General features: G+C 38.6%; 3 protein-coding genes and 2 non-coding genes across 5 annotated transcripts in view; 2 read left to right on the top strand and 3 right to left on the bottom strand.

Moving 5' to 3' along the window:
- Positions 1–1162, top strand: part of LOC137956609 (uncharacterized) — a 6145-nt gene extending 4983 nt beyond the window's left edge. The window contains exons 4-5 of the mRNA XM_068804164.1: positions 1–17; positions 672–1162. The exon at positions 1–17 is cut by the window's left edge and continues 120 nt beyond it. Coding sequence (XP_068660265.1) covers positions 1–17; positions 672–858 — 204 coding nt within the window. The 3' untranslated portion in view covers positions 859–1162. The remainder of the gene's footprint in view (positions 18–671) is intronic.
- A 9617-nt stretch (positions 1163–10779) lies between these two features.
- On the top strand, positions 10780–10886 carry LOC137957421 (small nucleolar RNA R71). Its single transcript, XR_011113388.1, has one exon. It is a non-coding gene; the product is annotated as a small nucleolar RNA R71 (small nucleolar RNA).
- A 24176-nt stretch (positions 10887–35062) lies between these two features.
- Positions 35063–45037, bottom strand: LOC137956965 (uncharacterized protein YML079W). Its single transcript, XM_068804644.1, has 3 exons — positions 44777–45037; positions 35796–35917; positions 35063–35687 (listed from the first exon to the last, which is right to left on the bottom strand). Exons 1-3 carry the CDS (start codon positions 44901–44903, stop codon positions 35364–35366), a joined length of 573 nt encoding a protein of 190 aa, XP_068660745.1. The 5' UTR covers positions 44904–45037; the 3' UTR covers positions 35063–35363.
- A 3868-nt stretch (positions 45038–48905) lies between these two features.
- Positions 48906–49456, bottom strand: LOC137954861 (pathogenesis-related protein STH-2-like). Its single transcript, XM_068801765.1, has 2 exons — positions 49346–49456; positions 48906–49199 (listed from the first exon to the last, which is right to left on the bottom strand). Exons 1-2 carry the CDS (start codon positions 49454–49456, stop codon positions 48906–48908), a joined length of 405 nt encoding a protein of 134 aa, XP_068657866.1.
- Positions 49457–53900: 4444 nt separating this feature from the next.
- LOC137957418 (small nucleolar RNA R71) lies at positions 53901–54007 on the bottom strand. Its single transcript, XR_011113385.1, has one exon. It is a non-coding gene; the product is annotated as a small nucleolar RNA R71 (small nucleolar RNA).
- Positions 54008–72089: the final 18082 nt, after the last annotated feature.

Here is a 72089-nt window from a genome sequence, read left to right as displayed (position 1 = left end):
TCTCAGAATGCAATGAGGTGAGTTCTCTAAACTGATACGTGATTCATTTTGTATTAAAAATATTTACTCTACATCCTACTTTGCTTAGATTTTTTGTTCATTGGGCGATATGGTATCAACTAAGTAGTGGATCCTTTACCACTGGAGGCTCTTTTTTCATACCCTATTTCATAAGTTACCTGCCTTTGTCTTATGATAAACACTGAATGCATGGTGGAGAGCTTAAAGCTTTTCTAATCAACTTATGGTTGCTGCTAAAAACTGAAAATTTATGCTGAAAAATTATGTTCAGAAAACATCTTAGAGAATTACAGAATCAGCATTTTCCATCTTTGGCAAAAATTGTAAAGCACTAGTACTGGGGTAAAGAGTACTTTCAACCCATTATAGAGCTGCATCAAACGTGGGACTCTTCTTACTTTTGTTACTTTCAAGTTAGACTAATTTGTACCAGAATATCTCCTGTCTTGAGGACCGTAAGAGTATGTTTTTGTAATATTGCTTTATGAGCTAATTTAATGATTGATTAAAAATTTTGACGGATGGGAATCAGGTGCCCATTACCATTCTTGGCCTCATCCTCTTAGAACTCAGTAAAAAACTCCATGAGTTCTACAATTTATGATCTGAATGTTTAGTTAGTGCATGTGCTGAATATTGTGTGGTCTCAGATATGCCTACTCAGATGATGCAAGTGAGGAGTTCGACAAGGAAGATACCTTGACACTAATAAAGCCATCTACAGTCATTTCATCCAAGGATGTTCGTAGCCCATCTTCCCAGCCAGATGCAAGATTGATGCATGTTAGTGGTGCAGGTGATCTCAATGGGGATACAGAAGAAGACAAGAGAGAATAGTGCAAGTAGCCTGTGCATGTACTTGCCCAAAACTGAAGATGAATCAGCTTCCCCTGATAATCTAGGATGCGGTATAGCCATAGAATCTGAATCTTTGAGGAATAGGTGAAGGGTGGATTTTCTTGTCCATTGTTCTGTTACTTTTCTCTTCTTCCTTTTTTCTATGATTTTTCTGTTGTATGTTTGTTTATCAGTAGCTGCACGTATAGAGAAATTGGAGAACAGAGAATAATGTGTTGTTATTAGTACGAATATTTTTACTTGATAAATGGAGTCAGGGAAAGGCATAGGTGGGAAATGATCACACGAGGGGAATTTGATTTAGGCCCTGTTAGTGCATTCCATTCCCTCCCCGGTTTTTTTTTTTTCTCATTAGATGAGAGGTCTTCTACCACCTCTACTATGCCTTTTTTATCTTTAGATGATAGAGAAGCCTCCATCTCGCCGGGAGGAAGGTGGAGCCCGACATTGCCGGTGGAGAGGGGTTGCCGACCAACACAGTTTTATATGCATCTATTTCTAATTTGTATGTATTTTACAATAAAATTTAACTTAATTTGGGTTTGCATCCCGCTGGTGGAAGGATTGTGGTTGCTACTAATTTAAGAACAAACTACAAGTGTTAGATAACTAAGTTGTCCAATTAGTGAACTGAATCAGTAGCAGTAGCAACTTTGCCTGTAGGAGACGGCTTCAAGATGGAGATGGAAGTCACTATGGTAAGAATTGAATAAGTACAAGCCACGTTCCCTTTTTTTTTTTTTTTATTGGATGGAGGCCTCTAGTTATTTTGGGGTGGACATGAGATCGGATTTTACAGCCCCATTTGACTAGAAAACCCTGAGTTTGGACTTTCTACTTCACCTGTAGGGTATTAGTGAAGGGATTACGTTGACTAATTAGTGAGGGCAAAGATGTAAAATAGGGGGCCAAAAGGACAAGACTGGAATAACTTTTTCAAGAAGTGCATTTCCCTTCTCCTACCTCAAATTAGCTTCCTCTTCCTTCCCCATGGGAAAGTTGTTTCCTAGTAGTTTTCTTGCATAGAAGTTTCTACTTGAGTTAGGTTCAAAACAAGGAGTCTCTCTTTTGTTCCCACTGCGTAAATAATTGCAAATATAAATAGAGAAGCTGAGTAAGGAGGACATGTTCTAAGCCGTAGCTTATTTTTACTTTGCTTCTTGTTTTGCTAATTGCAGAATAAGTTAGGTCTAGAATCTTCCACAAACCACTCTCTCACACTCTTTTGCCCAACACAACCCCTCCTCAATTCAGCCCTTGTTCTCAGTGGAAAAATTGGATTCTGATCCAACATTTAATGGCAGTCATCTGAAGCATAGATAAGGAAAAGGAGGAAGGCACGACTGTTTCTGTGGACCAAGATAAATAACGCTGGAGGTAGTTGGGTTAAAAAACTCAAGTCCAGGAGATATCTGCAACAATGGCAGCAATGATAGCTGGGCTGCACAAGCAGGTGTTTAGGCCCCTTCCCCTCCCAAAGTTGGTGAATTCCATGCATACTCATGCTCTCCCCTCTTCCCTTCCCTTGAATCCCCCTAATTTCTAGCTACCATCCCTACCCATGCCTAGGGGTGGCATCGAGCCGAGCTAAGCTTGAACCTGTAAATGTTTTAGTTTAGCTTGATCTGAAAACTTCGAACTCGTGCTTGAGCTCGAGCCTGAGCCTAAAATTGGAATCGAGTTTGAGTTGGGTTCGAGTTTAATCTACATTTAAAACTATAAAAATTTTATAAAAAATAAATAAAGAGAATATTGTGATGAACTTAGTACCATTCCAAGACTTTGCAATGGAGCACACTAATGTATAATAACCAGCTTAGTAGACCTAGAAGAAAGAGCAAATACCTCCATCAATAATGCTTATTCCATTGACAAACAACAACATTAGATGTTGAGCGACCCAAAAGGCCTGAACTATCGATCATCTTTGAGGTTTGAGGTAAATAAGAGCAACTATCAACCAACTAAAAAGAGAATTAACGAGAGAAATTAGTAAAAAAGTCTATGCAAATGTATCAGCTCATGAGTTAACAAGCTGATGTAGAATTTTAGTAACATCGACTTTTATACTTCGCAAGCGTACGAATCGTTCATGTAATCTAGTAGTAAGCGAGGGTCATATCCACAGGGAGGATTGAATTTCGTGTATTCTTCAGTCAACTAGCCTAACCAAATATGATGAATTAATATGAACTAAACACTAATTATATCCTAAATTATCAAGCAATAATTTAATTAACTATTTGCACAACAGGAAACATCAACTCTGGATTTTACCGTGATTCGTGCCTCTCTCGAGCGCCACGTAACCACGAATCCGAATTCTCAATCCTTGCGTCTAGCCCCTCTCGGGCGCCTAGAGTTAAAGACAGAAATCGGATTAAAATACCAAAATCTAACCTCAATTATAATCTTACCCTAATTAATTAATTTAATCAAATATCAAGAAAACAAATCTTAAATAAACCTTAATTATCAAATCAGATTCAATTAACATTCAAAACCTAAGTTCAAACCATATAAAAAAATCAAATTCAATAATGACGAATTACTCCTCTTCTTCCTCCTCTCGCTCGGGCAGCAACTCGTTCTCACGGGTGCTGCGATTTCCGGAAATTGGTGGCGTCGGGTAGCAATAGTGAGTGGCCGGAGGTAGAGACGACGCCGGCGATGACGGTTAGAAGCCGACGGACGGAGGTAACGTCCGGCGAAGAGCGAAACAGAGCTGACGTTCTCTAACCGGCTCTCTCGAGTCTCGGTTGGAGTCGGAATGGCTCCGGGACTGGTCGGAATATGTAAACGACGCCGGAGGATGGTCAGAAAGAAGAAGTGGCGCCGGAGAAGCCCTCTCGGATCCCCTCCCGGCCTGGAGAGCAAAGAATGGCAGCGTCGAACTCGCCGCGACGGAGACTCTCTCGAGCTCTCCTCGGGTCTGTTCTCGGTTGCCTGATGGTGGTGGACGACGGTGGACGACGGTGGCGAAAGGTCTTGGCCGGCGAAAGGTCTTGGCCGGCGAACAGCGGTGGGGAACTCCTCTCGGGTCCTCCCCTGTTTCCGGTCAAAGTCCTCCCTTTTGGTCTCTACTCCTCTTCTCTTTACGCTCCCTCCTCTTCTTTAAATATGATTTTTCTTATTTTAAAACGATTTGCCCTAGAAATTACCTCCATTTTACTAAGGGCATTTTGGTAAATATCTTCTTCTCCACCCAAATTCTCCTGAAATTTCATAATTGAATCTATAAAAAGCATTTCAGGAAGAAATAAGACTAAAAAATAATGAAATATAATTCAGGAGAAAGAAATATGCAATATCGACAATGATTAATGCCAAATTCAATAAATGCTCATTTCATTTGAAAACTGATAAGTAACCACCTATAACACAATTATAAAGGTTATTCTATTATAATTAACCTAGTTCTCATGTCAGAATATGGCATCTATCACACCCCCAAACCTAAATCTTTGCTAGTCCCTAGCAAAACAACAATCGAACCAAAATTAAGCCTAGGAAAACAAAATGCCACTTTCGTAGGGAGCACGATTGCATTTAGCGTATGCAACAAGCCGTTAAACCCCTACTCTGCAGTAGTGGACGAGTTATGTCTCGTGAGGGTTTGCATGGAATTTACCCACAAAATTCATCTAAATCAATAATATAAAAAGAAAAAAACTGAAGAAAATTTACTCCTCATTAGCATATGACTAACACTTAGTATCGTAAAATATCTGAAATTCATATGAGATCTTGCGAAATATTAAAACCTGTGTAAAAGATAGCCTATTATCAATCCAAATACACTCATTGTTACTCCACCTGAACCAATGTGACCCATAAGCTATTACTTCAACAGAACAAAGAGGCAGCAAATAACAATAAAATCCTGGTCACATCACAATTAAGAGAAAATAGTAAAGTAAGCCCGTTGTCTTACAATCTCACCAAAGAAATATACCAATTTCAATCTTGACTTGTAACTTCTTTCAAATTACAATTCATCATCAAAGTTAAGGAAACTCATTGCTTCCAGATTTAAAACCATTTTTCGCTATTACCAGCGCACTTTTGCTATTACCAGCGTAATTTTTGTTTTTTTTGTTTTCTTCACTGAATACTTTTGGTATTACCACCATTTTGTATTCGTCTTCACTGCACATGCACTTATTTTTAAGTAACCCACTGTTCCGGTGCATGTCCCTGGGTTTGCCCAGGCTGTTTCTGAAGTTATCTGTCTTTTGCAAGCAAGAGCATTTCCATTTGTATTTATACATTACAACAAGGAATTTTACTGAGGTATGAGTTCAAACAGGCATACAAGACTATTCAGACTAACATAGATCAACACTAGATTTACATGTTCTCTTTTGCAACTAAGTTCCAAGTCTAATGCAATAGGAAGCTATCCCACTGAATTCTCATGAATCACAACAAATGATATCGGATTTCTAATAGGCATATTCTACACAAATTTACGAAAATTTTTGAAAAACATTTGAGCAACTTATTTTAACTCTACTAATGTTAACCACATACTAAGAGGAGTAATTTGAAAACCACGAACAAAAATCGAACGAAAATTATTGCTAAGACATAAAAGAGTCGTTCCCCCCCCCCCCCAAACCTAAACCTGACATTGTCCTCAATGGGGAAAAGTTAAAACACTATAACGACTATAAAAAAAAAAAATAATAAAGACCCCCAGGAATGATACATAGTCTCCCTCGAAGAAGGTTTACTCGTATCAGCCGTACCCGTAGGTAATCATCCGTAGATGAAACCGCTATCCCACATCACACTTTGAAGAAATCTCCGTGTGACTGGCCACTGAAGGCAGCAAGAATCACGCGCTGAACACAAGTCCTTAAGTTACTCACCATAAGGTTTTCATTCAATACTTCAAGATCGAACTGGTCAATCCCCTAACGGTTGTTTGAGTACAGACCTCTCAAACTAGGGACCAAAAGTCTGGTCATCGACTATCGGAACCATTTCTGCTCTCAGCCGGTAAGAGAGTATGAATAAACCAAAAAAATAAAATAAAAATAAAAATAAAAATAAAACTGTAATGTACAAAAGGATAGAAACGTGGGGATTGCCCACAATGTGCTAAGTTTATAGTCGTAAGCAAGACTCTGATGCATTCAAGATGAAATGACAGGTTCCTCCAAGAAAATCACCATCACCTCCTCTGGTGTGGGGACATTCTCAAGATACGGTTTGAGCCTCTGACCGTTAACTTTGAAGATCGACCCGTCTCCGTGATTGCGGATCTCAATAGCGCCATGAGGAAACACCTGTGTAACTTCAAATGGACCGGACCACCTGGATCTTAGCTTCCCTGGAAACAAATGCAATCGTGAGTTATAAAGTAAAACATTCTGCCCAACAGTAAAAGACTTGCGAAAAATAGATTTATCATGTAAAAGCTTTGTTCGCTCCTTATACAGTTTGGCATTCTCATAAGCATCATGACGTATCTCTTCCAACTCATTCAATTGCAACTTTCTCTCCTCACCCGCTTGAGTTAAATCAAAATTTAAAGCCTTAATGGCCCAATAAGCTCTATGCTCAAGCTCAACAGGTAGATGACATGCTTTGCCGAATACTAGGCGAAATGGAGACATACCAATAGGAGTCTTATAAGCAGTTCGATAGGCCCATAAGGCATCGTCCAATCGAGTGGACCAATCTTTCCTATCAAAGCGAACCGTCTTCTCCAAAATCCGTTTGATCTCTCTATTAGAGATTTCCACTTGACCACAAGTTTGCGGGTGGTACGGAGTGGACACCCGATGAGTGATGGAATATTTCTTCAATAAGGTCTCAAATGTTCTGTTACAAAAATGAGATCCCCCATCACTGATGATCGCTCTCGGGGTACCAAACCGATTAAAGATATTTTCTTTTAAAAACTTTACCACCACTTTGTGATCATTTGTCTTACATAATATAGCTTCAATCCATTTAGAGACATATTCAACAACAACAAGAATGTATTGATAGCCGAACGAGACAGGAAAAGGACCCATGAAGTCAATACCCCACACATCAAACAATTCAACAATAAGAATGGGGTTAAGAGGCATCATGTTCTTCCTAGACAAACAACCAATTCGTTGGCATTTATCACACACCTGACAAAACTCATGGGCATCTCTAAATAATGAAGGCCAATAGAACCCACATTGCAAGACTTTAGCCGCGGTCTTTCTAGCACCAAAATGTCCACCACATGCGTGGGAATGACAAAATTCAAGAATGTTGGCAAAGTTTTGCTCATGTACACAACGCCTAATGACTTGGTCAGAACACACCTTGAACAAATAAGGGTCATCCCAAAAAAAATGTTTGACTTGGGAAAAGAATTTCAATCTATCTTGTTTACTCCAATAATCAGGAATCTTATGAGTTACAAGATAGTTGACTATGTCAGCAAACCAAGGCAACTGGGATACTTGGAGAAGTTGTTCATCAGGGAAGGAATCATTTAAAGGAAGGAATCCTTCCTGAGGTACTACACATATCCTAGATAGATGATCAGCAACAACATTCTCACAACCCTTCTTATCTCGAATCTCAAGGTCAAATTCTTGCAATTGCAAGATCCATCTAATCAAGCGAGGTTTAGTGTCCTTGATGGATAATAAATACTTCAAAGCAGAATGATCAGTGAACACTATAACCTTTGACCCTAACAGATATGATCTGAATTTGTTTAAGGCAAACACAACAGCTAGCAACTCCTTCTCAGTGGTAGTTTAATTCAATTGAGCATCATGAAGAGTTCGGCTAGCATATTGAATGACACAGGGCATTTTATCTGTCTTTTGCCCCAAAACAGCCCCCAATGCATAGTCAGAGGCATCACACATCAACTCAAAAGGCAAAGACCAAATAGGGGGTTGGACAATGGGTGCAGTGGACAAACATTTCTTCAGTGTCTCATAAGCATGAATACAGGCATCATCAAAGGCAAAAGCAACATCTTGAGCAAGTAAATTCGTCAAAGGACGAGAAATTTTGCTAAAGTCTTTAATGAAACGCCTATAGAACCCAGCATGGCCAAGGAAAGAACGCACTCCCTTCACAGAAGTAGGTGGTGGCAGATTGGTAATTAGGTCAACCTTGGCTTTGTCCACTTCGACACCCCTCTCAGACACTACATGTCCTAACACAATTCCTTCTTTCACCATGAAGTGGCATTTCTCCCAATTCAAGACTAAATTGGACTTAATGCAACGGGACAATACGAGTGAAAGATTGTACAGACATGTATCAAAACTAGAGCCAAACACAGAAAAGTCATCCATAAAGACCTCTAAAAATTCACCAATCATGTCAGAAAAAATACTCATCATGCACCGTTGGAAAGTGGCGGGTGCATTGCATAAACCAAAAGGCATGCGTCTGTAAGCATAGGTGCCAAACGGACACGTGAATGTGGTCTTTTCCTGGTCTTCTGGAGCAATGGGAATTTGATTGTAGCCGGAGTATCCATCTAAGAAGCAATAAAAATTGTGGCCGGCCAATCGCTCTAGTACCTGATCAATGAAAGGTAGTGGGAAGTGATCCTTCCTAGTGACGGAATTAAGTTTTCTATAGTCAATGCAGACACGCCACTTGGTGGTAGTTCTTGTGGGAATCAATTCACCACTCTCATTTTTCATTATTGTTATCCCCCCTTTCTTAGGGACAACTTGAATTGGACTCACCCAGGTGCTATCGGAAATAGGGTAAATGATTCCTGTCACAAGCAACCTAATGACTTCTTCTCTCACAACCTCCAGCATATGGGGATTTAACCTACGTTGCATCTCACGTGAGGCTTTAGTCCCCTCCTCCAAATGAATACGATGCATGCATATGGAGGGGCTAATCCCTTTTAAGGCATCAAGAGTCCACCCCAATGCTTCTCTGTGTGCTTGTAAAACTTCAGTCAATTGTTCCTCCTGCTCAATACTCAAATCAGAGGAAATAATGACTGGTAATGAATTCATGGGTCCCAAGAACGCATACTTCAACGTGGGAGGAAGTGGCTTAAGATCTAGCTTGGAAGTTTCGAGAGGTTTGTCTAAGTCAAGAGGAAGATCCTGTGGATGATCAGTTGTGATAACCTCATAAGCTTCCTCCAACAGAGGTACAGAATTGAGTAAAGAATTAACCTCTCAGAAATATGTTTCCTCATCAAAATAGTCCATGTCTAAAGATGTTATGCAAGACTCAAAAGATTCAAGAGTGGATTCGTTATCAAGCATAACAGTTTCTATATTAAATGCAGGACTCAGATCATCAGACTCAAGTGGGTGGTGCCCGGCATTAAATACATTCAATGAGACCTTAAAATTTCCAAAAGACAACTCCAACTCACCACTTTTACAATGAATGATAGCATTAGATGTGGCTAAGAAGGGACGTCCTAGGATGACAGGAATTTGGTTGGTCACATTGAATACTGGTTCTGTATCAAGAACAATGAAATCAACCGGGAACAAAAATTTGTCCACTTTTATCAAAACATCTTCAACTATTCCTCGTGGTATCTTGACAGAACGGTCAACTAGTTGAAGTGTGATGGGGGTAGGCTTCAATTCCCCCAAACCTAATTGCTGGTACACAAAGAAAGGAAGCAAATTCACACTTGCTCCTAAGTCAAGAAGAGCTCTCTGGATGGTATGTTCACCAATGACACATGAAATTGTGGGACATCCAGGATCTTTAACTTTAGGAGGAGTGTTGTGCTTCAGAATTGAGCTTACATTCTCAGTAAGAAAGACCTTTTTGTTAACATGTTGTTTTCTCTTCTGTGTACAAAGGTCTTTCAAAAATCGGGCATAGGCAGGGACTTGCCTAATAGCATCAAGAAGTGGAATGTTAATGTGAACCTTACTAAACAGTTCCAACGTTTCATGCATGCTATCTCCTTTCCTAGGTGGGCCCGATAACCTCTGCGGATAAGGAGCTAGTGGGACTTGGTTAGGGATCTGCTTGGCTATTGGTGGAGAACTTGGAGGTTCGTCACTCAATGATGTGTCCCCATTGTCATCCTTTGACTCCTTAGACTTAGTGGTCCCTTCCCCATTGTTCAACTCACGACCACTCCTAAGGGTGGTTATGGCTTTTGCTTGCTCATGGTGGGGTTTGTAACTCAACTCACTCTCATGTGTGATTTTGGGGTTAGGAATGGTTTGACTCGGGAGTCTATTTTGTGCTTGTTCACTCATGTGGCTGGCCAACTGACTCACTTGCATTTCAAGTTTGGCAATGGAGGACTGTGTATTCTGCATGAATAATTGAAGTGTATCCTCAAGTGAAGGTGTTTGTGGAATCAATGGTTGTTGGGTGAAGTGTGGGCGCGGAGCTTGGGGTTGAGTAAACCCTGGAGGACCCCCAACCTGTGGGCCCTTGGACCATGAGAAATTTGGGTGCCTAGCCCAACCCGGATTATATGTTTCTGAAAAAGGATCGTTCCGGTTTGGTCTATGAAAATTTTGGACTGCATTCAAGTCCTCAATGAGCTCTGGGTAGGATGAACTAGATGGACACATTTGTGTGGGATGAGATGAACCAGAGCATATGGCACAGACAGTAGATGGGTTAGGAGCAGGTGAACTCTTGGACACCATAAGGGCATCAATTTTTCTAGTCAACCCCTCAATCTTGGCCATGAGCATAGGTGTTTCACTAACCTCGTAGAGACCCCCTCTTTTGGTTTCGTGGGATCTCCTATCAACATTAAATGACGAACCCCATTGCTGAGATTGATCACTCAACGTTTCAAAGAAGTCCCACGCCTCACTAGCACTCTTACCCATCAAACTCCCACCACTCGTTGCATCTGCCATGGATCTAACCTGGGGTGTAAGACCTTGATAAAAGTATTGCACTAAATGCCATTTCTCAAACCCATGATGCGGACACCTAAGGATCAAATCCTTCCATTTCTCCCAAGCCTCATAAAAGTGTTCACCCTCCTGCTGCATAAAGTTGGAGATTTCTCTCCTGAGGGCTGTAGTTCTCTGAATGGGAAAGTACTTGGACAAAAATTTTGTGACTAATGTGTCCCATGAAGTAATGCTGCCCACCTCTAAGGAATTAAGCCAAGACTTGGCCTTATCCTTAAGTGAAAATGGAAAAAGTCTTAACCGGATAGAGTCATCTGAGAAATTCTGGAATTTAAAAGTTGCACAAATATCTAAGAATTCCTTGATGTGGTAATAGGGGTCCTCCTTCTCCAACCCATAGAATGTAGGGAGGAGTTGGATCACACCCGGTTTCAACTCATAACTGGCGGCAGTAGTGGGTGGCAATATAATGCAAGAAGGTGATGTGAAGTGGGATGGGATAGAATAAATCCCTCAGGGCTCTACGGTCACCTGCTGCAGGTAACTGTAATGGTTCGCCATGATTAGCCATGGTAGCTCCTAACTTGACTTCGGGTGTTTTCCTACAAATATGTTCTACCTCTTCAACAAAGGGAGCTAATGGTCCGCCTAGGGAGCGGCGCCCGTGCATAAAAACACAAAAAGAAACAAAATGAACTATCAAATTAAGCTAACAACCTCACTACTAAGAATATGAACTAACTAGAAGAAATAAAAATAATTCCATAAAAAATACCAAACTAAAATTATGAAAGAAGAAAAAAAATAAAAATAAAAATAAAAAAAATAAAATAAAAAAAATAAAATAAAATCTAACCTAAGACTATGGATAACAAAGAAATACGCTTAATACGTGCCTCCCCGGCAACGGCGCCAAAAACTTGATGTAGAATTTTAGTTACATCGACTTTTATACCTCGCAAGTGTACGAATCGTTCATGTAATCTAGTAGTAAGCGAGGGTCATATCCACAGGGAGGATTGAATTTTGTGTATTCTTCAGTCAACTAGCCTAACCAAATATGATGAATTAATATGAACTAAACACTAATTATATCCTAAATTATCAAGCAATAATTTAATTAACTATTTGCACAACAGGAAACATCAACTCTGGATTTTACCGTGATTCGTGCCTCTCTCAAGTGCCATGTAACCACGAATCCGAATTCTCAATCCTTGCGTCTAGCCCCTCTCGGGCGCCTAGAGTTAAAGACAGAAATCGGATTAAAATACCAAAATCTAACCTCAATTATAATCTTACCCTAATTAATTAATTTAATCAAATATCAAGAAAACAAATCTTAAATAAACCTTAATTATCAAATCAGATTCAATTAACATTCAAAACCTAAGTTCAAACCATATAAAAAAATCAAATTCAATAATGACGAATTACTCCCCTTCTTCCTCCTCTCGCTCGGGCAGCAACTCGTTCTCACGGGTGCTGCGATTTCCGGAAATTGGTGGCGTCGGGTAGCAATAGTGAGTGGCCGGAGGTAGAGACGACGCCGGCGACGACGGTTAGAAGCCGACGGACGGAGGTAACGTCCGGCGAAGAGCGAAACAGAGCTGACGTTCTCTAACCGGCTCTCTCGAGTCTCGGTTGGAGTCGGAATGGCTCCGGGACTGGTCGGAATATGTAAACGACGCCGGAGGATGGTCAGAAAGAAGAAGTGGCGCCGGAGAAGCCCTCTCGGATCCCCTCCCGGCCTGGCGAGCAAAGAATGGCAGCGTCGAACTCGCCGCGACGGAGACTCTCTCGAGCTCTCCTCGGGTCTGTTCTCGGTTGCCTGATGGTGGTGGACGACAGTGGACGACGGTGGTGAAAGGTCTTGGCCGGCGAACAGCGGTGGGGAACTCCTCTCGGGTCCTCCCCTGTTTCCGGTCAAAGTCCTCCCTTTTGGTCTCTACTCCTCTTCTCTTTACGCTCCCTCCTCTTCTTTAAATATGATTTTTCTTATTTTAAAACGATTTGCCCTACAAATTACCTCCATTTTACTAAGGGCATTTTGGTAAATATCTTCTTCTCCACCCAAATTCTCCTGAATTTTGAAAATCTCGAGCTTAGCTTGTTATACTTAACAAGCCTTATTTCAAGTTTGAGCTCGAGCTGAGCTCAAGTAAAAATTAAACTGAGCCGAGTTTTTTTGAGCCGAACTTGAACGGTTTGCGAGCCGGTTTGGCTTGGTGTCACCCCTATGGCCATGTCCAATCCAAATCCTCATTTCCCGACACCCATCAATCATACACATCCCTTGTCTTCCCTTGACAATAATTTCACCCAATCTTATTGCCCATCCAAATCTTCCATCCAACGTTCTTTCCCCATCATAGAATACCCTTGACACACTTTGACACAAACAAATCCAAAATACCCTCCCCTATTGTTCCGTTGTCCTTCTCACTCCACCATGCAACTAACCCTCCCTCCGATATGGGAGACGCCCCCCGGTCCAAACTCCCTTTAACCTTGGCTATCCAGATTTAATTGTCCTTATTATAAACCAGGGGAGAATTTGATGAACTGGACCTACAAGGTAGAGTAGTTCTTTACCTTGTATCGCACTAGGAAGGACAAGAAAAAGTACTCCATAGCTTCCTTACCTTGTGAAGGAGAGGTTCTACCGTGGTTCCAAAGGAAGAACAAGTCATGCCTTTTATCTTACCAAGATAGCTTTGATGTCATGCTTACCAAGTTAAAGAAAGTCGATCGATTAAGGCCTACCAAGCTGAATTCAAGAGAGTATTCTATAAACTGAGAGATTATTGTGTGCATTGAGATGATTCCATTCTTCGATTTAAACAAAAGGGATATATTTAGATGAGTCTCTGACAAGTAATGACTTTGATAGTGTTTATTTTGAATTGGTTTTGTGGAGAAGTTATTAGAAAGAAGAAAGATTGTTGGGAGGCAAGTTGAGAAAGACTGGGTACAAGAGGCCATTGACCTCAAGAGTGTCTTGGAGTCCCTGAAATTGAGCTCCCTATATGATAAACCCTATTATAGCATTACTTAGAGGGCAATATAGTTGTTTTATTCAAAGTTCCATAAAATAGAGAACTCCATTCACTAGTTTAGAAGAAAAAGATAAAAATCACTCCCTCTTCATAAATAAAAATTCCTTGGCATGGAAGATGGAGGTGTAGAGCACCTTTCCACCTCTTTGAAGAAGAACCCTCAACCCAACTAACAGCTCACTCCATGCCTACTTGTGTGGTAATACGAAGTTTGACTTAAACAAGGTCGAGATTGTGGATAGACTTTTGACCCTCATTGTTAGTAGGCTTCTATGCATTTCTGGTTGATGGACTATTGGTAGATGTTGATAGTTACAATGTGGGACCCACCATGGTGCACGAGCTAGTGGGACCCACCATGAGGACATGGGACACCAAGAAGAGTCCTTACCCAAGCTAGTACGAGTTAAGGAGTTAAGAAGCACAACCTGAAATGAGTTAGAAGGGACCCACAAAGATAAGGCCACGAGCTGGCCTTCTCCCTTATATTCACGTGATTGAAGAAAGAGTTCTAGTTCAACTCATATTAGTATTCTAGTAGATTATGTTGATAGACTTATCTTAGAGAGTTAGAGTTGGAATGTAATTAGGAGATTGAAAGGTTAATTGTATAAGGAATCTATATCTTCCTCTACTATAAATAGAGGTGTTGTAATTCGGAATTAATCAAGTTACACATTTCCTTTTTGAGTTAATCTCTCTCTCTCTCTCTCTTTGCTTGGCGCACACCCCTTTTCTTCTTTTTTTTTTCTTCTCTCTACCCGAGAGCTCTTCTTCCCTTTTCTTCTTTTTCTTTCTTCTTTCTCTTGCTTGAAATATTGGAAAAGGGATCCTAAATTCAACATGGTATCAGAGCATTAAATTTAGGATCCCTCGTGAAAAGGAATGCTCTAAAGAAGTGATGATCAACACCACTCAAAGAAGGCTCTTTTGCGAAGAAAGATCACAAACCGTGAGATAAGTGTTTAATTTTTTTTCTTCATGTTACTAGTTTCTGAATTTAGAAGATGATTTACTAGTTTCTGAATTTAGAAGATGAGTATGTGAATGCTTTCATCTTATTATATTTTGGATATGCATGCCTCTCCATCTAGAAGAAGCTATCAAAATAGTTTTGTCGGTTTGGAAATTCTATTAACCGAGACCTGTCCATGATCAAATTGTTGAATTTTTTTGTCATGGGAACAAGAGTCCCTTGATATAGAAAATTGTTATTAAGTCTCTTATGAGTGGTATTAGAGGAAAAAAATAGAATAATAATTTAGCATCAATATTAAACTTCCCCATACATTGAGTTGTTTCAAGAACACTACTTGGTGTTATTGTTAGATTGTTTTTTTTTAAGAAGGGCCTATTATGGCTGAAGAGAATATGACTATTAAAAGTGATATACTAAGAATTACCACCATACCCTTATGTGGGGTATCAAATTTTATGAGTTGGTCCACATCGGTTTGGAGGTTCCATATAACAAAAGCCCTACTTGGTCACCTCACCACTCGAGGACCACCTATTGATGAAGATGATATTTTTTATAACAAATGGTTGAAATATGATACCTTGGTTATTAGTTGGTTAATCAACAGTATGGAAGAACATGTCTCCAACAATGTCCATGTGCTAAACTGTACTCTTGCCTGGATACTCTACATTGACCATATGACATTCTCCAAAGAATGTTGAATACTAAACAAGGAGAAAATATCCATGAGTACTTGGCCCGCTTTAGAGGCTTTCTTCAAGAGTGGAAGTTAGCTCAGCCTTCGACCAAAAATATTTCTATCCAAGACAAGCAGAAGGGAAGCCTTAATTACTGCTATTTGACTTACAAATATTAAACCCCATCTTGAGATTTCCAACAGTCAACTTCTGAGTGCTTCTGTTGTCCCCAAGTTTGATGATGTATGTGCAACATTACTTCGTATTCCAAACACTTCTTCCTCCACTACTGAAGTATCATCCGCTATGTATTCCAATCATAGAGAATCATCATTTGACTGCAGCCAAGGCCGAGGTAGAGGTTATAAAGGAGTCAGAGGAAGAGGTGGAAATATTGGTGCTGGCAGAGTAGATGGGAAAGAATGTACTCATTGTAAGAAATTTGGCCACATTATAGATCAATGCTATTACAAGGATTACAAGATATGCATTTACTGTGGACAATATGGTTATTATAAAGAAATATGCTATAAAGCCAATGGATAGTTAGAATTAACAAAGGCTAATCAAAACTTTGTAAGTGATACAAAAGAAGAACAACCCACAAAATCAGTAGCACAGAAAATTTTTACTGATGAAAAATATGAGCTATTTTAGAAAAATGAAGACAATGCTCGATTCTTCTCCTAGTTCCTCCGCAACTACTGCTGCCACTACTGCTTCAGGTATGCTATCAACCTCATCTTCATCCTGGATAATTGACGTAGGATCCTCCGAGCATCTTACAGGTAACAATAATTTATTACATTCTCTATCTTTGAGTCTTTCACACAAGTTTGTTACCATAACTGATGTTCTCAAACCAAAGTCCAAGGGAAAGAATCCACTTCTGTCACACCATCACTTCCGCTCACTGATATTCATTTCGTTCCTACTTTCCCTTTGAATCTATTATCTATTAGTCAGCTGACAAAATATTTTAATTGCTCTGTTACCCTCTCACCTACTTCATGTGTATTTCAGGATCTTATAACGAAGTAGGTGATAGGTGGAAGCCATGAACAAGGGGGACTTTACTACTTGGACGTGCCAAAAATGAATATGGTTTCTACAACTAAAAATGAGACACGATTATGGCACAATTAGTTGGGACATCCATCTGCACAATCTCTTCATTATATGTTTCCTTCTCTTAAAGTAAGGTCAAAATTTCATTGAAGGGTTTGTCAATTGAGTAAACATCAAAGGAGTACATACTCTCCTCGAACAGAAGTAAAAAATGTTACTCCATTTTCTTTAATTCTTATTGATGTTTGGGGGCCCTTGAGTGTCTCCAACATTTCTCAAGCAAAATATTTTATTACATTTATTGATGATTTCACTCGCACAACTTGGTTGTTTATATTGAAGGAGCGTTCTGAGATACTATTTATTTTTAAGTCATTTCATGCCATGGTACTCACACAATTTGGTAAAAAATAAAAATTCTTTGGTCTGATAATGCCAAAGAATATGTTTCCAAAGACCTTGACTCTTTTTGTCAAGAAAATGGCATTATCCATCAAACATCATGCGTCTACACTCCTCAACAAAATGGTGTAGCCGAACGGAAAAATTATCATATTCTTGAGGTAGCTCAAGGTTTATTATATGCCATGAAAGTTTCATACTTTTATTGGCCTCATGTAGTCCTTACGGCTTGCTTTCTTATAAATCGTCTACTATCTTCCGTTCTTGGTAATAAATCTCCTTACTCTAGATTATTACCAAATGATGATCCGTTTTCACTACCTTTGAAAGTCTTCGGGTGTCAATGTTTTATTCATAATTCATTTCCTAGACACATCAAACTTGATCCTAAATCTATCAAGTATATCTTCTTGGGATACTCTCGCACACAAAAGGGTTATGTTTGTTATAGTACCACTCTTCAACGTTTATTTGTTTCTAGGGATGTAACATTTTTTTTTGAAGACTCCTCATTTTATTCTGATGGTGCTCCCCCTAGTCTATCCTCAGTACCAGGTTCCCCTCGACCGGTTGTGCCCCGTGATATATAGATTATTCAATCCCCAGAGCAAGTGGCCGACACCACACCTGCCGAGTTAACAAATCCAACAGAGGTAAGTCCTTCATCACCAATTATTTTTGGCCCTCAATATGATACTCGTCCTATTGCTATAAGGAAAGAACCTAAATCATGCACTAGACCTTCTACTTCTCATCCCATTTCAAATTTTGTGTCTCATCATCGCGTCTCACCTTTATGTTGTCAGTTTCTTTCTTCTATTTCCTCCATATTTGTTCCACAGTCCTATCAAGAGGCAACAATGGATGAAGAAATGAAGGCACTTAATGACAATCAAACATGGTCACTGGTACCTCTTCCAACAAATAAAAAACATGTCAGTTGCAAGTGGGTTTATATTTTCAAACATAATCCGGATGGGTCGATTGCACGACTGAAGGCTCGACTGGTTGCCAAAGGTTATACTCAGTGTTATGGAATTGATTATGAAGAAACCTTCTCTCCAGTAGAAAAAATGAACTCGATACGTATATTATTATCTTTGGCCGCCAATTCATCATGGCCGATATATCAACTTGATGTAAAAAAATATTTTTGAATGGGGATATTAAAGAAGAAATTTATATGCAACAACCACCTGGGTATGTGGTTGAGGGGGAGTCAGTATGCTGCCTTAAAAAATCTTTGTACGGTCTAAAGCACTGTCCTCGGGCATGGTTTGAGAAATTTAGTCAAGCCCTCATATGGGCCGGCTTTTACAGATGCTCTAGAGATCACTCAGTATTTATTGAAAACATACCGAGAGGTAAGGTAATTCTGGCCGTATATGTTGATGATATCATTTTAACTAGTATTGATTCCGAGGACATCCAAAAAACAAAGGAAAAAATATGTGTTGAATTCAAGACGAAGGATCTTGGACTAAAATATTTTTTGGGTATTGAAGTATTACAATCCAAACATGGGATTGTGCTATCCCAAAGGAAGTATGCCCTTGACCTACTAGAGGAGACATGAATGATGGGATGCAAACCAGCAGACACTCCTATGGACTCAAATACAAAATTATGTGGAGGCACTGAAGAAAATGTACATATTGGAAAATATCAAAGACTAGTGGGAAGACTTATTTATCTGTGTGTAACAAGGCTGGATATATCATCTGCAATATGTGTGGTAAGTCAATATATGCACAAGCCACAACTTAGTCATTGGCAAATACTTGAAAGGATACTACGATATCTGAAAGGAGCTCCAGGAAGAGGGCTTCTATATAAAAACCATGGTCACTTCAACATTGAAGGATTCTCAAATGTAGACTAGGCCGGATCCCCGGATGACAGGATATCTACTAGGGGATTTTGTACGATGGTTAGAGGGAATTTGGTTACATGGAAAAACAAGAAGCAAAATATAGTAGCACGGTTTAGTGCAGAAGCAGAATACAGAGCCATGGCACACACTAGTAGTAAAATCCTATGGATAAGATCTCTTCTCAATGAATTGGGATTCTACAAAGAAGCTCCAATAGATCTATATTGTGATAATTAAGTAGAAATATACATTACATCGAATCCAGTCTTCCATGAAAGAACAAGGAGAGGAAGAAGAGAAGGAGAGTGGAAAGAAAAGAAGGAGAGGAAGAAGAGAAGAAGAGAGAAACAAGAGAGAATTTCAAGATCAAATTCCACTAGAAGGGAGAGGAGAGTTTGGACGAGATTGAGAAGTGGCGAGAGAACTTAATGCTCTACTTCTTAGCCAAGGGCCTCTATTTCTAGTTTTTACAATGCCGTTAGGGCTACAACATTATAAGAGAAGAGACATAAATAGACAACTAATTACATCTTCATGCCATCTTTATGAGAAGTCTTCTTATTTACCAATATGCCACCTCTTGGATGTGTGGGCTTGAACACATCTTCTAACAAAATTGGAGTTGACAACTGTCAAGCAACAAAATGAAGAAAGAAATGAGATAATAAAAGAGTCAAGAATGAAACTTTTTGTGTCACAATAGGTATGAAACTAAATGTCTTTGACTCTAGTTTATTAAGCAGCAAATGGTTTGTGATTCTGATTTATATTGTGGGAGACATTGATATAAGAAGAACTAAAGGTCAATTCTGCCAAAAATCTATTTTTTTTCCTATTGTGTCTCCTATTATCTCTTCATGGATGGGTGTGAATTGAATTTTCTTTTCTCCTAGAATCCTAGTTTTTTAGCCATAATTTTCTTCTAATTAGAATTTTTTTCCAGAATTAATCACTCCCTGATGTGTTCGTTCAAAATGTAAAAAATTCCTACTTTGATGTTTTTTTTAAGTTTTGTGTTTTTTTTACTTGGTTGTGTAGCTTACGAATCTTCAACTCCAAAAATTGTGGTCACCCGCAAAAATACTTATACTTGGTCAAATTTATTAAGTTCTAGCACTATAGTCCTCCCTAGGATTTTTTTAAAGATTATATTCTAGATTCGTTTGGAAGTTTGAGAGTTGTATAGTTGCTTCCTTCCGATTAAAGTTGTTTTTCTTTAGTATTTTTTCAATTTATCTTCTTTTGTTTTCATCACTTTAGAGTAATGCCTAGACCCATTACCTAAAAAGTATCGGAGTGTGCCCAACATCCAGTTTGAGTCAAGTATTTTGTTCTTCACCCAAGAGGTGATTTGTATTTGAGATTCCCTTAAAAAGTGAGTAATCTCTTTGTTAAGCCCTAAAGTCGGGCTCTTTTTTTGCCTTTAAAATTCAGTGGAGTGTGTTTCAGACTATGACCATTTTGGCTGGTATATAGAGCTTTGTCGTACAGCTAGGCGTGATTTTCTTCTCCCACATTGTGTTTTGTCCAAGCTGGGTCTCTATGTCCTTTTCTACCCAACTTGAGGAGGGGGGAGGGGAGTAGAAGAAGAAGTACAAGAAAGAGGTATCTTGTTCCACATGTCGTGGTAATTTATTTGCGACCAAAATAATCACGAAATGGGGAGAAAAAATAATGAAGATTTAACATCTATGAAAAAAATTTAGCCAAAGAAGATTGAAGACCAATAATCTTTTCATTACAAGCCGAAGTTATAAAGTCCAGCTTGAGGGGGAGTGTTGAATAGAAGATATGGAAGAGTCTTATATGACTCTCACGATAAGAAATCTCATAGAGCTAAAATTAATATGGTGGAGTCTTACAAGAGTCTCACAGAAGAGTCTCAATTAAAAGTGTTTTAGTTATGTTAGTCTTCTGTTTATGTCCAGTTGTTCAATTATTCTAGGACTTATCTTTTAGTGTTTTAACTTTGTGTGTAATTGGGATAAGGGTATTTTAATTGTAATTATGTTCTACTTATTTCCACTATTATAAATAGAGGCTCATTTTACTCAAATTATCATCAAGTCAATGAAGTATTTATCTTTTAATGAAATTCAACAAAAGCGAAGGAGAGGAGGAAGAAGAGAGAAGTGATAGTGAAGGAAGTGAGGATGGGGAAGAAAAAAGAGTAAGGGAGATTAGATCCAAGGGGAAGCAAGATATTCCACTGATTCATTCACAAAACTTGGAAACTATAGACCAAGTTGCTATTACGATGTTTGGCATGGTCTTGTGGTTACCCTGGATGGATAGAAAAAAAGAAACATGAAAGAAGACTTCTCAACAATCAAATTTCACTTGGGTTTTGAGAGAGAAATAAGAGAAGTGAAAAGAAAATCACGGAGAATTTATAGAGTTTGGAATTAGAAGCCCTGATTCCAAACTAGCAAGATCAATAATAATAATAGTGGAAGAAAAGAAAAGCAAGCACAAAAAAACACACAAGATTTATACAGGTTCGCCTCAAGGTGAGACTACATTCTGTCTTTTGTTGCTACAGTAATTTACTATGAAGATGAAATAGTTTACAAGAGAAATCACATACACTTACAGGTGTTTTTCTCTAACCTCTCTGGGGCCGCAAATCAAGATCCTTCTCCGATGATAAAACCCTAATAATGGCACCCCAAATATAAAGAGAAAACTAGGGCAATCATAATACAAGACTGAAATCCCCAAACTGCCCTTAATGAAATAACAATCGATATATCGTGGACCATCTCAGTGTAAGGCGTTGATTAAGCTCCACAACTTAAAAATCTCCCACGTCGAGGCTAATTCATCATCAATATCTCCTCTACAGTGGCAACATCTTCTCAATCCTCAGAGAGAAGTCCAACTGAAGTTGCACATAACTTCAGGTTCTCAATCATAACAATCTTTATCAACATATCATACGGATTTTGACTTCCTTGATTCTTCTCAAGTGCTAATACTCCATCCTCAAGAGCTAATCTAATGAAGTGATAATACACCTGTATGTGCTTTGTTCTGGCATGATAAACATAGTTCTTCGCTAAATGAATAACACTCTGATTGTCACAATACAACACATTCTTCCCAGGCTTGAGACCTAATTCTTCCAAGAAAAACTGCAACCATACCATCTCTTTGCTCACTTCGGTCACGAAGACATATTCGACCTCATTAGTGGAAATAACAATTATCTTATGCAAATTAGAGACAACTAACTGCTGTACCACCCAATGTGCATACATATCTAGTGGTACTCTTCCTGCCATCAATGCCTCCAACTATTTTTGCATCTACATAACCCTGTAATCCCAAGTCTGACTTTCTGAAACATAAGGCTGAGTGTGAAAGTCTAGTGGAAAGGAAACTCAATTCGGCCTTCAAGCAACATAGGGTTTGGCTAGTTTGAAGAGAAACAAAAGGTTGATGTCAATTGAACAAGTTCTCTCCTTAATAAGATAATTTTCACCATATGTTTCAAGTTAGAAGGGAGTAAATTCAAGTTTTTGATAGTCATAAAGTTGATTTTACTCAAGCCTATTTATCCCTCTCAAAATTCATTTTTTTCTTTATATTGAATGGTTGAAATCACCTTTTTTGTCATGTGCATGATTTCCCTCCATTCCTTGTTTGTTTTATCTAATTTTTATGCCAAAAGTTCCTCCTTAAGAATGCTAAAAGTCTTCTTTAAGCTCTCCTTAAGTTCTGGTTTGTTGAAGGTGTGGCTGCTCAATTAAGTTGTTAAAACCCTAAGTTAGGGTTTGAAGAATAGTTTTGGAAAGTAATCATTAGTTATAGTTCATTTTTATTACTTTCTTATCAGAACCTAATTCATTTTCCACATTTTAATCACCATTGGTTACTGAGTGATTAGAATTCTGGTTTCAAATCTCAAAAAACAACACAAAAAATCAAAAAAATTGCTTGTTACTACTGAATTTGATCAGTTGATATTACATGATTTTGCATTCCATATCTTAAAATATTTGTTAGTTTTGATAAATTCTTGTCTTTTTCCTCCTAAGATAACCTAAAGGTACTTTTTTCTGAAAAAAAATGTTCTTTGTGTAAGTCATAATGTTTGAATTGTCAAATATTTCCTCTTCGTCTACATATGCTGATTTCAGCAATAGTGATCAGCTTGAGGATTACTACAATTCCATTTAAAGGCTTGAAAAAAATCTATTTTTAGTTGTATATCTGAATGACTAGACACACAAATGCATAAAAATGAAGACATCAATGAATGGTCGGCCGATCTGATTGCCCTTTCTGTCACCCTAAAAGAAAATAAAAAAAAGTAAACTTATGATGGCCAGCCAATAAAACAAATATATATGGATTAATAGAAGAGGGAAAAATGTTTGGAACTGTCTATCGAGAGACCAAATGACCAAGCCAATTAAGCCAAATGCTTAGAAGATAAGAAAGAAGTATTTTGTGAACATGGACTAATCGGTCCAAAGCCATCCAAACAGCATGTTCTACTAAAGTTTTAGAACAAATATTATTTGAATAGTAGGTATGTAGACTTTTGAATGATTTTAGAACTCTATTTAAACTTCTGCCACAATATATAATTAGTCTCAAATGTTTGTTACCAACATTATTGAATTATAGTGTTAAATCCCTGGATAATTTGGTTTGAGAAGAAGAAGAGGTTATAAGACAAGGCAAAGCACAAGTTGATGAAAGAAACTTTAGGGGTTAAGAGAGAGTACACATTTTAGCTCCTCCCCCTCTCTTTATTATTTATATAAGTGGGGCACGGATGCTCTAATACATAAAAATTAAAAAGAACATTTAAACTAACCACTAATTATAGCGTATGCCACTCACTCTCATAATTACTTAGAATACCACTCAAGCTACTTCAACACTCTCCTTCAAGTTGAGGAGAAAACATCAAATATTTCTAGCTTGGAGTAGGTATCTATGAGTGATTTTGTTACAATAGCCTTTGTGAAAATGGAACCTAAGACTCTAAAGGAAGGTTTCCTATTTTATTTTTGGAAGTGGTTGATTAAAGGAAGATCTTCCTTGATTTGATTTCTTGATGAATATTCTTCCCTTAGTGAGAAAGCAATTACATGATTTACCTGTTGTTGATCTTGACCGATATATACTTTCCTTGTTTAGTGGTTGATTAGTTTATGCAAAGATCACGTTTTGTTTTTTGGGTTAGCTCTCCTCTCTTTCCCAAGTTGTTTCAACCCGAGTTGGTTAGCTCTCCTCTCCTTCCCAAGTTGGTTTTCCTTCTCTTGGGTTGGTTTATATTTTGGTTCCCTTATTGTCTTGTTCAAGGTTGGTTCAAGGTGCTTCCATTACCCATATCCGAGGAACATTAACACACGGTTCAGACTTGCCAAGTCTTATAAGTCTTATTCAGTTGTTGACTCTCGTGTTACAATTTTATATAATTTTTTTTGGTTTCATTCCTATTGGCTAAAGATCACATGGGGAATAAGAGTGATCTTCTCAAGATGACTATACCCTTGAGAGGGCTATCTAATTACTTGAGTTTGTCACAATCGGTTAGAAAGTTTTTCATTACACGGGACCCCCTAGGACATCTCACCAAACCAGGTCCACTTATTGATGAGGAGGACAATTCCTATATTAAGTGGTTGAATAATGATACATTGGTGATTATTTGGTTGATAAATAGCATGGAGGAGAATGTGGCCAATAATGTGAACCACCTTGAGATGTCCAAACAGATATGGGACACCTACAGAATACCAACATGACCTTAGATTCTTCCAATGCGAATATATCTTTAAATATAGATCAGATTGACATGAAATTTTCTCTATCTGAAACTAGACTTAAATACATTTAATCCAAGTATAATTTATCTTCATAAAATATAATTATCAGAAGATAAATAACCTGATAAATTTTTGTCTCGGTCATCTGGCCGAACTAAGCATTGTTTCTCCTTTTTTTCATAATGACCATTGAATCTTCCAAGATCAATATCTCCTTATAAAGAACTCAAATCTATAACTGGTTGAATAGGTAAGAAACTAAACTTATAGATATTTATTTATATATATATAATTCTTCATATAAATTCTCTTAATTGACAGCATAAAATACCTCAAAAGTTGAAATTTTCTGTTGCTGCTGCTGCTCGAGCCTCTTTTGCAATTTGACCTTCGCTCATTCAAATATCGATATCTCTCAGTAGATAACTCTGATTGGAAAAAATATTTTTTATTTAGAAAGTAGACTCAAATGTATTTCCTTAAATATATATTTTGCAATATGAAAAGCTCATTATAAATGTGAAAAACACAAAGCAAACTATGGGTGTAGGGACTGGAAAAAAAAACTATGAACCTAGACTTAGGGTTTAGGGTTTAGGGTTTAGAGAAAAGGATCTCATTATCTCTATGGGTTGACCAAGTCAACTCACAGATCTTGCTCTGATACCATGTTGAATTTATGAAAAATAGAAATACTTTATTTACTTTATTAACTTATTATAATCAGAGTACATGAACCTCTATTTATAATAGAGGAAGGTAGTAGAGTCCAATTACAATAAAACTACCTTTGTCCCAATTACACCAAAACTCTAACACTTAAAGATAAGTCTTGGCATAAATAAATGTCTCAATGTAGATAAAAGACAAACATAACTCAAACTAGAACTCTTCTAGGATGTGACCATAAGATAAACATGCCTTTGTGAGTCCTTTTTTATCTTCCAACTTATGTGATAAGGATGCCAACTCGTGGTAATCATGGTGGGTCCTACTTCTTATGGGCCTGGGCCCATCTTGTGGGACTTTCTTGGTTGTGTGGCCCATCTTATAATACTCTTAGATATATTGGCCTTCCTTGGTTGTGTGGGCTAGAGCCCACCTTCCAACATTATGTGTTAAGTTGTGGAGCCTAATTAATGCCTTATGCTGAGTCGGTACACGGGTTGAACTTCACGATAAGGTCGTCGTGGGGGTTGGAAGGAGGGGCAGGGAGCCCTCGCCAGATCCATGATATATTGATTGATGCTTCACTAAGGATAGTTTTGGGATTTCCTTTATATTTAGGGGTGCCGCTATTAGGGCTTTATTATCATTCGAGGAGCATCTTGAGTTGTGGCCTGAGAGAGGTTAGAGAAAACACCTGTAAGTATATTCTATTTCTCTCCTAAACTATTTCATCTTTATAGTGGATTACAACAGTGATGAAAAATAGGACGTAGTCTCACCTTGAGGCGAGCCTGTACAAATCTTGTTGTATTTTCGTGCTTGTTTTACTTTTCTTCCGCGATTATTATTAATGCTCTCATTAGTTTGGAATTAGAGCATCTAATTCCTAATGTTCAATATTAAACTAGGAGAAAATATCCTTGAATATTTGGCTAGATTCAGTGGCCTTCTTCTAGAATGGAAGCTAGCTCAGCCTAACTCCACTGATGTCTCTATCCAAGACAAGCAGAAGGAAGCCTTAGCCACTGCCACTTGTCTAGCAAATATTAAGCCATATCTCAAGGTTTCTAAAAATCGAGTCCTTATGACTCTGCTATTCCCACCTTTGATGATGTATGTGCCACATTACTTCGCATTCTAGACTCCTCTTCCCCTTCTCCCATTGAAGTATCATCCACTATGTGCTCCAGGAATAGGGGAACATCAACCGACCACGGCCGAGGCTGTGGAAGAAATTATAGAGGAGGATGAGGAAGAGGTGGAATGAATGGTTCCTCCAGAATAGAAGGCAAGGAATGCACCCGTTGTGGGAAATATGGTCATACTATCGATCAAGTTTTGAAAATCCATGGCACGCCAGAAATTGCCAAGACTAATGAAACCTTAACAAGTGGTACAAAGGAGGACAAGTTTGCCCCAACAACAGAAAAGAAAACTCTTACCAATATTGAGTATGACTTATTCCAGAAAATGAAAACTTTGATGGTCTCTCCTTCAAGTTCCTCCTCAACTTCTACTGCCACCACCGCTTCAGGTATGCTCTTTGCCACTTCCTCCTCTTCATCTTGGATAATTGACTCAGGGGTCTCCGAGCATCTCACAGGTAACAAAAATCTACTCTACTCTGTCTTTCTTTGTCTCTCAGATAAATTTGTTACCATAACTAATGGCTTCCAAACTAAAGGTCTCAGGAAAGGATCCACTTCTATTATGCCATCACTGTCGCTCATAGATATTCTTTTTGTTTCTACCTTTCCCTTGAATCTTTTATCTATTAGTCAACTTACACAACATTTCAATTGCTCTATCACCTTCTCATCCACTTCCTGAATATTTTAAGATCTTACAAGAAAACAAGTGATTGGTGGAAGCCATGAACAAGAGGGGCTCTAATACCTAGATGTGCCTCAAATAATTACCATCTCAACCATGCACACTACAACAAGTCTATGCCACAATCGGTTGGGACATCCAACCGCACAATCTCTTCATCTTCTTTTTCCTACCTTTAAGGATATGTCAAGTTTAAAATTTGATGTGTGTCAATTGAGCAATCACCAGAGAGCCACATACTCTCCTCAATCTAAATTTAAAAGTCTTGCTCCTTTTTCGTTGATTCACACATATGCATGGGGACCCTTGAGTGTCTCAAACATTTCTCAAGTTAAGTACTTTATTACCTTTATTGATGATTTTACTCGTACCACATGGCTATTTCTCTTTAAAGAGCGATATGAAATACCATCAATTTTTAAATCCTTTTTTGCTATTGTGGTCACTTAGTTTAGTAAAAAACTAAAAGTACTTAGGTTTGATAATGCCAAAGAATTTATCACTTATGCTTTTGAGTATTTTTTTTCAAAAGAATGGCATTATCCATTAAACATCTTGTGTCTACACCCCTCAACAGAACGGTGTAGCAAAATGGAAGAAACGTCATCTTCTTGAGGTAGCTCACGACTTATTGTATACCATGAAAGTACTATACTTTTATTGGCTGATGTCATCCTTACTGCACACTTTCTTATAAATAGGCTACCATCTTCCATTCTCAGTCATAAATCCCCATATTTCTTATTGTTTCCACATGGTGATCCTTTTTTGCTTCCCTTCAAAGTCTTCGGATGTACATGCTTTGTTCATATTACCTACCCACAGCGTAGTAAACTTGATCCAAAATCTGTCAAGTGTATCTTCTTAGGATACTCTCGCATGCAAAAGGGTTATGTTTTCTACACTCCTACTCTCCAAAGGTTACTTGTGTATATGGATATAAATTTTTTCAAAGACTCTTCATTCTACTCCAAAAATGCTCCTCCAGGTCTCTCCTCTGTACCAGCCTCTCCTCGAGCGTTTGTGCTCCATGCTGTAGAAACTGTTCAACCCCCTAAAACACTGGCTAACACCACACCTGCGGAGTTTGTAGATACCATTGAGGTAAGTCCATCGCCTCCTATTCTTTTTGTACCACAATATGATACTCGACCCGTCACCTTAAGGAAAGAAGCCAAAGCATGCACTAGGCCCTCTACTTCTCACCTCATATCCAATTTTGTATCTCACCATCGCTTATCTTCTTCATGTTGTCAGTTTCTTTCGTCTACCTCCTCCTTCTATGTCCCATAGTCCTGTCAAGAGTCTCTAAGACATCTAGGGTGGAAGGCGGCATTGGAAGAAGAAGTGCAGGCACTTTATGAGAAATAGACGTGGGCTCTAGTTCCTCTTCCACGAGGCAAAAAACATGTCAATTGTAAGTGAGTCTATACGGTTAAACACAATCTGGATGGGTCAGTTTCTCACCTTAAGGCCCGCCTCATTGTCGAAGGCTATACTCAGTGCTATGGGATTGATTATGAGGAAAAATTCCCTTCGGTGGCTAAATTGAACTTGGTACATATCTTATTATCTCTTATTGCTAATTCTTCTTGGTCGGTCTACCAACTTGATATGAAAATGTTTTCCTCAATGGGGATATAAAGGAAGAAATCTATATGCCACAACCACCTAGATTTTTGGTTGAGGGGGAGTTGGTATGTTGATTGAAGAAATCCCTCTATTGTCTTAAACAGTCTCCTCGTGCATGGTTTGATAAATTTAGCCAAGCACTGATACAGGCCTGATTTCACAGATGTTCCATAGATCACTCCGTGTTTCTTAAAGACACACATAAAGGGAAAGTACTTTTGGTCGTCTATGTTGATGATATTGTCTTAACTGGAAGTGATCTCAAGGGCATTCAGAAAACCAAGGAAAAGATATGTGAAGAGTTCAAGACCAAAGATCATGTACTACTTAAATACTTTACGGGTATTGAAGTACTACAATCCAAAATTGGGATTTTACTATCGCAAAGGAAGTATGTCCTTGATCTACTAGAGGAGACAGGAATGATGGGGTATAGACCAGCAGAAACCCTTATGGATTCAAATACAAAATTATCTATAGGCACTGGAGAAGATGTGGATATAGAAAATTATCAAAGACTTGTGGGGAAAATCATTTTTCTCTGTGTAACAAGGCCAGATATATCATATGCACTAAGTATGGTGAGTCAATACATGCACAACCACAACTTAGTCATTGGCAAGCACTAGAAATAATATTGTGATACTTGAAAGGAGCTCCAAGAAGAGGTTTTTCTATAAGAACTATGGTCACTTCAAAATAGAAAGGTTCTCAAATGTAGATTGGACCGGATCCCAGAATGATAGAAAATCTACTTTGGGATATTATACAATGGTTGGAGGGAACTTGGTTACATAGAGAAGCAAGAAGCAGAATGTAGTTGCAAGGTCCAGTACAGAAGTAGAATATTGGGCTATGACATACACAGTTAGTGAACTTCTATGGATCAGGTCCCTTCTCACTGAACTGGGATTCTATATAGAAGCTCCTATGGATCTTCCATGAGAGAACAAAGCACATTAAGGTGGATTGTCACTTTATACAAGAGAAATTCCAAGCCAGCATATTATCTCTCAAACATATTTCCTCACAAGGGCAAGTTGCAGACATTCTCACCAAATCAATCACTCATAAAATCTTATCCACCATTTATGGCAAGTTGGGCATCTACGATGTTTTCTCACCCCTAACTTGAGGGGGGGTGTTAGATGGTGGGTCCAAAACTACCATGCACATACGAGGTGGCATGATGAGTTACCACATGAGGTGGTTTGATGAGTCATCACACAAGGTGGAATCCTCATCACATGAGGTGGAAGATTTGGCAATCTTCCTTGATTAATGTAATTTGATTGATCTTCCTTTGATTGAAGTAATTTAGCTAATCATAATTGATTGAGGAGTTTCCCTAAATATGTCATGGAAATAGTATGAATATGGGTCTTGGTTGAAGCCTTCAATCAAGCTCTCCTCTTCTCAAATTCGTAGAAGAATCTCTCCTAGCCTAAAGTCTTTCTTTTCCCTTTTCTCCTCTCTCCTCTCTATCAAGCTCTCCCTCTCTCTTTGGTCTTTTCTTTTCTTCTCTCTCCTCTCTCTTCTCCCTCTCTCATCTTGCTCGAGGTTTCAAGCATGGGGTTCTAAATTAAACAGAAATGGGGAGGATTAGGTATGTGACTTAACCCTAATCCTCTCTCTCTCTCTCTCTCTCTCTCTCTCTCTCTCTCTCTCTCTTTCTCTCAACCAATCTCTCTCACTCGATCCTCTTCTCCCCTTCTCCTCTTCCTCTCTTCTTCTTGTAACTCTTTAACTCTTCTCTCTCTAGCTATTACTTGTTACATGGGATCCTAAATTCAACAATCCTGAAACACATAATGAGAAGGAAAAAAGTAACAGAAAAGTTTAGTCTTTTGGTCAATTGACTCATCGACATAAGACTCAATGGAAATTAAGGGACAAACAAGACATTAGAAAGTGAAAACGATGGTGAAATGGTGGAAGTACCGATACCTTGAATCCTAGTTTGTGATCCATCTGCAATGGGGACAAAACAATCTAAAGTCCATGGTGTCATAGAGGACAAATTTTCTATTTTACATGTGAGGTGCTCAGAGGCTCGTCATTCAATGATCCATGGTGAATTTCTAGAGTATGAAAGAAAGGAACACATACCATTAGTAACAACTATGGCAGTTGTATTGCTTTGGGGAGCAATTATCATACTTTTAAACTTCTGAAACAATTCATGATCCTCTTTTGATAGAGTCATTCTTCCTCTGGAGGAATTTAAGGGTGATCCACTATTGGTAAATGTAGTAGTGGTTGATGCTTGATTAACCTTGAAGTAAGATGGTTTCCCATGTATGTTCCAACAATTTTCAACTAGATGATTGTTGAGTCCAAAAAAGGTACACTTCCTTTGTAGATAACCAATGTTAGAGGTAGGAGCATTCCCACCTCTACCTCTTCCTTCTCTAGGCATCTTTCTACCTCTTTCTTTACCTCTACCAAAACCATTGTTCCCTCTCGCTTGGGAGAACATAGCTAAGTTTTCCACTTTTTTCTGGTTGACTATTGGACTCCTTAATTGGAATCCGCTGCATGGTTGCACATACATCATTAAAAGAAGGTTTTGTAGCAAAGGTACGTACAAGTGACTTGGCAATATCTAAGTAGGGTGGTAAATTAGCAAGGCATATAGCTGAGACCAGGTCTTCCCTCTACTTTTCGTGTGTGAGAACATCAACTGTATATGGTTGTATAACCTTCTACTCTTATAGCAGCTCTCTGAATTTGGCAAAGTACCCATGAGATTGTCTTTACACTTTGTGTTGCACATCTCCTAAAAAATGTCATAAATCTTTTGCAGACTGTCTAGGGTAGAATATAATTCAAAACATGTGGCCCAAATTGCTTTGGCTTTTGTAGGTGCACCAAATTGTTTGCCACATGTTTCTCAGTACTATTAATGAACCAGTTAATAACTAGTGTGTCTTTCCTCAACCACTTATGGTAAGAGGGCTTATTCACATGCATAGGTGGCTGAGTTATATGCTCAACAAGGTCTTTAGTAATGCACAGTAGGACCGAGACAAGTAAGCAGTTGGGTTTCTTTCTTACTCTCCTTCTAGCCTATTTGCATGGATCATCCTGTCGATAGTAGTATGATCAGACGACTTTGCTTTCCTAACCTTTTCGTTGTCTCGGCTAAATGGATGGATTGCTTTACTTCATCCAATCTTATGGACTTACCTTGCTTGTTGGGTGGAGCTCTCTTGTTCAGTTGAACAAAGTTGCTATGCTAGGCAACTGATGTACTTTTTGGCATGAGTTGTTTACTTTCGTTTTTGTATGAGTTATTAGCTTGATCCTTGATTGGTAGATGGGTAAGGACACAGAAATTTCCTTTGGGGCCTTGCATTGCAAAACATACTTAGTACACATCATGAGTAACTCAAATATTCATTATCATCAGAATTATCTCAATAAGGATCTTGGGATGAACATAGCTGAACTATAACTTTTTTAGTTTCAAATCACCTTTTTAGTGCTCATCATGAATAACTTAAATGTTCATATGTTCAGATTACTAATTGTGTGCATTTAATTTCAAATCAAATTCATAGTGAACTACTTTGAAAAGGGCGCCCAATTCAAGAACCAATTTTGAGTTTTCTTATGAGCTTCAACTTTTAAAGTCAAGTATTTTATGTGTAAGTTAAATTGTAAGTAATATTTGTATGTCCTAAGTCAAGCTTTGTGTAGACAATAGAAAAACCTCAACTCGCTTCTTCATGAAAGTCATTTGTAGTTATGGATTGAGTTTCTAAAATCCCCTTATAGGTCTAGGCTTGTGTAACCTATTATTTGTTGAAAACCTTTTTATAAGTCTAGGTTTATTTGGTGTAATTTACTGCTATAAAATTCCTTAGTGGACCTAGACTTATATAGCCTTGTGTGCTTTTGTAAAAATTCCTTAAGAGGGCGAAGCTATAATTGGCTTTTATGATCTTTGAATTATATGTGTTGTTTGGCTTTAAGTTTGTGGATTCAAGTCCAAAGTGCAAACACTTTGAGAGTAGATACTGCAACCTAAGTTTGAGTTGTGAATCATTATAAATCTTAGTATTGATTGTGTCATTGCTCTTATTTGCATTGAACTTTAATATCAAATTAATTCGCAAATAAAAATTTAAAAAGGAAAAATCAGGTAGCCCACTAAAAAAACTTTAAAAATCGACACAAGAGTACATAAACCTATTCCCCCACAACCCCACCCCATCTTTTCCATGAGACTTATCCGAGTCTACTACCAGATATACAATCACACTACTTCCAGCCACCTGGTCAAGACAAATTAGATGAGCCTTGGTTAACCCAAGAGACCATGCACTCGCATGCAGTCTCAAGACATTGCCCAAGACTGCCAATGTGGCTGAAAAACCTTCTTCTTTCCTCGACAACATCAACATGAACCCTAAAAGCTCGCACAAACTGTATCAATACTCGTACACGTAGAAACTAGAGGCACGTAGGGATCTCGACACACACTAAGGGAGAGCACCTGGAAATTTAAGCTTGGTACATATGCTTGACAGAGCGTTCTACTTCATCAGCTAACTTCGATTAAAATTAACAGCTAAATCCAAGCGCACAAACACTTACCAAAAACTTGACAGAAGAACTTAGTAAACTTTCACATGCACTCCCTCGGCCTTCGTCTCCCGATGATTTTTCGCCCCATCTTCTTCCTCTCTTCTTCGATCTCTCTGCTCCCTCTCGACCTCCATCATAGAGCATGGGAGGCCGACCCTCTGTCATAGAGCCTCTCGGCCTCCCTCTCTTCCCCCCCCCCCCCCCCCGGCCTTCCTCCCTCCTCTCGACTTCCCTCCCCTCTCCCTCTCAATCTCCGTCGCAGAGCACAAAGCCTCTCGGCCTCCCAGTTTCTCTTCTCCCTCAGCCTCCCTCTTTTCTCCCTCTCGGCGTACCGTCGGAGCGTCACCTATGTTGTAGTAGCCCGTTGGCCCGCTGGCCCACCGCTAAAGAAGACGAAGACGATGTTTAATTTTTCCTAAGTTATGAAAAATTAAAACATCGTCATAATTGGTTTAATTATCCAATTAATTAAACCATTAATTTTTCAGTTTTTAATATATTATTAATTAATAATATGTAAAATATATATTATGTTATTGATAAATTAATATATTTATTTATTTATTATGTATTTTTTTGTATTAAAATAGTGAGTTTTAAGGTTAAACTATATCTTATGCTATTACAAAATAATTTTTAATTTTTTTATTAATTTTGTATAATTTATTCTAGTCACATGTAATTATTTTTTAATTTATAATAAATTATAATCATTATATAATATAATATAATTATTTTAATACTACACGTTAAATCACTTATAAGTGTAGTAACTACGTTTATTTTGGTTAATTATATGTTTCGGTATATTTCTATTTAAGTATATTATAAAAGGTTACTCATTCTCTTCTTTATATCATATTATTCATTCGGGGGTACTAACACTGGAATCTGTTTTTCAGCCACTTGAACTCGTCTATACTAATACCCAATACTTCAATTCAAGTTCAATGTGGACTCCCCCCCCCCCCCCCCCCCAAGCCAAACACTTAGTAGAAACTTGACGAAAGAACCTCCCCCCCCAAGCCAAACACTTAGTAAAAACTTGACAAAAGAACCTAGTAAACTTTCTCGAGCCCTCCTCCCCCCACCAATCCAAACACTTTAGTAAAAACTTGACAAAAGAACCTAGTAAACTTTCTCGAGCCCTCCCCCCCATGGCAAACACTTGGTAAAAACTTGACAAAAGAACCTAGTAAACTTTCTCGTGCCCTCTTCCCCCCCGCCCAAGCCAAACACGACAAAAGAACCTAGTGCCCTCCCCCCCAGCCAAACAATTAGTAAAAACTTGACGAAAGAACCTAGTAAACTTTCTCGTGCACTCCCTCACATCAAGCCAAACACTTAGTAGAAAGTTGAAGGAAAGAACCTAGTAATCTTTCTCATGCACTCCCTCACATCAACCCAAACACATACTAGAAACTTGACAGAGTAACCTAGTAAACTTACTCATGCACTCCCATACATCAAGCCAAACACTTATTAGAAACTTGACAGAAGAGCCTAGTAAACTTTCTCATGCACTCCCTCACATCGAACCAAACACTTAGTAGAAACTTGACGGAAGAACCTAGTAAACTTTCTCATGCACTCCCTGACACCGAGCTAAAATTCTACAGCTTCTCATCCACGGATCCGGACATCCGGACCCAGCTCTTATACAATGAGAACTTGAGAGTTTGAAACATGTGCACTGAAGGAGAGAAGAGAGAACAAAATTAGAGTAAGACACATGAAAAAGAAACAGAGATACCAAAAACCGTGAAAGACTGAAAAACAGCATGCTCCTTTTTGTTCCACTTCTCTTATTTATGCAGAGATCTAGATATAAGTAAATTACATCATTATCCTCATTCAAAGTGGAAACCATGAAAGTAAATTAAAAAAGTAAACTTCCCTAGTGTTTTTCACTATAGTAAAAGCTAGCTGCATCCGTCTCTTATCAGCTTATTTTTTTAAGATTTTGCTAACATTTTATATTATGACATCTAGACTGAAATGCAGTAATTTTAGGTGGCCATATTTTAAAATTACGGTTACAACGATGTGCAAGAAAAACAGGCTACAATCAGTCGGGCAGCGCAAGGTAATTTATGAAAGCCTCTGCACTTGGGGCTGAAGCAATGACCTCTGCACGCTTTGCCAACTCGAAGTCTTCAAACTGGAAAGCTGGAGCGCAGGTGCAACCAACTAGGGAGTAATGGTTCTCAGATTCCCTTCTTGGAGCTAGGACAAGTGAACTTCCATTAGAAGAGTATGATTCGATATCTTTGGTAGGGAATGATCCAAACCATACATTTGGTGGGACTGTGTATTGCGGGCGCTGTCCAGCGTCTAAATCAATACCCAAAACAGTAAACTTAATCTGTCCGTCTTCGTGCAGCTCAAACACCTGGTAAGCGTCAAGTAATGGGAGTAAATAAGTCAGCATGTCTGTCAAATATTGACTCCTTTTTTCCTACAATGAAATCATGCTACATAAGAGAATGAGTTTCTGAACTGTAAGAGGTTCTCCAGCATAGAAATGCCAGGTTTCTGCACACGGAATACGATGGAGGTGTGAGACACTCCCGGATGGAAGCAAGAAGTAGATGGCCGTGCTGACTGGACGATCCACCTTGTCTGTAGAAGTAGTTAATTACAAGCAAAAACAAAAAGGTCAATCAAGAGAGAACAACGTTTCATTAAGTAACCAAGCAGAAATCAACCAGTAATAGATTAACTGATAAGCAATTTCTGACTAATCAGTGAGGGAACAAAGCCAGACACATGATGGAAAAGCATTCTCTAAATTCTCCACAACCAATTACAATTTACAAATGGACTCCAGAAGCATGTCCAGGCTCCAGAATTTTCGAAGGGGATTGGTGTCATAACCTCACCGGATACAAATATTAAGGTTTAATTAATTATTTTCCAAAGAAAAAATCAACGAAAACTACTAATTTTGGCACAACAGCACCAATAGCCATGTTTAAGTTAGCGTTGTTGGCCCGATCAAGTGTGATCCCCCAAGGAGATTTCCATACAATAATTAGATTGGGGCTCAAGTGAGAACTTCCCTTTCTAAATTCACAGATCCATATAGCCAACCTTCTATATTGAAGGTTCTAGATATTCACAAAAAAATACAAAAAGAAAAACAAAGAAAGTTACAACTTGCAAATCCACACCTTGAGGGAAAATCCAACCTCCAAACCTTTGAGCATGAATTTGCAAAAGAAATGAAGCTAGAAGTACTAAGGTGGGTGAATGAATTTGAAGAGAAGTTGAAAGAGTAGGAAAATTGATGTATGAGATTTGTCTTTTCAAAACAAAAGGAATTGGCTTCTTCTTTTGGTAACCCTGGACTCTCAGGGTTTGACGGGGTTATCTCGGATCACCTAGGTAACCAGCTTTATTCATAAGTCAGCCCTCTAGGTATCTCAGACTCTACCTCGGCAGAGCTTCACGGCCTCCTCAATGGGCTTTGAGTTTTTTGAGATAAGTGCTCCGGCCCTTTCCATATCGAAGGGGATTCGAAGGTGGTCATTGGTTGGTGCGAGCATGCATCCCCTCCCCCGTGGCGTCATTGGGACATTTTTTGGGAGATTATTGAAAGCGGTTCTTTATTATCTTGTATTTGGTCTCACATTCCGAGATCCGCAAATTTGGCAGCCGATGCGCTTGCTAAAAATGGAGCTACCCTACAATCCATGGTTGTCAGGGACATGCTCCCCTCTTTGTAATTTTTGTAATTCTCTTGTTTAATATATACACATCCTTTTCAAAAAAAAAAAAAAAAAAATTTAATGTGAGCTCATAGATAGTGCCCACCCTATTTATAAATTTACTAAGTCAAATTAGTCATTTTAGAATATTGGAGAATAGTATCAAAAAATGCAAAAAAGTCGTAATAGATTAAGAACAAGCTAAGCATCGATTAAGAACTCCAACAGTCATATGTTTTGAAATTTTAGTTATCTTAATTAATTAAGAGCCATGAAGGCTCAATCAACTAAGAGGGTCTTAATCGATGATGAAGCCTCCATAGCTCTTAATCGATTAAGACAACTTCAGAAAACCATATTCTACTTATGTGACTAGGATAATCTTATCATTTTGCTTTATCAACTAAAAGATTCCAGGAAAGTTGGTTTTGGGTTTCAAATCACTTTTAAACTCTATAAAAACAAAATACTTTCAAAACCTTTGAAACTTATTGGCATAATTGTTCTGGAGGTTATTTTGAAAATCTCATGTCCTAAAGCTTCATAGATGCAAAAACAAGCTTTGGAAGTGACTGAGTGGCTATTCTCTTAGACCTAATTGATGATTTGCTTGAAGGCGTGTTTGCATTTTCCTATTTCTGAAAGGCTATTGCAAAGTTAGTACTAATTAGCCAATGTTTTGGTAACAAAACATCTTTCCCATTGTTATGATAACAAAACTTAAGTTGTGTGAATAAAAAAAAAAACGAAACTAACCATAAATTAATTTCGTGCTCCCCTTAATTTAGGACCCCCTAAGTTCATGTTGTACTTCCCCTTAATCTATGACAATTTCTCTCCCTGTTTTTGTCATCCATTAAAAAGGAATGAGAAGAATAGAACTAGAGATTAAATTTATAACAATCTCTTATCCAAAGAGAGAAGTACATTTTAAGCATAAAAGATAGAAGCATAAAAAAGAAAGGAAACAGATTGCATTCCATTTAACGCACAAAACATACATCACAAGATAAAAAAGAGTACACACCAACAACTTAAGTCAAGACACTAACCTAGGTCTATGGGACGATGATAGATGTAAAATCTGTTGCTGAGGTGGAAGTGGAGGAAGATGCTTGACACAAGCAATCACATGATACAACACATCTTTCATCTGTATTATATCTTGACAAAGTGCTTCCATGCTATGTCTAAGTCTTGTTAGACATTATACACTACTTATTTCAGCTTCAGGGGCCTGTGGGGCTTCTTCATTTCTTCTCAAACTCATATGAATGGTATTCCTCATTAACATTACTTGTTTCATCAACTGTGACCATAGTTTCTTGTTCCTTGCTTGCTTTATCACATGAGGCGTTAATGTCTTGTATCTTTTCCTTTTGTGCTTTTTGAACCTATCCATTTTCATCCTTCTTAACCTTCAACTCACCGAGCTTCACTAGTGACATTTACTTCATGGGCGGCTAAAAGGAATTTGGTAATAATTTGTCCAAAAAGAAGGCTAATCCCCCTCATTTGTTCCATCATGCAATTGATAATGTAGAATCCATAATTGATGCGAAATTTGGTAATAAGAGCCGATAGCCAAAAAATCTCCCATAGTGAGACAAGAGAGAGATACTTTCCTTGCATTGATACTGTGGGTGACAATTTTCATGGTGACCCTGGTTTTCATATCAAGAGCTTCAATTTCTACAATAAGCATTTTTGCCTTGTTGATTGAAAATAGACCTAATTGCTTCTTCAATATTCCTTGGTAAACTTTCTGATAGTGTTGGCCAACCATCTTTTGGATGCACACTTTTCCCTTTGATTGAGTATTTCTATGATGTCATTGAGACCTTCCAAAGTGCATGCATAGAGGTGCCTTTTCACATATGATTTCAGCTTCCACTTTGAATCTTTTACCACATCTAAATTTGAGTAAAAAGCTTTGACTAAGGTAGGGTAGATTAGATTCGGCAAAGAGAGCAATGAGATGTAATTCTCAAATATTATATTGAATCTCCCAATTTCTTTTTGGCAATATGCTTATCAACCTCTGTAGCTGGCACAATAGTTCTACCTATATGGAAATTTTCAAATATAGTTTTCTCCTTTGTGGTACAAAAACTGGATCCAACTCTTTGATCCTTGGATCTCATATGTTAGCTAAAGGCCACGGATATGCAAAATAAGTTGTTGTAATAACTTCTCAATTTGTGTATTTCGACCTAGAATTTGGGGAAATTTTCAATCAAAGTTAAAAACATAAAGAGATGGTAGTTGTCAACTCAATGGTTCCAAACAACCCAATTGTAAAACCAGTGAAAAAAGAGCATAGAAGTCGATTCTTTTCATCATTTGAAACTATAATAGCAACCCCAAAAATTGCATAATGATTCCAAATCCGAGATGAATAGTTATAAAAACTTACTGTTTTTGTTGGAAGGAACAGTCAACTCGTTTTCTTTTCCAATCTTCCTCCAACGGGGCCGATTTAGCTGGAATAAGAGACTAGGAGTTGCCTTTGAGGTTTTAACAAAGATTGCAAATGCCATTTAATCAGGCCAAATGAGGTTTTAAACCTCTCTACCCGATCTTAAATGATTAAGAGTCTATGAGTCTTAATTGATTAAGATAATTGAATTTCTACCTTTGTGTCAGTTCTATAATTTTATTGAAAATTTGCCAGAAATGGGACTCAAATCTCATTCAAAGACTACATAGAGGCAGGTTTCACATGCCTAATTCCCTACGTAATTCCAAGAATAATCAACAGACTCCTAGTAATTTTTTAAAAATGTCAACTAATTATTTTTCAATTGGAATAAATTTAATTCTAACTCTCTTTGGTTGTACCAATTCTCAAATGAAATGGTGTCTAAAGTGTATGTGTTTGGATCAAGAATAGATTAAATTTTTACTCAAACTAATGACACTCACATAATCACAAAAAGTAGAAATTTTGGTAACTAGTCTAGTAGCATTAAATATAACAATGGCCCCACTTACTTCTATATAATTTTTTATCTATGGGTCCACTTGAGTCATCCCAGTCTAATTTCAAAGATGCAATACTTGGTTTCATGTTTTTTAATATTGAACTTCTTACTAAGTCCCTTAGTGTCAAACTAATTTATGAATATATCATTTTCTATTTGGAACACTTGATGTCCAAAGAAGAAAGTGAATTCACCCATCAAATTCATCTCAAATTCACTTTTCATGAATTTTAATAAACTCTTCGCATAGGGAAATATTGGTAGAACCACAGCCATCATCTATATATATTTGAACAATTATCAATTTTTTGTCCATGGTTCCTAGTAAATAAGGTTTTATCTACACTTCCTCTCTTACAGTTATTTTGTTCTAAATATTCACTGAAGTCTTTTATGCCAAGTTCCAGGAGCTTACTTAAACCATATAAGGCTTTTTATGCAATTTATATGCATAGTTTGATTTGTTTGGATCCTCAAAGCCTTGGAGAGGTACCTCTTACATCCATTTGTTTTTTGTGACTAGCATAGGCTAGAAGAATTCTAATTACTTCAAGTCAAGCTACCGGTGCAAAGTTTTCCTCCATTCCCTTCTCTTGGTCTTATCTTTTGGTAACTAATCTAATTTTGTTTCTCACTATCCTAATGGATTCATCAGCCTTATTTCTAAAAACCGATTTAGTGCATATAACTTGTTCATTTTGAGGTCTAAGGAAAAAGTCCAAACCTGATTTTTTTTCAAACTGATTGAGTTCCTCTTGCACTGCCATAATCCAAAATTCATCATTTTCGGCTTTGGCAAAGGTTTTGGGCTCTATTTGAGAAACAAAAACACTATTTGTCATATGTTCTTGAGTTGTCCTTCTAGTACCAACTTCAGCATTAGGCAACATAGGAGTTTCTCCTTGATTATTCAGTTCTTGTGAATTCTCCTCAAGGTTTTGGTCTTGAGTTTGAGACCCCTTGGGATGACTTTGTTTTCTCAAATTGATTATCCACAATTGGAGTTGGGGCTAACTTTGGTGAGTCTAACTCCACAAATTCAACACGTACCAAATACTCTACTCTCGTAGTGGTTTTGTTATAGACTCTATAAGCTTTATTACGAGATGAATAACCTAGAAAGATTCCTACATCAGCCCATGAATTAAATTTACCCAATTTATCCTTTGGTTCCTTAAGAATGACTACTTTACATCCAAAGGTCCAAAAGTAGTTAATGTTAGGCAGCTTTCTTGTGTATGGGCCTAATACTTGGTTAACTACATGACTAACCGTATTTATAACTTCAACCCAAAATCTTTGAGGTAAATTGTGTGCATGAAGCTCAATTAAGATCGTATTTTGTGTGACCTATATCATACTGAGAGCAATAGTTCTCAAAGAGGGAATCGTCAAATTCTCCTTCATGATCACTCCTAATTTTGACAATGGTACATCCTTGTTCTTTTTGTATTCTTTCACAAAGTTTTAGAAAGATAGAAAGGCATCATCTTTATGGACTAGGAAGTTTACCCAAGTAATAATCATCTTCCGCTACCAAGGTATGGCGATTTTCACTTAAGCTTGATATTCGAGTGGGACCAACTAAATCCATGTGAAGTACCTGTAGTAGTTATGTGGTAGAGATTTCATTCTAGAATTTGGAAGAGTTTTGTGTTGCCTCCCTAGTTGGCATGCATCACAACTTTTTTTCTCTCACAAATTTATGATTTGGTAGTCCTCCCACCGAACGTTTTCTAGCTAAGTTGTCCAATAAGTGCATTCCTAGAGGTCCTAGTCTCCTATGCCAACCAAGATTCGTCTAAATCAATACCCAAATATAATGTAGTAGTTGAGATAATTCAAATATGTAGACAACATATAAATTTTTGTTCCTATGTCCTCCTAGCAAGCTTTCTCCTTTTTCATTCTTACTATGCTATCTTTACAAATACCAAACTTTGTACTTCGACACAATACTAATTAATGCCAAACAAGTTATGCACCAACCCTTCAACATAGTAGGCATCTCAAATAAAAGAATTACTTGTATAACTTTTATCGTACCTTTTCCATTGTCTCCAAAAGTTACATGACCTCCATCTTTTGGTGTTAGTTCCACAAACTTCTTTTTATCACTGGTCATGTACCTTGAGCACCCACTATCTAGGACCCACACGTTCTTTGGTATCTTCGCTTGGAGACATCTATAAATGAAGGAAAGAATCATCCCTTCAAGGCCTCAATCAAATAGGTTCCTTAGGGAAACCATTACCAATTCTATTTTCCTTGGGTATCCAAATTTGTCTACCCTTTGATTTTTGGGTAGTCCATCGTTGGCTTTAACTTTGGTAACCGTTCCTAATTTTACAAATGCGTGCATAATGTTTTATTTGATTGCATAATTGACATCTAATATGGGGCATGTGTGTGGTTTATGTGAGGTTCTTTTCTTCACGTTTTGGCACCTCCTTGGTACACTCTTTTGAGTGTGATATTTTTTAGCTTTTGATCTAGCTCAATGCATCTCTTTTCACACATTAATCTATCACATGCTAAGGAATTTATCAATTCTTATTACTATAAAGCTTTAGCAATTTGATTATCATTTTCTTCTCTCAGTGTAACTAGCTCATTTTTTAATTTAACTATTTTAATTTTTTTTGCATCAATTCTATCTTTATATTTATTCATGTTTTTGCCTGAATTTTCAATTGTTCAAATTCAAGTTTATATTTGGAACCATTTACCACTTTCGATGTAGTAAAATCATCATCTTCAAATGCCATTAGTCCAACATTATTCTCACTTCTTTTGGATTGAGCCGTCCCAACTTGAGGCCTTTATTTTCCATTGATCTTTTCTTGTAGATGGCGAGTTCTTCTTGAGATTTAGACATTAATGTCTTCTATACCCTGACTTTTCACACTCATAAAATCTTTTTAACAAATTTATCTTTTTTCACTTTCATAGTTGCCTCTTCTAAAATTCTTCTTCCTTCTCTACATTTTTTTTAATTGCCTTGATATATAACTAATTTCACCTAAGCTTTCTTCACTAGTGCTACTAAATTCACTAGGTGTCAATTGGGCCTTCAATGCTATGTTGCTTTTTAAAGGCTAATATAATACCTAGTGGTTTTTCTAAGTTCACCTTCCTAAAGTTAGCATTTTCTCTTATAACAATCTTCCTCATATCTCATGACAAGGGAAGAGCCTTGAGGAATTTATCATTCCTCCTATATAAAGAGATTTTTCCCCTAGAATGTTAAGCTCGTTTATTATATGTCCAACCTATAACTCATTTCAGCTACGGTTTATCCCAACCTTATTTTAAATTTATCATATTGGATAACTAATAGGATAACTCTTAGAGTTTTTAACTCTCTCATTACCCTCATGAGTTACTACTAGTTTATCCCAAATTTCTTTGGCAATTTTACATGTGAAGACTCTAATGAATTCGTTAGGTGTTAAGGCACATAGAAGAAGATTTGTGGCTTCTAAGTTTATTCTAAATTGTTTTTGGTCATCTTTGGTGAGTTCACTAAACTCCAATAGTTTCTTTTATTCGTTTACGATCTTGTGTGGGTCAAATGGTCCTTCATTAGTCACATACCAAATGTCTCAATACATGGATTGAAGGAAAACTCTATGTTTACCTTGCAACATGCAAAGTTAGTTATATTGAACATGAAGAGAATCTAGACTGACCCTCAGAAAGGAGTATTTTGTCTTATAATGCCATTGAATCGATGTGCCCTAGTAGTAATTACCGTCCAAGAACTTTTACTCAAGAAAATTTCACTAAGCTAATCCTACTAGAAAATACAAAGAGATTCATGACTCTATTAGGCCCAAATAGGTGTGATCTCCAATTGCACTATACTCAATCTCTCTCAAAGAAAATTCTATATAACAACTAAATTTCAGCTCTAGTGGGCACTTCCCTCTCTAGATTCACTTAATTATATGCTCTTTCTCTACGTTTCTTAGAATGCTCATTATATGTAATCTCTTGCATCACAATGCCAATTGGAGCTGTGCTCTGCTCCAATTTCTAGATTTCAAACTGACTTTACTTTTTCTTCAGCAATGACTGCATGAAAAAAATAAAAAATTGACAGATCTTTTTTCACCTTCATGCTTCTAGTGCATTAAGTGGTTTTGCAGACAATATATTCATATTCACAGACTTGTAACTACTGCTAATTTTTCCCGTTAAAATATATAGTTCATAAGTATGACTTCCTAAGTAAACATGAATTAATAACAGAATGGGTATGCAAGACGAAGTAAATATAAATTCCCTAATAACTACAGATATCCCCTAAATCTGGATGAAAAGTACCGCCTTGAACCTCTAACTATGAGTAAAAAGCCAGGGTGTATGTAAAACTAAACCTTTATATCGTCGCCCATGCATCGAAATAAATTCACACAATAAAGTTACAAAATAATCTTAAACCGAATTCAAATGCAGAGTCGGCAAACAATCTAATGAGCATCATAACAGCATCGCCAAAATGCTCAAAACAACAACAACAACAAACAATAATAATAAACGGCTGGCACTGCTGGCAAAATCGCATGTCTGATCCACAAATAATAAATAGAGATTGATGGCAAAGACAAAGAAAAAAAGATCGCTCAGCCAGATGAAAATCCAAACAGAACAAAAGACCCAGAAAGGCCGATACGGAAATCTCAGCTCAAGAAACTTCATTAGCGTAGAGCTTTTAAGGAGTATGCGCATATGCGTTAGATAGATAAGCAAGAAAAATGAACAGTATCGCTTAAATTGCTTACAACGTGACGGAAGCTGAGATTTGGAGAGATTAACGGAAGAATCCCTAAAACTTTCGAAGTAATATCCTCCTTCTGGATGAGGCATCAGATTCAACAGCGCCGCAACCTCTGAAGCTCTTTTCGCCATTCCACGTCTTTGCCGACCTCCAGACAAGGAAAACGCGCAGGCCGAGATCGAGTTCGATGGAAGTCCGATGCGTCCAGGTGAATTATTCAGACCGTGCGAGCTTTGACTGTAAAATTTCGATCATTTCGTTTACTATGAGCTTTACTGTAAAATTTCGATTATTTCGTTTAATTTGAGAGGCGGTAGACAGCAGTGAGGGGTATAAACGGATACGATCCCGTCCTTATCCTGGAATTCCGGATCCAATACGTTTTCTGGAAAACGGGTAATTATCCGAACTGGGATATTCGAATCCGATCCATTCGGATAATTTTCAGATCCGAATTCCTGTAATAAATAGAATTTTAAAAAAAATTAAATCAAAAAAATTATTTTGATAACTTCTCGTGACGTAGAAGTGACGTCTTGTTTGATTCTTTGAACAGAGTCAACTTGCTGTCCTGTTTGAGACTTTGAATGGAGTCGGTGTGCTGGAGTGTAAGGAAGTGATGTCGTCATGGTAGAGGAGAAAGAAAGCGGTTCTGATACTGAGAGAGGGGTTCGGTTTTGATTCCGGATCCGAACCTTAGTATTCCGATTCTCAATCCGAAAGCTTTTATTTCAGATCCAGATATCTAGAAAACATATGAAATATCTTAATTTTCACATCCGGATTTGGATCGGATTAGGTTAAAGTCCAGATCCATTTACAGCCAGACTTTGCACCCAACTTTTTCTTCATTTGAAAATTTGTTTATTTATAAGAATACATGTCATCCTTATTTCTATTATTGTTATTGTAAATTAATAAAAATAAAAAGTCACCCTTTTTTACTTGACAAAGGATGTACTTATGTCTATTTTAAGCTTAAGTGCACTTAAAGAGATAAGGAATAGTACTTTCTTCAACAAAAAACTTTCAACAATAAAGCATTTCGCCTACCGAAGGCGGATTTGATAACAAAATATTTTCTTTGATAGTTGTTGTTTATTTTATTACCTAATAATGATCAATGTGATAAAGCCATTGCGTACATCAACAATGGAATTGACAGGGAGTTTTTTAGCCTCCCATACAGATGTTTTAATAGTTAGTGGTATCTTAGCCCACATATGATAGTTCTTATCATCTAATTTGATTGTAGTGATTCGCTTTATCTAAATATTCATGGTTGTTCATTTGTCATCAATTGGGTTCCTAACTTCCATGACTCTACGCGAAGACAAATTTTTACTCTTTGTTCACACACTCTTAAACTCAACTATCAATGGATTTGCAAAGACTTCCTCTGTGATTTCCGAAAAGATAACAACAATGATAGAAATACGATCTTATCAATTAGGTCCAACAGTTAATGTTGAAGCAGTATAGCAGAGTAATCAACCAATCGGATAACTTGATAGTAATCAACATGCATCCGGTAGAGGTTACGACTAAGAAATAAGGAAAACTAGAGTTTCCCAATGGACAGCAGTAGCGGAGATACGATTCAGAGTCAACTCGAACAATAGTAATACCAGAAAGATAGGATCAGAAATACCGAAAAAACACAAATCAGCCAACAAATAGAGGAACCAATGTCTCCTTCTTCCCCACGATGCAGTAACGATCCGACAGAGACAATTTTAGATGATCAGCAACGCAGTGACGGAACAAAAAACTAGTCGAGATAGTTTTAGCTTGCCAATGGAGAAGTAATTCCAGTCAGAGAAGTTGGGAGCGAGAATCGATAGTAGTAACTTTCTACAATTAAAAAAAAAACTGGGACTGAAAAGAGAAAAACAAGTATAGAAACCAAAAAGAGAGAAAAAAGGTAGATACTAACCTAAACTACTAGAGATAATAGATTAGAAAAGGATTACTTTATCTCTACGAGTTGACCGAGTCAACTCACAGAACCTGCTTTGATACCAAGTTGAATTTATGAAAAAGAGAAAAACTTCATTGAATTGATGTAATCAGAGTACACGAACCCCTATTTATAATAGAGGAAAGTAGTAGAGTACAATTATAATTAAACTACCTTTGTCCCAATTACACCGAAAGTCTAACACTTATAAGTCATAGCATAATGAAATAACTCAACATAAATAGAAGACGAACATAACTAAAACACCTTTAAACATGAGACTCTCCTATGAGACCACCTTCTGCGAGACTCTTTTAAGACTCCTCCAGATTAATTTTGGCTCTATGAGAGTGCTTTCTATCAGAGTCATGCAAGAGGCTTCTATATCTTCTCTTCAACAAATCTAGAAGGTGGCCTTTATTTTTTGAAAAACTCATTTAAACTATAATTGTAGAACTGAATTAACTTAACAAATTTAACCAAGTATGGCTTTTGGGGAGTGACCAAGTTTGACTCAAGAAGGAGATAAAAATTAGTTACTCTATGAACATGATGATTTGGAAAATTTAACAAATAATATCTTCAATAAGAAATTTTTGGATGAATCTTGGAAACTTTCTAAAAACAGACTTCTCATATAAAGCAATTACTTTTTAACACAACTTGACCAATTTGGAAAGAAAATATTCAAGAGATAAATTTTGGAATAAGGCAGGTTTTGGACACTAATATTTGGAATTTAAAAAGAGAAAAAAAGACTATCTAATTCAAAAAATTTAGACTTAGTTAAAAAGGAAACTAAACTTATATAGGGAAAAACTTCTCTTGTGGAAACTAATATAATGTGAGATCAAAGAAAGAAAACTTTTAAGAAAGGAAAGATAGGATGCTAACATGACCTTTGATTATTCTAATGTAAATATCTCTCTCTAGAAAGATTGGATTGAGAAACGGTTTTATGATAGAAAGTAGACTCACATAGCTTTCCTTGGAGATATAATTCTCGATAAAAATTTCCATTCATGTTGGTGTAAACTGTTCAGAAAGTTGAGGCTTTTTACTGCAACTTGAAACTTTTTTTTCTACTTGACCTTTGCTACTTCAGATATTAATTTATTTATCTTTCTAGAAAAATCTAATATCAACGATTCTTTTTGAGATAGAAACTAGACTCAAAGATCTTTCAAAAGGTATATAATTTTCTATATTAAATTTATGTTAAGAGAGTGAAACATCCAATGAAAAATAGGAAAAACAAGAAGTTTCTCGTTTTCTTTTTCTTTTGCTTTTTCTTCATCTTCCCCCCTTTCTTCTCCATCTTGTTCTTTTTTTCCATGTCAAATATTTTTCTGCTTTGATACCATGTTGATTTTTAGAGCCAACACATAAATACAAAAGATCTTAAGGGAAGAAGAGAAGAGAGGTATTCTAGCTCTTGGGAGAGAGAAGAAAAGAAATCGTTGGAGAGAAAGAACAGGAAAAAGAGATATGTGTAAGGACGAATTTAGAAGAAAGGAAACAACAACACGTTGATTGAAGGAAGATCACATTGATTTGTATAAAAAAAGTCTAAACACCAAGATGACACCATGCATGAAGACGCGCATGATTTTTTTGTTTCTTTGTTAAGTGTTTTGAAAAACTATATAAACCCATGTAAACTCATCTCATTCATTCAAAAAAAAAAAAAAATGTTGATCTTGTCTTCTTCACTTGGTGTAGTTCTTGTTTGTCAATTGCCTTGAAGCCTCTTCTCTTTACATTGATAGTGGCTTGAGTTCATTTACAGTCATGGTGGTTTGAATTCTTTCCACAACCTGTAAGTTTATAAACCCAATGGAGACATGGTGCATACTTCTTTAGTGGATTTATTTATAAAGGAAAAAGAAAAGAAAAAAATCTTAGTACCCCATTAAGTGACACGTTTTGCATGGTCAATTTTGTCTAGGAGCCATGTAAGACTATATATTCTCTTCACCTACTTTGCTCTCAACATCCATTATCAAATAGTTTTGAAGACTTCGATCAAAACCTTTTAAACATTAAATAGCAAGTCTTACAACAGACTTTGCATTACTTTTGACATTTATTGCACTCCCTTCTCGCTCTCACAAACAAACACACCCAACAGCGACATCTCTTACACAGACGATGCCTCAAACCTCAAACATGGTTACGCATAGTCATATGGGTTGGCTTGGAGATGACCCTCGATAGCCTTAGTCTGGCCCAGAACTCCTCCAATGATGTTCTCGGCTTCTTCTTGGCTCAGTGGACCGTTGCCAAGGGTGTCATAGTCCATCTTCACAGTCGTCTTGGTACCCCCTTCACTCGTTGCCTCCATTTTCCTCTCGATGATGCAGGACTTCAGTTTGGTTCCGACGCCCCTTCCTTCCACGAGACCGAACTTAAAGACATAATTCTCGTTATCCATGGCTACAATTCGGGTTTTCACATATTTAAGTTCCTTCAAACCAGAATTTGTCGACAAAAAAACATTAAATAAAAAGGTCGCAAAGAGTTATAATGATAAACAAATTGACCTTCACCAAAGTTGAATTGTGTCACTGAGCCCACTCCACCATCGCCTTCTAGGAGCACAATGCTAGCTACCTGGTTGGGAATGAGCTTCGGAATCAAGTTCTGGGTGTCCATGGAGGCCTTCCATAGCCTAGTAGGAGAGACTGGAGAGATGAAAATTTGACTATAACTACCAGCAACCATGTTTAAGATTTGTGGGTGAGATGAGAAAAATAGGAAGGAGACTCGACGAGAGGTTGTTATGAGCTTTGTTGAGAAAAGCACGGGCGGAGACGTGATATTTATGGACCAGTGTGGGAAGCCATTATCGGTATTCTAGTGAAGAACGTGTTTTTCTATGAGAATTAGAAAATGGGTAGGGCGGATGCTAAAGACTCTTATCACCGACTTGGGCAATAGAAACAGCCTTAAGATCAAGGTGCATCAAATAAATTAGCTTTTGATATCCATGGCTATGCGCAAGGAAAAAGAATATAAGATATTTGAAATGGATGGGGACGATCCCAAAGGACTTGAGATAGGATTCGTGTTCCTTCTTTAACTGCAAAACCTTTCCGCGCTTATGTACAAGTTGATTGTCAACAATCCTATGGAACCACGTCTTTTTTCACTTCAAACATCACAAAAACTGATGAAGGGTTGGATAAAAGATGAATATCTCTGCTCATGATTTCTAGCTACCAATTTCTTGGCAACCAATTAGAAAATGTTTTTGAAAGATCTTTTAAATTATAGGATATTCTTTTATTCGGATAACTTCTTAAGAGGCATCTATTATATACATAACCATATCTTTCCACTTATTACATACATAATCTCATCTTTCCACTATATAGTTTTAAATTTGACTAATTGTAAGTGGCTTTTATCTAATAGAAAACACTGTCTATAGTCTTTCAAGAGGTTCTATCAATTACCTTTTGGTAACAAATTTCATTGGTATCACCTACCAAGGTTTGATTGGTATCACCTACCATATCCTCCTTTGTATCACCTACCAAGGTTTGATTAGCCTTTGTCAAATCTGAGTTGTCGTTGACATTATAACATATTTCTCCATAGTGACCATTTTTTTCATAGTAACTCCTTTCCTTGTAATAGCAAGTATCAATAGTGTGATCATATCTCCCACAATGAATGCATTCTTCCCACAATTTTTTCATGCTTTTGATTAGCCAACTAATAATCACAATGGTATCATTTTTAACCATTTACTATAAAAAATGTCTTCTTGATCAATAGGTGGTCCACAGTTGGTGAGATGACCAAAAGAAACCTCGAACCGATATGGACCAACTCATAAAATTTGATATCATTCGTAAGGGTATTGTGGTAAATCTAAGTATATCACCTTTGATACTCACATTATCTTTAGCCATAATAGGCACTTCAACGAAAAATAATTCTCCAAAAAATTCTAATCAAAATATCCAAGTAGTATTCTTCAAACAACATGGTGCATAGAGAAATTTAGCATTGAGGCTAAACAATAATTATTCTGATTTTTTTCTAAGTAAATAACCACTCATAATAGAATCAATATGAATCTTCTATATCAGGGGAATCTTATTCCCACAAAAAAAAAAGTTTCTAACAATCTGATCATGGACTAGTCTCGGTTAACAGAAATTCCAAACAGACAAAATTGCTTTGATAGCTTCTTCTAGATCGAGAGGCATTCATATCCACAATCTCATAAGATGAAAAACATTCACATACTCATCTTTAAATCATCTTCTAAATCTAGAAACAAGGAACTTATCGCACATTTTTTTATCTTCCTTCACAAGGAGCCTTCTATGAGTGGTGTTGATCATATATTCTTAGAGCATTCCTTTTAATGTAGGGATCCTAAATTTAATGTTTTGATGCCGTGTTGAATTTAGGATCCCTTTTCCAATATTCCGAGTAAGGGAAGAGAGCAAAAAAAAGGAGAAAAGGAGAAGAAGGCTCTCGGGCAGAGAGAAAAATATAAGAGGAACAAGGTGTGTACCAAGCAAAGAGAGAAAGAGATTTACTCAAGAGAGAATAGTAGAACTTGATTAATTCTGAATTAAAACACCTTTATTTATAGTAGAGGAATTGATGGAGTGCTTATACAATTAACCTTTAAATCTCCTAATTACATTCCAACTCTAACTCTCTAAGATAAGTCTATCATGAAAGGATAACACAATCTAATAGAGTTCTAATATATGTTGAACTATAACTCTTCTTCAAGAACGTGGACATAAGGGAGGAGGCTAGCTTATGGCCTTATCCCTTTGGGTCCCACATGATCTTCCAGCTCATATTGATAAGATTCCAACTCGTGGTATCTTTGTCGGTCTCACATGATCTTCAAGTCTTCTAAGTCATTTAAGCTTGTGCTTCTTATCTTCTTAACTCGTGTTAGCTTGGGTGAGGACTCTTCTTGGCATCCCATATCCTCATGGTGGGTCCCACCAGCTCGTGCACCATGGTGGGTCCCACCAGCTCGTGCACCATGGTGGGTCCCACATTGTAATATGGGCAAATACCAAAGGCTAGTAGGGAAGTTGATTTATCTCACTATTACTAGACCGGATATCTCCTTTGCAGTTAGTGTTGTTAGCCAATATATGTATAAATCTCAAATTACTCACTGACAAGCTTTGGAAAGGATCCTCAGATATTTGAAAAAAGCTCCAGGTCAAGGGCTCTTATATAAGTGACATAGTCACATCAATATTGAAAACTTTGTAGATGTTGTTGGCCCAGGTGGCTTCTCAAGTTTGGAAGGTTTGAGATTCTCTCTTACATGGATTGGGTTTTGCGATTTTCATGACTTACTAAACTCCAATCTTCAATGTTTTGCTTCTTCTTTCTGAGGGTGTTTCTTCAATGTTAGAAGATAGGACCAAGCCCACACGTGTATGGAGAAGGCCCACACATCCAAGAATGGTGACATGAGGTGTCATCTCATAAGGATACTAGATTCTCTCCATTGATTTTGTAATCTTCCCTGGATTGATGTAATTAGGGAACCTAATTGATTGAGAAGTTTCCCTAAACATGTAATGGAAAAAGTATAAATAGGAGTCTTGGTTGAAGGGATTTCAATCAAAATCTCCTCTTCTCACAATTCTTGGAAGAATCTCTCTCCTAGCCTATAGGCTTTCTTCTGTCCTCTCTACCCGAGCTCTGTCCCTTTGCTCTTTTCTTTTCTTTTCTTCTCTTCTCTTTCCCTTATTTCCTCCCTCTCTCATCTTGCTTGAGGTTCCAAGCATGGGGTCCTAAATTCAACATGGTATCAGCACATTGAATTTAGGATCTTCTCAAGTTTATGATCAAAGCTTATCATAGAAGGCTCTTTGTGAAACAAGATTGAAGCTTGTTGAGATAAGTTTTTCATTCTTGTAAAGGGGAGTAATCCATAATTTTTTAATTTAATTAGTTTCCTATAGTTTGAACTTATGTTTGAATGTTTATTAAATTTTATTTGAGAATTAATGTTTATCGAATATTTGTTTTCTGAATTTTTTGAGTAATTAGCTAGTTAGGGCAGGATTATAATTTAGGTTGGATTCTGGTATTATAATCTGATCTTTTTCTTTAACTCTAGGCGCCCGAGAGGGGCTAGACGTAAGGATTGAGAATCCGGGTTTGTGGTTACATGGCACTCAAGAGAGGCACGAATCACGGTAAAATCCAGAGTTGACGTTTCCTATTGTGCAAGTAGTTAATTAGATCATAGCTTGATAATTTAGGATATAATCAGTGTTTAGTTCAGATTAATTCATCATATTTGGTTAGGCTAGTTGACTGAAGAATACACAAAATTCAGTCCTCCCTATGGATATGACCCTCGCTTCCCGCTAGATTACATGAATGATTTGTACGCTTGCGAGGTATAAAAGCCGATGTAATTAAATTTCACACCAAGTTTTTGGCGTCGTTGCCGGGGAGGCATGTATTAAGTGTATTTCTTTGTTCTCCGTGGTCTTAGGTTAGATTTATTTTTCTGCTTTCATAATTTTATGTTTTTATTTTATCTTGATGATTTTATATGGAGTTATTTTTATTTCTTCTAGTTAGTTCGTATTTTCAGTAGTTAGTTTGTTAACATAATTTGATAGTTAGTTTTGTTTCTTTTTGTGTTTTTATGCATGGGCGTCACTCCCTAGGTGAACCATTAGCTCCCTTTGTTGAAAAGGTAGAACATATTTGTAGGAAAACACCAGAAGTCAAGTTAGGAGCTACCATGGCCAATCAGGGTGAAGCATTACAGTTACCTGCAGCAGGTGACCGTAGAGCTTTTAGGGATTATTCTATCCCATCCAACTTCAAATCACCTTCTTGCATTATATTGCCACCCACTACTGCTGCCAGTTATGAGTTGAAACCGGGTGTGATCCAACTCCTCCCTACATTCTATGGGTTGTAGAAGGAGGACCCTTATTACCACATCAAGGAATTCTTAGATATCTGTGCGATTTTCAAATTCCAAAATTTCTCAGATGACTCTATCCGGTTAAGACTTTTTCCATTTTCACTTAAGGATAAGGCCAAGTCTTGGCTTAATTCCTTAGAGGTAGGCAACATTACTTCATGGGACACATTAGTCACTAAATTTTTGTCCAAGTACTTTCCCATCCAGAGAACTACAACCCTCAAGAGAGAAATCTCCAACTTTATGCAGTATGAAGGTGAACACTTTTATGAGGCTTGGGAGAAATGGAAGGATTTGATCCGTAGGTGTCCGCATCATGGGTTTGAGAAATGGCATTTAGTGTAATACTTTTATCAAGGTCTTACACCCCAGATTAGATCCATGGTAGATGCAACGAGTGGTGGGAGTTTGATGGGTAAGAGTGGTAGTGAGGCGTGGGACTTCTTTGAAACGTTGAGTGATCAATCTCAACAATGGGGTTCGTCATTTAATGTTAATAGGCCATGCTCATGGCCAAGATTGAGGGGTTGACTAGAAAGATTGATGCCCTTATGGTGTCCAAGAGTTCACCTGCTCCTAACCCATCTACTGTCTGTGCCATATGCTCTAGTTCATCTCATCCCACACAAATGTGTCCATCTAGTTCATCATACCCGGAGCTCATTGAGGACTTGAATGCAGTCCAAAATTTTCATAGACCAAACCGGAACAATCCTTTTTCAGAAACATATAATCCGGGTTGGGCTAGGCACCCAAATTTCTCATGGTCCAAGGGCCCACAGGTTGGGGGTCCTCTAGGGTTTACTCAACCCCAAGCTCTGCGCCCACACTTTCACTCAATAGCTATTGATTCTGCAAAAACCTTCACTTGAGGATACACTTCAATTATTCATGCAGAATACACAGTCCTCCATTGCTAAACTTGAAATGCAAGTGAGTCAGTTGGCCAGCCACATGAGTGAAAAGGCACAAAATAGACTCCCGAGTCAAACCATTCCTAACCCCAAAAGCACACATGAGAGTGGGTCGAGTTCCAATCCCCACCACGAGCAAGCCAAAGCCATAACCACCCTTAGGAGTGGTCGTGAGTTGAACAATGGGGTAGGGACCACTAAGTCTAAGGAGTCAAAGGATGACAATGGGGACAAATCATTGAGTGAAGAACCTCCAAGTTCTCCACCAATAGCCAGGTAGATCCCTAAGCAAGTCCCACCAGCTCCTTATCCGCAAAGGTTATCGGGCCCACCTAGGAAAGGAGATAGCATGCATGAAATGTTGGAACTGTTTAGTAAGGTTCACATTAACATTCCACTTCTTGATGCTATTAGGAAAGTCCTTGCTTATGCCCGATTTTTGAAAGACCTTTGTACATAAAAGAGAAAACAACATGTTAACAAAAAGGTTTTTCTTACTGAGAATGTAAGCTCAATTCTGAATCACAAACACTCCTCCTAAAGTTAAAGATTCTGGATGCCCCACAATTTCATGTGTCATTGGTGAACATACCATCCGGAGAGCTCTTCTTGACTTAGGGGCAAGTGTGAATTTGCTTCCTTTTTTTGTGTACCAACAATTAGGTTTGGGGGAATTGAAGCCTACCCCCATCATACTTCAACTAGCTGACCGTTCTATCAAGATACCACGAGGAATAGTTGAAGATGTTTTGATAAAAGTGGTTCCCGGTTGATTTCATTGTTCTTGATACAGACCCTGTAGTCAATGTGACCAACCAAATTCTTGTCATCCTAGGATGTCCCTTCTTAGCCACATCTAATGATGTCATTCATTGTAAAAGTGGTGAGTTGGAGTTGTCTTTTGGAAATTTTAAGGTCTCATTGAATGTGTTTAATGCCGGGCACCATCCACTTGAGTCTGATGATCTGAGTCCTGCCTTTAAGATAGAGACTGTTATGCTTGATGACGAATCCACTCTTGAATCTTTTGAGTCTTACATGACATCTTTCAACATGGACTATTTTGATGAGGAAACATATTTCCGAGAGGTTGACTCTTTACTCAGTTCTGTACCTCTGTTGGAGGAAGCTTATGAGGTTGTCACAACTGATCATCCATAGGATCTTCATCTTGACTTGGACAAACCTCTTGAAACTTCTAAGCTAGATCTTAAGCCACTTCCTCCCACATTGAAGTATGTGTTCTTGGGGCCCATGAACTCATTGCCAGTCATTATTGCCTCTGATTTGAGTACTGAGCAGGAGGAACAATTGACTGAAGTTTTACAAGCACACAGAGATGCATTGGGGTGGACTCTTGATGCCTCAAAAGGGATTAGCCCCTCCATATGCATTCGTATTCATTTGGAGGAGGGGACTAAAGCCTCACGTGAGATGCAACGTAGGTTAAATCCCCATATGCAAGAGGTTGTGAGAGAAGAAGTCATCAGGTTGCTTGTGTCAGGCATCATTTACCCTATTTCTGTTAACACCTAGGTGAGTCCAATTCAAGTTGTCCCTAAGAAAGGGGGGATAACGATAATGAAAAATGAGAGTGGTGAATTGATTCCCACAAGAACTACCACCAAGTGGCGTGTATGCATTGACTATAGAAAACTTAATTCCGCCACTAGGAAGGATCACTTCCCACTACCTTTCATTGATCAGGTGCTAGAGCGATTGGCCGGCCACAAATTTTATTGCTTCTTAGATGGATACTTCGGTTACAATCAAATTCCCATTGCTCCAGAAGACCAGCAAAAGACTACATTCATGTGTCCGTTTGGCACCTTTGTTTACAGACGCATACCTTTTGGTTTATGCAATACGCCTGCCACTTTCCAATGGTGCATGATGAGTATCTTTTCTGACATGATTGGTGACTTTTTAGAGGTCTTTATGGATGACTTTTCTGTGTTTGGCTCTAGCTTTGAGACATGTCTGCACAATCTTTCACTCGTATTGTCCCGTTGCATTAAGTCCAATTTAGTCTTGAATTGGGAGAAATGCCACTTCATGGTAAAAGAAGGAATTATTTTAGGACATGTAGTCTGAGCGGGGTATAGAAGTGGACAAAGCCAAGGTTGACCTAATTGCCAATCTGCCACCACCTACTTCTGTGAACGGGGTGCATTCTTTCCTTGGCCATGTTGGGTTTTATAGGCGCTTCATTAAGGACTTTAGCAAAATTTCTCGTCCTTTGACGAATTTGCTTGCTCAAGATGTTGTTTTTGCCTTTGATGATGCATGTATTCATGCTTTTGAGACACTGAAGAAATCTTTGTCCACTGCACCCATTGTCCAACCCCCTACTTGGTCATTGCCTTTTGAGTTGATGTGTGATGCCTCTGATTATGCATTGGGGGTTGTTTTGGGCAAAAGACGAATAAAATTCCCTGTGTCATTCAGTATGCTAGCCGCACTCTTCATGATGCTCAATTGAATTACACTACCACTGAGAAGGAGTTGCTAGTTGTTGTGTTTGCCTTGAACAAATTTAGATCATATCTGTTAGGGTCAAAGGTTATAGTGTTCACTGATCATTCTGCTTTGAAGTACTTATTATCCATCAAGGACACTAAACCTCGCTTGATTAGATGGATCTTGCAATTGCAAGAATTTGACCTTGAGATTCGAGATAAGAAGGGTTGTGAGAATCTTGTTGCTGATCATCTATCGAGGATCTATGTAGCACCTCAGGAAGGATCCCTTCCTTTAAATGATTCCTTCCCTGATGAACAACTTCTCCAAGTATCCTAGTTGCCTTGGTTTGCTGACATAGTCAACTATCTTGTAACTCGTAAGATTCCTGATTATTGGAGTAAACAAGATCGGTTGAAATTCTTTTCCCAAGGCAAACAGTTTTTTTGGGATGACCCTTATTTGTTCAAGGTGTGTCCTGACCAAGTCATTAGGCGTTGTGTTCCTGAGCAAGACTTTGCCAACATTCTTGAATTTTGTCATTCCCACGCATGTGATGGACATTTTGGTGTTAGAAAAACTGCGGCTAAAGTCTTGCAATGTGGTTTCTATTGGCCTTCATTATTTAGAAATGCCCATGAGTTTTGTCGTGTGTGTGATAGATGCCAACGGACTGGTTTTTTGTCTAGGAAGAACATGATACCTCTTAACCCCATTCTTATTGTTGAATTGTTTGATGTGTGGGGTATTGACTTCATGGGTCTTTTTCCTGTCTCGTTTGGCTGTCAATACATCCTTGTTGCTGTTGAATATGTCTCTAGATGGATTGAAGTTATTGCACGTAAGACAAATGATCACAAAGTGGTGGTAAAGTTTTTAAAAGAAAACATCTTTAATCGGTTTGGTACCCCGAGAGCGATCGTCAATGATGGGGGATCTCATTTTTGTAACAGAGCATTTGAGACCTTGTTGAAGAAATACTCCATCACTCATCGGGTGTCCACTTCGTACCACCCGCAAACTTGTGGTCAAGTGAAAATCTCTAATAGGGAGATCAAACGGATTTTGGAGAAGTCGGTTTGCTTTGATAGGAAAGATTGGTCCACTCGATTGGACGATGCTTTATGGGCCTATCAAACCGCTTATAAGACTCCTATTGGGATGCCTCCATTTCGCCTAGTGTTCGGCAAAGCATGTCATCTACCTGTTGAGCTTGAGCATAGAGCTTATTGGGCCATTAAGGCTTTGAATTTTGATTTGAATTAAGCGGGTGAGGAGAGGAAATTGCAATTGAATAAGTTGGAGGAGATACGTCATGATGCTTATGAGAATGCCAAACTATATAAGGAGCGAACAAAGCTTTTACATGATAAATCTATTTTTCGCAAGTCTTTTACTGTTGGGCAGAATGTTTTACTTTATAACTCACGATTGCATTTGTTTCCAGGGAAGTTGAGATCCAGGTGGTCAGGTCCATTTGAGGTTACACAAGTGTTTCCTCATGGCGCTGTTGATATCCGCAATCACGGAGATGGGTCGGTCTTCAAAGTTAAAGATCAGAGGCTCAAACCGTATCTTGAGAATGTCCCCACACCGGAGGAGCTGATGGTGATTTTCTTGGACGAACCTGTCCATTCATCTTGACTACGACTATAAACTTAGCACATTGTGGGCAATCCCCACGTTTCTATCCCTTTGTACATTACAGTTTTTATTTTTGGTTTATTCATTCTTATTGGGATAACCTTTGGTGTACTCTGGTCTTGATTGATTGGAGGTCCCCCGGCGATGCTGGCCCCGTCATGGACTCGGGGTACTCTCTTGCTATCTGAGAGCATAAATGGTTTCGGTAGTCAATGACCACAGTCTTGGTCCCTAGTTTGAGAGGTCTGTACTCAAACAACCGTTTTGGGATTGACCAGTTCGAACTTGAAGTATTGAATGAAAACCTTATGGTGAGTAACTCAAGGACTTGTGTTCAGCGCTTGATTCCTGCTGCCTTCAGTGGCCAGTCACATGGAGATTTCTTCAAAGTATGATGTGGGATAGCGCTTTCATCTAAGGATGATTACCTACAGGTACGACTGATATGAGTAAACCTTCTTCGAGGGAGACTATGTATCATTCCTGGGGTCTTTATTGACTCTTCGGTATTATTTTTGATGACCAAACACATATGGTCCCACCTATGGATTTAGGAGCCCTGAGGGAGCTTAACCCTTACTCTGCTAGAGTATAACCAACTAAGTTGTGAGTCAACTGGAGTATAATCAGATATTTTAGTGATTTTTAGTTGGTTTGTTTGGTGTTTTAACTTTTCCCCATTGAGGACAATGTCAGGTTTAGGTTAAGAGGGGGGGGGGGGGGGGGGGGGGGGGGGGGGGGGTTGGGGGGGTGGTTAGGGACAACTCTTTTATGTCTTAGCAATGATTTTCTTTTGATTTTTGTTCATGGTTTTCAAATTACTCCTCTTAGTATGTGGTTAACTTTAGTAGAGTTAAAATAAGTTGCTCAAATGTGGTTCTTAGTATGTGGAAAACTGTGTAGAATATGCATATTAGAAATCTGATATCATTTTGTTGTGATCCATGAGAATTCAGTGGGATAACTTACTATTGCATTAGACTTGGAACTTAGTTGCAAAAGAGAACATGTAAATCTAGTGTTGATCTATGTTAGTCTAAATAGTCTTGTATGCCTATTTGATCTTATTATTTTTTATATCTCAGTAAAATTCTTTGTTGTAATGTATGAATGCAAACAGAAATGCTCTTGCTTGCAAAAGACAGATAACCTCAAAAACAGCCTGGGCAAACCCAGGGACATGCATCAAAACAGTCGATTACTTAAAAATAATAAGTGCATGTGCAATGAAGACGAATACAAAATGGTGGTAATACCAAAAGTATTCAGTGAAAAAAAATTATTATACTGGCAATAGCGAACAATGGGTTTAAATCTGGAAGCAATGAGTTTCCTTAACTTTGATGATGAATTGTAAGTTGAAAGAAGTTTCAGGTCAAGATTGAAATATGTATACTTCTTTTGAGAGATTGTTAGCCAACATGCTTACTCTACTATTTTTTCTTAATTGTGATGTGACAAGGATTTTATTGTTATTTGTTGCCTCTTTGTTCTGTTGAAGTAATTTCTTATGGGTCACATTGGTTCAGGTGGAGTACCTGTGAGTGTATTTGGATTGATAATGTGTTATATTTTACACAGGTTTTCAAATTAAGAAGGGTTTCAAATGATTTTCAGACATTTTACTATACTAAGTGTTAGTCATATGCTAATGAGGAGTAGATTTTCTTCAGTTTTCTTTTTATATTGTTGATTTAGATGAATTTTGTGAGTAAATTCCATGCAAACCCTTAAGAGACACAACTCGTCCACTACCGTAAAGTAAGGGGTTTAACGGCTTGTTGCATACGCTAAAAACAATCGTGTTCCTTACGAAAGTGACATTTTGTTTTCCTAGGCTTAATTTTGGTTCTATTGTTGTTTTGCTAGGGACTAGCAAAGATTTAGGTTTGGGGGTGTGATAGATGCCAAATTCTGACATGAGAACTAGGTTAATTATAATAGAATAGCCCTTATAATTGTGTTATAGGTAAGTTATTTATCAATTTTCAAATGAAACGTGCATTTATTGAATTTGGCATTAATCACTGCCTATATTGCATATTTTTCTCTCCTGAATTATATTTTTTTGCTTTTAGGGTTTATTTATTCCTGAAATGATTTTTATGGATTCAATTATGGAATTTTAGGAAAATTTTGGTGGAAAAAGAGATATTTATAAAAATGCTATTACTGAAAGGGAGATAGATTTTTAGGGTAAAATCGTTTTGAAAGAAAGGGAACTCAGGGGGGGGGGGGGGGGGGGGGGGGGGGGGGGGGGGGATGAGTGGTAGAAAGAGAAGGAGCTGCCGACCGAAAGAAGAGAGATCGAGAGGATTTCGCTTCCAGCCGTCGTTCACCGCGCGCCACCGTCTGGCAACCGAGAATAGACTCGAGAAGAGCTTGAGAGAGTCTTTGTCACGACGAGTTTGACACTGCCATTTTCTACTCGCTAGGCCGAGAGGTGACTCAAGAGGGCTCCTTCGCCACTGATTCCGCATTTCAACCATCCTCCGGCGTCGATTACGTATTTTCGACCACTTCCCGAGCCTAGTCTGATTGCGATCGAGACTCGAGAGAGCCGGTCAGAGGATTTCGCTTCCATCTCGTCTTCTGCCGCACCACCTCCTCCGACGCCGATTTTGATTCCTCTTCGCCGGCGTCGCCTCCACTTCCGGCCGCTCGCTCCTGCAACCTGAAGCCCTCAATTTCTGGAAATTGCAGCAACTGTGAGAACGGAATTGCTGCCTGAGCGAGAGGAAGAAGAAGGGGAGTAATCTATCATTTTTTATTTTAATTAGTTTCTTATAGTTTGAACTTAGGTTTGAATGTTTATTAAATTAAAAAATGATGGATTACTCCCCTTCTACTTCCTCTCGCTCAGGCAGCAATTCTGTTCTCACGGTTGCTGCAATTTCCAGAAATTGAGGGCTTCAGGTTGCAGGAGCAAGCGGCCGGAAGTGGAGGCGACGCCGGCGAAGAGGAATCGAAATCGGTGTCGGAGGAGGTGGTGCGGCGGAAGACAAGATGGAAGCGAAATCCTCGGACCGGCTCTCTCGAGTCTCGGTCGGAGTCGGACTAGGCTCGGGAAGTGGTCGAAAATGCATAATAGACGCCGGAGGATGGTCGAAATGCGAAATCGGTGCCGGAGGAGCCCCTCAAGTCACCTCTCGGCCTGGCGAGCAGAAAATGGCAGTGTCAAACTTGCCGTGATAGAGACTCTCTCGAGCTCTCCTCGGTTCTGTTCTCGGTTGCCGGATGGCGGTGGACGAGGTGGTGCGCGGCGAACGATGACTGGAAGATAAATCCTCTCGGATCTCTCTTCTTTCGATCGGCAGCTCCTTCTCTTTCTCCCCCTTGAGCTCCCTTCTTTCAAAACGATTTTACCCTAAAAATCTATCTCCCTTTCACTATTGGCATTTTTGTAAATATCTCTTTCTCCACCAAAATTCTCCTGAAATTCCATAATTGAATCCATAAAAATCATTTCAGGAAGAAGTAAACCTTAAAAGCAATTATGGAATTTTAGGAAAATTTTGGTGGAGAAGGAGATATTTACGAAAATGCCATTAGTGAAAGGGAGATAGATTTTTAGGGTAAAATCGTTTTGAAAGAAAGGGAACTCAGGGGGGATGGTGGTAGAAAGAGAAGGAGCCACCGATCAAAAGAAGAGAGACCGAGAGGATTTTGCTTCCAGCCGTCGTTCGCCGCGCGCCACCGTTCGACAACCGAGAATAGACTCGAGAAGAGCTCGAGAGAGTCTTTGTCGCGACGAGTTTGACACTGCCATTTTCTGCTCTCCAGGCCGAGAGGTGACTCGAGAGGGCTCCTCCGCCGCTGATTCCGCATTCCGACCATCCTCCGGCGTTGATTACGCATTTCCGACCACTTCCCGAGCCTAATTGAACTCCGACTGAGACTCGAGAGAGCCAGTCAGAGGATTTCGCTTCCATCTCGTCTTCCGCCGCACCACCTCCTCCGACGCCGATTTCGATTCCTCTTCACCGGCGTCGCCTCCACTCCCGGCCGCTCGCTCCTGCAACCTGAAGCCCTCAATTTCTGGAAATTGCAGCAACCGTGAGAACGGAATTGCTGCCTGTGCGAGAGGAAGAAGAAGAGGAGTAATATGTTATTTTTTAATTTAATTAGTTTCCTATAATTTGAACTTAGGTTTGAATTTTATTAAATTAAAAAATGACGGATTACTCCCCTTCTACTTCCTCTCGCTCAGGCAGCAATTCCGTTCTCACGGTTGCTGCAATTTCCAGAAATTGAGGGCTTCAGGTTGCAGGAGCGAGCGGCTGGAAGTGGAGGCGACGCCGGCGAAGAGGAATCGAAATCGGCGTTAGAGGAGGTGGTGCGGTGGAAGAGGAGATGGAAGCGAAATCCTCTGACTGGCTCTCTCGAGTCTCGGTCGTAGTCGGACTAGGCTCGGGAAGTGGTCGGAAATGCATAATCGATGCCGGAGGATGGTTGGAATGAGAAATCGGTGCCGGAGGAGCCCTCTAGAGTCACCTCTCGGCCTGGCGAGTAGAAAATGGTAGTATCAAACTCGCCGCGACGGAGACTCTCTCGAGCTCTCCTCGGTTCAGTTCTCGGTTGTCGGACGGCAGTGGACGAGGTGGTGCGCGGCGAACGACAACTGGAAGCAAAATCCTCTCGGGTCTCTCTTCTTTCGGTCGATGGCTCCTTCTCTTTCACCCCCTTGAGCTCCCTTCTTTCAAAATGATTTTACCCTAAAAATCTATCTCCCTTTCACTAATGGCATTTTTGTAAATATCTCTTTCTCCACCAAAATTCTCCTGAAATTCCATAATTGAATCCATAAAAATCATTTCAAGAAGAAGTAAACCCTAAAACCAATAAAATATAATCCAGGAGAGAAAAATATGCAATATAGATAGTGATTAATGCCAAATTCAATAAATGCACGTTTCATTTGAAAACCGATAAATAACCACCTATAACACAATTATAAGGGCTATTCTATTATAATTAACCTAGTTCTCATGTCAGAATCTGGCATCTATCAGCTCCATGCTCTCATTTTTTTACCTTTGGAAGATGACTCTCTTTGTTATATGAAAGCATTTAGTTTTATATATCTCAGATTGAAAGAACTTGTCAAAAGCTGGTTTTTCAGTTGGTTTGCTATTTTTTGCTTAAAAACGGTTTATGCTGAGTGTTTTGACCCATTGGATTTCTAAAAACTTATATAGTAGCCAAGTGATAAAGTTTTTCAATTAATCAAATCGTGATTTGAAGAATTGGAACTCTACTCAGCTTAAGCCTTTTTTGAAAGTTTGTTTTCCAAGGTCTTGGAATTTCTATGAGTATTGGGAGCTATACTCATGCATGAATAATTTATTATGCCAAGGTTCATTATTTTATTGATAAAAAAAGGAAGTTGAAAGAAGAAGGCTGGTTTCAGAACCACTTGAATGGATTTTTTTAGAGAGGCTGAACCTCCTTTTTTTATTCATAGCCACGAATTGGCCTCTTGTTTTTTATTCAATCTTCACGTGATATCAAGGCTGGAAGATTGTTTTACATAAAAGGAAACAAGAAACAAAGATTTAAGGAAGTATTCTCTTTGAAAAATCCAAGATGGTGACATCCTAATTGAAGAAAGTTTCTAGTTTTTCTAGATATTACAATATCTCAATATCTTCTTGATTAGGCCTTATTTGTGTTGAATTCAGGACCATGTGATTAGAACCTCAAGCAAAGTAAGAGAGGGAGAGAAGAAGAGAAGAACAGGAGAAGAGAAGGAACTCGAGTAAAGAAGGGAGAAAGAGAAAAAAAAAAGAGAGCCTTTAAGCTAGGAGAGCTTGGGCGAATTTGGAGAAGGTAAGAGAGAATTAATTGAAACTCTTCAACCAAGACCCTTATTTATACTTTTTCCATTATATATTTCGGGAAACTCCTCAATCAATTAGGATCCCAAATTACACCAATCAAGGAAGATAAATTACATCAATCAATCACATTAATCAAGGAAGATTACCAAATCTTCCACCTCATATGCTGCCACCTCGTGTGATGACTCATCATGCCACGTCATGTGAGTATGGTGGGTTTGGTCCCACCTTCTAACACTCCCCTCAAGTTGGGTGTGTGTTATGGACTGGTATGGGCTAGCCCATAACACGACCCTAGTATGGGCTAGGCAGTTATGGTCCTGGGTTGAGTACCTATGACTTCCGCTCCTAACAGGCCGGTCTTTTGGGTAGTATTGGCTAGGTGCTTAACATTTGGTATCAGAGCTAATGCTCGGTCGCGAGTTCGAATCCCGGTGGGCGCATAGGCTGGATTAAGCTCACTAAGGCGTGAATACTGATAGGTCCTCGTGTAATCCTTGGGTCGGGTCAGTGTCGGTGTGCCGCCGTGGTCGTCGGATCACGATGGGGGGTGTGGTGTTATGGACTGGTATGGGCTAGGCCATAACACGACCCTAGTATGGGCTAGGCAGTAATGGTCCTGGGTTGAGTACCTATGTCTTTCGCTCCTAACAGGCCGGTCTTTTGGGTAGTATTGGCTAGGTGTTTAACATTTGGTATCAGAGCTAACGCTCGATCGCGAGTTCGAATCCCGGTGGGCGCATAGGCTGGATTAAGCGCACTAAGGCGTGAATACTGATAGGTCCTCATGTAATCCTTGGGTCGGGTCAGTGTCGGTGTGCCGCCGTGGTCGTCGACTCGCGATGGGGGGTGTGGTGTTATGGACTGGTATGGGCTAGGCCATAACACGACCCTAGTATGGGCTAGGCAGTTATGGTCCTGGGTTGAGTACCTATGTCTTCTGCTCCTAACAAGCCGGTCTTTTGGGTAGTATTGGCTAGGTGCTTAACATTTGGTATCAGAGCTAACGCTCGGTCGCGAGTTCGAATCTTGGTGGGCGCATAGGCTGGATTAAGCGCACTAAAGCGTGAATACTGATAGGTCGTCGTGTAATCCTTGGGTCGGGTCAGTGTCGATGTGCAGCCGTGGTCGTCGGCTCGCGATGGGGGGTGTGGTGTTATGGACTGGTATGGGCTAGCCCATAACACGACCCTAGTATGGGCTAGGCAGTTATGGTCCTGGGTTGAGTACCTATGTCTTCCGCTCCTAACAGGCCGGTCTTTTGGGTAGTATTGGCTAGGTGCTTAACATTTGGTATCAGAGCTAACGCTCGATCGCGAGTTCGAATCCCGGTGGGCGCATAGGCTGGATTAAGAGCACTAAGGCGTGAATACTAATAGGTCGTCGTGTAATCCTTGGGTCAGGTCAGTGTCGGTGTGCCGCCGTGGTCGTCAGCTCGCGATGGGGGGTGTGGTGTTATGGACTGGTATGGGCTAGCCCATAACACGACCCTAGTATTGGCTAGGCAGTTATGGTCCTGGGTTGAGTACCTATGTCTTCCGCTCCTAACAGGCCGATCTTTTGGGTAGTATTGGCTAGGTGCTTAACAGTGTGAAAAAACATTTTAGATGCCCAACTTGCGACATATGGTTGACAAGATTTTACGAGTGACTGGTTTGATGAGAATGTCTACAACTTGTCCTTGTGAAGAGATATGTTTTATATTTGAGAGATAATATATCGGCTTGGAATTTCTACAGTATAAAGTGGCAGTCCACCTCAATGTGCTTTGTTCTTTCATGGAAGATCGGATTTGAAGTGATACGAATCGTTGCTTGTCTATCGCAATGTAGATCCATAGAAGCTTCTTTATAGAATCTCAGTTCAGTGAGAAGGGACCTAATCCATAGAAGTTCACAAACCTGGTGTGCCATGGGCCTGTATTCTGCTTTTGCACTGAACCTTGCAACTACATTTTTCTTCTTGCTTCTCCATGTAACCAAGTTCCCTCCAACCATTGTATAATATCATTAAGTAGATTTTCTGTCATCCAGGGATTCGGCCCAATCTGCATATGAGAACCCTTATTTTTTGAAGTGACCATGCTTCTTATAGAGAAGCCTTCTTGCCAAAGAGTAAGTTGTGGTCTGTACATGTAGTGACTCACCACACTTACTATTTATGATATATCAGGACTTGTTACATAGAGATACATGAGTTTCCTCACAAGTCTTTGATAATTTTTATATCCACATATATTTCCAGTGCCAATAGATAATTTTGTATTTGAATCAATAGAAGTCTCTACTGGTCTCCACCCCATTATTCTTGTGTCCTCCAGTAGATCAAGGACATACTTCCTTTGAGATAGTATAATCCCATGTTTGGACTGTGGTACTTCAATACCCAAAAAGTATTTAAGTAGTCCAAGATCTTTTGTCTTGAATTCTTCACACATCTTTTCCTTGGTTTTTTTAATGCCCTCAAGATCACTGCCGATTAGGACAATATCATCAACATAGACAGCCAAAAGCACTTTCCCTTTAAGTTTGTTTTAAGAAACACAGAGTGATCTATAGAGCATATGTGAAATCTGGCCTGTATTAGTGCTTGGATAAATTTATCAAACCATGCACTAGGAGATTGTTTCAGACCATAGAGGGATTTCTTCAATCGACATACTAACTCCCCCTCAACCACAAATCCAGGTGGTTGATGCATATAAATTTCCTCCTTTATATCCCCATGGAGGACAGTATTTTTCACGTCAAGTTGATATACAGGCCAGGAAGAATTACCAACAAGGGATAATAAGATACATACCAAGTTCAATTTGGCCACCAAAGATAAATTTTCCTCATAATCGATCCCTTAGCATTGAGTATAGCCTTTGGCAATGAGGTAGGCCTTAAGGCGAGTATTTGACCCATCTAGATTATGTTTAACCATATAGACCCACTTATAGGCGATGAGTTTCTTGCCTGAAGGAGGAGGAACTAGATCCCATGTCTGATTTTCATAGAGCGACTGCATTTCTTCTTCCATTGCCACCTTCCATCTTGGATGTCTCAAATCCTCCTAATAGGACCGTGAGACAGAGATGGAGGAGATAGGTGCAAGAAATTGACAACATGAAGAAGATAAACGATGGTGAGACACAAAATTGTATATGGGATGAGAAATAGAAGGCCTAGTGCAAGTTTTGGGTTTTTTCCTTAAGGAGATAGGCTGAGTATCATATTGTGGTACAAAAGGAACAAGAGAATATGGACTAACCTTGATAGTATCTGCAAACTCTATAGGTGTGGTGTCGGCCAATGCGCCAAGGGGTTGAATAGTTTCCGCAGTATGGAGCACAACAGGTTGCGGAGAGGTTGGTTGTTAAGTACATAGCCAATACTACCCAAAAGACCATCCTGATAGGTAGCAGAAAACCAGGTACTTAACCCAGGACCATAACATCACATACCCCTTGGAGAAAGAGTTTGCTCGCAAGCTCTTTCGTTGCGAGCCGACGGTCCGACGGCCCACTCAAGCTATATCTCTAGGTCGCCCCCTCCGGGATTCGAAATCGCAACGTAAGTGTCGGCTCTGATACCAAATGTTAAGTACCTAGTCAATACTACCCAAAAGACCAGCCTGGTAGGTAGCACAAAGCCAAGTACTTAACCCCGGACCATAACATCACACACCCCTTGGAGAAAGAGCATGCCCGCAAGCTCTTCCGTTGCGAGCCGACGGTCCGACGGCCCACTCTAGCGACATTGCTAGGTCGCCCCCTCCACTAGGTCACCCCCTCTAGGATTCGAACTCGCAACGTAAGTGCCAGCTCTGATACCGAATGTTAAGTACTTAGCCAATACTACCCAAAAGACCAGCCTGGTAGGTAGCGGAAAGCCAAGTACTTAACCCAGGACCATAACACTGGTATAGAGGAGAGACCTAGAGAGGTATTTTTTGAGTATTATGAAGAGTCTTCGATAAATCTTACATCTCTAGACACAAGTAACCTTTGGAGAGTAGGATTATAGCAAACATAACCCTTCTGCGTGCAGGAGTATCCTAAGAAGATACACTTGACAAATTTCGGATAAAATTTACTATGTTGTGGTGAGGTAACATGAACAAAACATGTACACCCGAAGACTTTTAAGGGAAGCAAAAAAGGATAACTATGTGGAAACAATAACGAATAGGGGGATTGATAACCGAGAATAGAAGAGGGTGGTATCCTATTTATTAAAAATCACCTAGTAAGGATGGCATGTGGCCAGTAAAAGTATGTTACTTTCATGGTATATAATAGGTTACGATCTACTTTGAGAAGATGACAGTTCTTCCATTATGCTACACCTTTATGTTGGGGTGTAGATACAAGATGTTTGATGGATAATGTCATTTGCTTGACAGAAGGAGTTAAGATCACTAGAGATATCTTTTTTGGCATTATCTAATTGAAGTGCTTTTATTTTCTGACTGAATTGAGTGACTACCATAGAATGAAATGATTTAAATATTGATGATATTTCAAAGCACTCATTAAAAAGAAATAGCCATGTGGTACGAGTAAAATCATCAATAAAGGCAATAAAGTACTTAACTCGAGAAATGTTTGAGACTCTCAAAGTTCCCCAAACATCTATGTGAACCAATGAAAAGAGAGAAACGCCTTTAAGTTTAGGCCGAGGAGAGTAAGTGGCTATTTGGTGTTTGCTCATTTGACACACTTCATGATTTAAGCTTGACATATTTTTAAAAGTAGGAAACAGAAGATGCACCAATCACCCGCTTTGTTGTAAGATCCTGAAACACATAGGAAGTCGGTGAGAAGGTGATGGAGTATTTAAAATGGCGAGTAAGCTAACTAACAGATAAAAGGTTCAAGGGAAAAGTAGGAACAAGAAGGATACCTGTGAGCATAAGTGATAGTGTAACAAAAGTGGATCCTTTCTTGATAACCTTAGTATGGAATCCATCAACTATGGTAACAAATTCATTTGATAAACAAGGAGAGATAGAGTGGAGTAAATGTTTTTTACCTATGAGATGTTTGGAGGCCCGTGAGTCAATTATCTAGGATGAAAAGGAGGAAGTGGCAAAGAGCATACCTGAAGCAGTGGTGGTAGTAGCAGTGGAGGAGGAACTTGGAGGAGAGACCATCAGAGTTTTCATTTTCTGGAATAATTCATACTGATTGTCAATAAGAGTCTTCTTGAAAACTTGTCTTCCTTTGTACCACTTATTGAGGCTTCATTAGCCTTGGCCCATTCCGGCGTGCCATGAATTTTCTAACAATGATCAAAAGTATGGACATATTTCCCATAGTGTGTGCATTCCTTACCTTCTATTTTGAAGGAACCATTCCTTCCACCTCTTCCTCGTCCTCCTCTACAAATTTCTTCCACAGTCTCAACCGCGATCGGTTGATGTTCCCCTATTATCGGAGTACATAATGGATGATAATTCAATGCGATAATGGGAAGGGGAGTTTGGAATGTGGAGTAATGTGGCACATACATCATCAAAGGTGGGAATATCAGAGGTGCAAAGAAGTTGAGTTTTAGCAACCTCGAGATATGTCTTAATATTTTCTAGACAAATGGTCGTGCCTAAGGCTTCCTTCTACTTGTCTTGGACAGAGACATCAGTGGAGTTAGGCTGAGCTAACTTCCATTTTTGAAGAAGACCTTTGAATTGAGCCAAGTGCTCATGGACATTTTCTCCTTGTTTAGTAGTAAACTTTGGAGAATTTCATATGACCTTTGTAAGTTGTAGGAGCTAGAGTACAACTTAGCACATGTTTCCCAAATTTGCTTAGTTGTGCCTAGATGGACAACATTGTTGGAGACAAATTCTTCCAAGCTATTAATGAGCCAACTAATTACCAAAGTGTCATTCTTTAACCACTTGGTGTAGCCGACATCTTCCTCATCAATGGGTGGCCCAAGGTTGGCGAGGTGACCTAGTAGGTCCTTCATGATAAGAATGATATTCTCAAGATTACTACAATACCCTTAAAGGGATATCCAATTATTTGAGTTGGTCCAAATCGGTTTGATGGTTTCTTATTACTAAGGACGTACTTGATCACCTAACCAAATTTGGGCCACCCATTGATGAGATGATATTGCTTACACTAAGTGGTTAAAAAATGACACTTTGGTGATTATTTTGGTCATCAACAACGTGGAAGAACTTGTCTCCAATAATGTTGTCCATCTAGAAACAACTAAGAAAATTTGGAAAATGTGTGCTAAGTTGTACTCGAGCTCTGACAACTTGCAAATGCCATACGATATTCTCTAAAGTATGTTTACTACAAACAAGGAAAAAATATCCACGAGTACTTGGCTAGATTTAGAGGCATTCTTCAAGAATGGAAGCTAGCTCAGCCTAACTCCATTGATGTCTTTGTCCAAGATAAGCAGAAGAAAGCCTTAGCAATGACTATTTGTCTTGCAAATATTAAACTATATCTCAAGGTTGCTAAAACTCAATTCCTTAGCGCCTTTGCCACTCCCACCTTTGATGATGTATGTACCACATTACTCCGCAATTCCAAACTCTTTTTCCCCTTTTCCTACTAAAGTATCATTAGCTATGTACTCTAGTAATAGGGGCACATCAACCGACCACGGCTGAGGCTGTGGAAGAAATTATAGAGGAGGCCAAGGAAGAGGTGGAAGGACTGGTTCCTCCAAAATAGAAGGCAAGAAATTCACCCATTGTGGGATATATGGCCACACCATCGATTAGTGCTGGAAAATCCATGGCAAGCCATAATGGGCCATAGCTAATCAAGCCTCAGCTAGTGGTACAAAGGAGGACAGTTCTGCCTAACCAACAAAAAAAAAAGAACCTTACTAATGATGAGTATGACTTATTCCAAAAAATGAAAACTTTGATGGTCTCTCCTCCAAGTTCCTCTTGCACTACTTCTTCCACCACCACTTTAGGTATGCTCTCTACCACTTCTTACTTTTCATCCTAGATAATTGACTCAGGGGCCTCCGAGCATCTCACAGGCAACAAAGGTCTACTCCACACTGTCTCTCTTTGTCTCTCGAATAAATTTGTTACAATAGCTGATGTATCCCAGACTAAAGTTCTTGGGAAAGGATACACCTTTGTTACACCATTATTTTTACTCACATATGTCTTTTTTTTTTCCTACCTTTCCCTTGACCCTTTTATCTATTAGTCAACCTACTCAACATTTTAATTGCTCCATCACCTTCTCACCCATTTCCTGTGTATTTTAGGATCTCTTAAAGAAGCAAGTGATTGGTGGAGGCCATGAACAAGGGGGGGCTCTACTACCTGGACGTGCCTCAAATAAATGACGTCTCAACCAAGCACACTGAGGCGAGTCTATGGCACAATCGGTTGGAATATCCATCCACACAATCTCTTCATCTTCTTTTACTACATATAAAAATATCTCAAATTTAAATTGTGAAGTGTGTCAACTAAGAAAACACTAGAGGACCACATACTCTCCTCGATCTGAACTTAAAGGTGTTACTCCCTTTTCATTGATTCACAAAGACGTATGGGGACCCTTGAGC

Source organism: Aristolochia californica, unplaced genomic scaffold (genome assembly GCF_029961685.1).
Source record: "Aristolochia californica isolate CCGP_79_NKW_82.1479 unplaced genomic scaffold, dmAriCali1.0.hap1 SCAF_2, whole genome shotgun sequence".
Classification (NCBI taxonomy): domain Eukaryota; kingdom Viridiplantae; phylum Streptophyta; class Magnoliopsida; order Piperales; family Aristolochiaceae; genus Aristolochia; species Aristolochia californica.
The sequence above is the reverse complement of the archived record's forward strand: the minus strand, read 5'-3'. Positions and strand labels throughout refer to the sequence as shown.

Coding starts and splice junctions, on each gene's coding strand:
- LOC137956965 (XM_068804644.1), bottom strand. CDS start 44,903: ATGGCGAAAAGAGCTTCAGAGGTTGCGGCGCTGTTGAATCTGATGCCT. Junction 35,918..44,776: donor ATCTCAGCTTCCGTCACGTT/GTAAGCAATTTA, acceptor CTACTTCTACAG/ACAAGGTGGATCGTCCAGTC. Junction 35,688..35,795: donor ATGCTGGAGAACCTCTTACA/GTTCAGAAACTC, acceptor GACGCTTACCAG/GTGTTTGAGCTGCACGAAGA.
- LOC137954861 (XM_068801765.1), bottom strand. CDS start 49,456: ATGGTTGCTGGTAGTTATAGTCAAATTTTCATCTCTCCAGTCTCTCCT. Junction 49,200..49,345: donor CGAAGCTCATTCCCAACCAG/GTAGCTAGCATT, acceptor TCTGGTTTGAAG/GAACTTAAATATGTGAAAAC.